We start from the raw sequence: 72089 nt of genomic DNA on the forward strand, positions 1-72089 counted from the left end.
GAAAAAACGGAAATCTTAATTATCACAACCAAAAAAATCAAAGATATCTATACTTACACGCCTTGAATTCGTTCACACAGAACAGAACTAACCCTTCAAATCACCGGTAGAGGATTTGAAAGCAGGTCGTTCTACATAACTAGTTAAGGAGACAATGGTAATCAGATAATGGTAATATTCTGTAACTACAAATCTAATAGAAATGAGTCAAATCAATGAATAGAGGTCAGCAATTCGGATCGGAATTTGTAGGAATTGATATTCTGTAACTCATTTCGACCTCTACTGGAACGTTAGGTAGAAATTGATTTCGACTATGATTTCCACTACACAAGCCCTGTCGAGATCAGATTTCGTCATCGTCTTGGACGATGTCTTCGGCTATTTAATTACGATTCGACTTGATCATTCCTACATATTCGATTTGTTAAAAGTTACAGAATGGGACTGAATGTCTGCTCCTACCATCGACGGAAAGAAATTAATTCGAAACTAAAATTCGAAAAGGGAGTAATATAGAATTAAATAAATTTAATTATAATAAATATAACAAAGATAATTCGAATAATTTATTTAAATTTTGAAGACAAATTAAACATGTTATATTAATTGTAACAGCTAATTGTAACATCAATTAACACCAGATCGCCAGCAAATGTCTCTTCTGAGATATCCACTCTTTCTAGTTCAATTTAAAATAAAAAAAAATGTTAGGGTATAGAAAGTCTAATGCTCACAATCCTATTGAAGGTTTTTATTTAAACAATTTTCGGGCGACCGGTTTCGGCGTTTACAGTTTATACGCCATCATCAGGCCCTTTCAGAAAAAGAAAGGGACTGATGATGGCGTATAAACTGTAAACGCCGAAACCGGTCGCCTGAAAACTGTTTAAATAAAAACCTTCAATAAGATTGTGAGCATTAGACTTTCTATACCCTAATATTTACACAATGTGCTCATATCAGCAGCTTGTTCATCATTTTAAAATTAAAAGTTAATAGTGAACTAGAATATTTTTAATATAAACTCAAAACCAATTATGGTGCAGTCTATGTGAAACACCCTGTATACGATATATTTAATTATGATAATGAGTTGCTAAAGTTAAATGAAGATGTGTTGTGGGATTTAGTATGTAACGTTACAAACGTCACATCTTTGCTATTTTATTTTTAAATAATTATTTTAATTTATTTTCTTTAATATCTCATGAATAATTATCTTCAGTAATCGTCTTAAATTGCTTTTTCGTTAAAAACTTGTTTGGCGCCCGTTCTATAGGTAACTCTCTTTTCATCTAACATTTAAATCATCAACTGAACATACTTCATAATCTTACATTCTAGCATCTGATCTAATCTTGTGTTCCATAGTCGTTATTTCAAATTTCATGTTCTGTGTTGTGTGTTTCGCTGATATGACAGTGATACTTCATCCCTACTCCCTGACACAAACTGAAAATTGAAGGAAAGAATTAATTTATTTGAAGGCATGAAATTCGAATAATAGATTTATTTATTCCAACACTTATTCTCTTGGGGTGAGTTTTTCATACCTAGCTTTTTATAATATTTTTTTAATGATTTTTTTTCTATACCTAACCTGCCATGTAGAAAAGCACATGTTTCATATTTTACATTCTCGCTATTGATATGCTTTTAGTAATCAGATAGTTTAACTATTGGTAATTGATTCCATTTAATTTACCCCTTGCTATCTGCTACTTTTTGAATACTTTTTGGCAAGGGTACCTTTTCTTCTTGATGTCAAACTTATACACGTTTTGTATTCTAGTTTTTGGATAAAAAACATTTTTCTCCCTTCGGGAGCCACCTGCCTTCATCACCGGTGATGCTACTCATCAGGTAAAGACAAGACAACAAGATGCATCGAACAGACAGCAGCACCCGACATCTCTAGTTGCAGCGACCTAGGGACACAACATCTGTCTAGGTCTAAAAGTCTACAGCTGTACCATCCGACATCAAGAAGATCTACCATCAAATATCACAAGCCATGCATAAGTATAATCTACAAATTGTTAGTTTTTGGCAAGAATTTGAATATATTTGTTAATGCATTTAATAAGTCACATTTTTATTATCGCTTTATTGAACAATAAACATGATTAGTTAAAAATACTGTTTTGTTTGCTTCCATTCTAAATTTTAAGAGTTCGTATCCAAGATTAGGACAAGACGAACACACACCCTGAGAGACTGAGCTAAGCTAGGGTAAGCGATAACTATCCTAGTTGGTTGAAATATTATTTTCGAATGGTGTTTCAATTAGCTGGGGTAGTCTGTCGCCTTTTTGTCGTTTTCGTTTCAAGTGTAAAGAATGTTTTAAACATTATTTTTTCTTTTATTGCCCAATTTTTTTCTTTGCATATGTCAAAAAGTTTATCGGAATACAATTTCACATAACATTCTTATAGTATTTAAATTTTGCAATAAATTAAAAATCCCTCCTAATAATACGCTGAAATTCCCAGCTGTTGACACCCCGTATATCAATCTTCGTTACAGGTATTAATTACGTAATATGTACCTTAAGATACGTGTGCCGTATCATTGGCATATAGCGTTCTAACGTTATGGACGTACGGCACGCAATTTTAACGCGCGCGTTATTGTGTACCTAGCAATTTCAAACCCCTAACGTCGCTTTATAAATTGTTCCAACCCCGACTGTTTCCTCCCCAGAGAGCAATATTTATACTAATTGTCTAAGTTGATAGCAACAGGCATTACCATATAGCGAAAATCTAGACGAAAATGAGTTTGGTGGAACATTTAGACGTGACCCTGGTTGGTTATCGACCTCTTCCTCTATTATAAGGCGATGTTGGTGGTAAAATTTTCATCCTTTATACTTTGTGTATAAACTGCGGAAGCTCTCGGTTCAAATTAGCTCATTACACTTCACTTATATTCCATAGACACACTTTTATTTTTGCAGAAGTTACTCATCGAGTTAGATCAACATATGGTTAATTGATTATTGAACATAATTTGAAGTTTTTCAATATAGACCAGGGCATTTAGCAAAATATAAATCGACTTTTAAATACAGCACCTATCGACTTGCGACGTGTTGCATTGTATTCGGGATGACGCCAGGAAAAAGTCTACAATAGAAAAATGGGTGTACAGTGTACCGGGTGTCCCAATAAGAATGGCTCTCGGCCATATCTCTGGAACCGTTTATAGTACAGCTTTGAGAAAAAAATATTTATAACCAAAGTTGCCTCGGGAAAAGCCTGGAAATTATTTTCATAGTTGTAGGTCCACCGCTAGAGGGCGTAATTGAATATCAAAAATTAAAAAATCAAAATTTTACAAAATTTACCTAATGAAAGGGCACTGGAAATCCAATCATCGTATTTTTCATAAAATTCTGCGCATATTTGATTTCGCAAGTTTAAGTCTACCTTTGTAAATAAGAGGAGGGGTGAGTGGGAACCTTCTTATGGAAAAATGGCTGTAAGTCCGGTTCAGCTAAATCAAATTTTGCATACTTGGTCTTGTTGAAAACAGCTCTTTTTCGTCAATGTAAGCGTCTTATTTTCGAAATACCCTAAGTGTTATGCCAGCAAGGAGGCGTTATTTAATTATTTTCAAAAATCTAGTTTTCTTTGGAAAATATTAAATACAAGTATGCATTTTTAATCTCGTATTACTAAACCAGACCCAATTAGCAACATAATACCGAAAACCGCATGTTGATACCTTTTTTCTATCTCTAGATATCTTAAGAAATGTGTAAATGTTAAACATAACTTACTGTCACAGGTAAACGACGTTAAGGAAAAGTGGTGTGCTATGGAAAAAAAATAAACATTTTGCAGATGTAAACGTATATAATTAATTAGAACAACAATAAGACAAACAACACTATAAAATATAACAAAGAAATAAAAGCAACTACTTACTTAGTCTTAGTGACTGCTTAAATGTTCAAATTGTTACCCATCATTTTCGATGTAAAAATTTACTCTTTCAAAAGTAGATTGAACAGCATTCTCAATATATGCTTTCGCAATGCATTGAATGACGTTTCTTATTCTCTAGATTCTAGATAATGTTTTCTCGAGTAGTGGGCCTAGCGGCAAAAACAAGGTCTTTAATCCGTCCCCATAAATAAAAGTCTAAAACAGTTAAATCTACTCGTGAAAGAGTAAATGCTTGCATCGAAAATGATGGGCAACAATTTGAACATTTAGGCAGTCACTAAGACTAAGTAAGTAGTTGCTTTTATTTCTTTGTTATATTTTATAGTGTTGTTTGTCTTATTGTTGTTCTAATTAATTATATACGTTTACATCTGGAAAATGTTTATTTGTTTTTTCCATAGCACACTACTTTTCCTTAACCTCGTTTACCTGTGACAGTAACAGTTAGGTTTAAAATTTACACATTTTTTAAGATATCTCGAGATACAAAAAAGTTATCGACATGCGGTTTTCGGTATTATGTTGCTATTATGTAACTCCAGAAGTTGACGTGCCTTACAAGTGACACTGTGCACCAGGTACTCCAGGAGTTGGTTCTGCTGGCACATTCGTGTTCAGCGACTCCAACAGGTGCTCCGGGGGTTCGGTTCTGTCGACGTATTCGTGTTCAATGAGCTGTTTCAATTGTCTAAGTTGATAGCAACAGGCATTATCATATAGCGAAAATCTAAACGAGAATGAGTTTGGTGGCACATTTAGACGTGACCCTGGTTGGTTATCGACCTCTCCCTCTATTATAAGGCGATGTTGGTGGTAAAATTTTCATCCTTTATATTTTGTGTATAAACTGCGGAAGCTTTCGCTTCAAATTAGCTCATTACACTTCACTTATATTCCAGAGACACTTTTATTTTTGCAGAAGTTACTCATTGAGGTAAATCAATATATGGTTAATTGATTTTTGAACAGAATTTGCAGTTTTTCGGTATAGATCAGGTCATTTATGAAAAATAAATCGGTTTTAAAACACAGCACCTATCAACTTACAACTTTTTGCATTGTGTTCAGGATGACATCAGGAAAGAAATTAGACAATAAAAAAATGGGTGGACATGAAGAATTGTATTTAACCTGCATAAAATGCATCCTAAAATGCATAAACATGGCAAAATCAGTATATTAAGGTTCAGATTTTGTTACTTGGGGGTTTTTGAGGTCGCTGAATACGAATACGCCATCAGAACCGATGGCCGGAGCACCTGGTACCCAGGGTGGCTTCTAAGGTACGTCATTTGTAGTTTCAAGGATTTTCTTCACTACTTAGGGACCGTTCAAGTATTACGTAACGCAGGTTGGGGGGTGGGGGTCAAAAATCTTCAAAAATTACTTTACGCAATAGTTAAACTCCCATAAGAGTAAGTTATGTAGGGGGGGGGTTAAAAATGTTCAAAAATCGCGTTACGTAATACTTGAACGCTCCCTTACGTACTTTACTTAGTACTAAACCTTTCTACCTTTACGTGTAAGACACTAATTTCTGGACTAAATTGATGCAAACAGATTATTTGGGAAGTTTTTGGTGTCGCTGAACAAGAATACGCCATCGGAATCGACCTCTTGTGCACCTGGCGTCCAAAACCCTCTAAACTCCAGAAGATAATGTGCCTTAGAAGTGACACTGTGCACCAGGTACTCCACGGGTTTAGTTCTGATGGCGCATTCTTATTCAGCGACACCAAAAGACCTCCAAATAATTGGACAACAAGGACTCCGGGAGTCAGTTTTGATGGCGCATTCGTGTTCAATGAGCTGGTCCTGTTTCCTCCCTAGAAAGCATCTCCCTAGAAAGCATGTCTAAGTTGGTAGCAACAGGCATTACCATATAGCAAAACTCGAGACGAAAATGAGTTTGGTAGAACATTTAGACGTGACCCTAGTTGGTTACTCTACCTCTTCCACTATTATAAGGCGATGTTGGTGGTAAAATTTTCATCCTTTATACTTTGTGTATAAACTGCGGAAGATTTTCGCTTCAAATTAGCTCATTACACTTCACTTATGTTCCAGAGGCACACTTTCAGTTTTGCAGAAGAAACGCATCGAGTTAGATCAATATAAGGTTAATTGACTGTTGAACAGAATTCGACGTTTTTTTGATATAGACCAGGCATTTAGGAAAAAATAAATCGATTTTTAAATATAGCACCTATCGACTAACAACTTTTTGCATTGTGGTCCGGATGACGTCAGGAAAAGTCTACAATAAAAAATGGGTGGACATGGATAATATGTAATTGTATTTAAACTACATAAAATACATCCAAAAGTGCATAAACATGGCAAAATCAGTACAATAAGATCCAGATTTAGTTACTTGGGGGTTTTTAGGGTCGCTGAATACGAATAGCCCATTTGAACTGACGGCCGGAGCACCTTGTGCCCAGAGTCGCTTCTAAGGTACGTCATTTGTAGTTTCGACGGTTTTCTGGACTACTTACGAACTTTACTTAGTCCTAAACCTTTCTACCTTTAGGTGTAAGTCTGTAATTTCTGGACTAAATTGATGCAAACAGGTTATTTGGGAGGTTTTTGGTGTCGCTGAACAAGAATACGCCATAAGAACCGACCTTTGGTGCACCTGGCGTCCAAAAACCCTCTAAACTCGAGAAGATAATGTGCCTTAGAAGTGACACTGTGCACGAGGTACTCCGGGGGTTTGGTTCTGATGGCGTATTCGTGTTCAGCGACTCTAAAAACCTCCAAGTAATTGGAAACAAGTACTCCGAGGATCAGTTTTGATGGCGTATTCGTGTTCAATGAGCTGATCCAGTTTCCTCCCTAGAAAGCATATCTAAGTTGATAGCAACAAGCATTATCATATAGCGATAATCTAGACGAAAATGAGTTTGGTGGAACATTTAGACGTGACCCTGGTTGGTTATCGGCCTCTTCCTCTATTATAAGGCGATGTTGGTGATAAAATTTTCATCCTTCATACTTTGTATATAAATGTGTATATTTTGAGCTGCGCTATATTTTATAATTCTAATCTTTAGCGAAGATCAATAGTAGTGTAAATTTTAAAAGGCGACTGAATTCCGCCGTTGCGTTAGCCGCCACCTTTAGTTTAAAGAAGAACAGTTGTTGCTCAATATCTCCGCCATTTTCCACTTTTCGACAAAAATGGTAGGCACTAAATTTGTTGCAAATACGATTTCCTACAATTTCTTTCTTAAAATTTTTGTGTGCAGTCAATATTTTCCGAGTTAAAGTGAAAGTTCTCACGCGGACTCTGTCATGGGTAAGTGATGGGGGAAGAAGCTTAGAGTTCGCCAGATTCTGAGATTGGGAACTTCAAAATGGAGCGTCCTGAAAAACTTGCAATATCTCTGATTCTAGAAAACTTAGAACCCTCATTGACAATTCGAAAACGTTTGAGAAAATATTCGAGAAAAATTTAAAATGTTTCATTGCTTATTTGAGAAATTTTATGGTAAGCAATGATTTTTATATTCTTTTGCAAATAATGATGCAACTAATTGTTTAAAAACTTTCTATTATTTTAATTAATTACTCTTTTTTATTTTAAACTAATTGATAGATCAAGCTGAAATTGTGGGTTTGTTAAACACTACAAGACCCCTTAGGAAGCAATCATAAGAGTTAATTTTCATGAAATTATAAACAATTAGCAATTTTTCATTATTTTATTTTGCAGTTTTTCGAGCAATCAAATATTTTTAAAAACTTCTAAATAAAATAAATATATTTGTAAGGGTTATCAAAAAAGTAAAAAAAATCTAATTTTTCGTACTAAATTAGAAATAAATAAAAAACAATGCCCAATTTCTACAGAAAATGTATAGTTTTTCTTCCTGTAGGTATCTATTAAGGGGAAAACCCGTCAAATACCTGGTTGTTGCAAACTACTGGGCATGGTTTAATTTTGTTTATTTCCCTGGAGTAATAGTTTCACACAGATATGCACACATGAAAACTAGTTTTAGTCTTCCTATTCAGACAATGATAATAAGTATATGTCATATACGTACAAAATTATGAATAAATGTATGTGTTACACACTACTTAAAAAGTTATCAAATAAATATTCATTGTATCTACTTCGTTTTTTCAATTACCGTCAACACTTTGAAGATGGTCATTTGTTCCAAACCCACTACGAAAAACTAGTGGAAAAATATAGAACACGCAAAAATTAAATGTTTTTAAAAATATTCCTAGTTCCAAGGTTCACTATGATTCAGTGAATTTGTACTCTACGAGCCCCTAGTGGGAAACTTTTGGGGTAGTTCTGATTTCTTTCATTATATATGGATTTTGAGCTGCTGAATCCGAATATGAGGTTTGCGGAAAAATTTCTTGCCGGAACATTTAAAAAATCGCGAAAAAATCGAAAAATTTCAGCTTTTTTTCGCTTTTTTTGCTCAAATCTCGAAAACTATTAACTTTTAGTAAATGGCCTGTTAACAGAAATTAAAGTACTTAAAATTATCTACAAATATCACTATTTACTTTTTTTTTCAGACGAACCGTTCGGTCAAAAGTGCAAGTTGAAAATTGCCAATTTTTAACGGCCTCGGCAAAACCCACTTTTTACATTCCAAAACTTTATTTTTTATTAGAATGCTGTCATTTGATAAATTTCTCCTAGTTTTTTGTACAAGTAATAAATGTTAGTTCATAATATGAATATGGTATGTCTCTTCTCACAGCTTCCATGAATCCATTCCATCCTAAAATACCGAGTTTCCCTTAGAGCCACAAAAGATCAGGCACAAATGGAGTCACAGTTTCAGTTTATGTGAACATTCCTTTCGGATCTTGATTTCTGATAAACCTTAAGGTTTTGTCCTTTCAAAATTTATTAGTTGAACAGCTCTCTGACTTCCATAAACCTCAGGTGTGGGTTTAGTTTTTAGCCGAGGAATGGATTGGTTAGGAGCTATTGCATGTTTTGGTGCATTACAATAAATGCCGTCCATGACGTAAAAAGGGTGGTATCCGTCGATTGTATGTACGTTAACCCTTTCTGTCCCAACGCTGCATATATATGTTTTTGAAAAAGTGGGTCTGTATTCCCAGCCGCCGTATATATACGTTCAAGGTGTTATCAGTGGTGTCATGGTATGGGAACGCGTGGGAACGCCGTTCCCACACTGGTTAAGAAAAAAAAATAAATAGAGAATTTAGGTTTTGTAAACAAAAATTAGCAGTGCGTTCCGGCACTGCTAATTTTGCCATGACACCACTGGGTGTTATGGTCTCAATTTACCAAAGCCGAAAATATGCGTTGCTTATAAAATTTTCGACTCACAATGCCGTCATTTTAGACTCCCAATGCCGTAGAAATATGTCCGAAAATGTTAGATTATTGTTAACAAAGCCTCAAAATGTTGGCACCTAAGACAGGTCATGCGGACCCATTGCCGTATATATTTGTTCACATATTTTAGATATATGCTATATTGTAGTACTGGTGGCAACGCTTATAGGTAGCTGCTAGAAGGTGAAGCGTTTCTAGCCACAGGAAAGACCAGAAAAAAAGAAGCGAATCGATATACATGTGTGCAAGATGCGGAGTCGGCCTTTGCGTAGTGTCATGTTTTGGGGAGTACCACACAAAAGAAAACTTTTAATGTTAATTTACACTACATTATTTTTTTTTAGTTAGATACATTTTTTCAAGTTGGTTTTGCTCTCTGATGAGTATACTTTTGAAAAGAAAACGTTTAAAGGCACCCAAAGTCCGAAAATTTAACTTCTTAACTTTTTTGGGTTATGATTGAAAATTATTCTCTGAAATCTTCTCTTTCCAACGATATATAACACATTATAGTATAAAATATCCATGGTTACAAAACTATTTGTTTTCTGAACGTCTGCACTCAACTTACCGTGTACCGGTAGCTTTATAGCCTATTAGAATGTTTTATGTTTTTGCGATTTCCCGAATACTAGGTTTTTAACTTTTGATGTCAGATATCTTTGTTTCCTGAGATGATAAAAGGTCCAAATTTTTACAGTAATTGTAGATAGATAATATCTAGTCCCGCGTAAATTTTTATTGAAAAATGTACAAAAACAAGTAAAATAAAAATAAAACCTAAACTTTTTTGGGTTTTTTTGTAAGAGTATTTTAAAAAATTTTAAAATAAATGTTTCTTTCACTCTAACTTTGCAAAAATCTACGCTGGACTAAACAATACTTGTAGTTTCAAAATAAAACAAAAATTAGGTCTCTAAGTGCTTTGGTTACAGAGCTATATGACATAATGTTAACATTGTCGTTAAATGGGATTTTGGGTGCTCTTAAGTTGGTTAAAAAAAACTCAACAAAAAACATGTTTTGGTCATTTATTTGTTTATTTATATTCGACGTACATATAAGGTAATGGGACTCTAAGCATGAAAAACCTTTGGATTGAGAGACCAACATGCAAATTAAGGCCTGGCATAGAAAGGGTTAAAATCAGCGTTTTCGTACACCTGTTGTGTAAAGCACGGCTGGTCAATTTTCTGCGGATCGCCTGCGATTGCTGATACTTCCAGATAAGCAACACGCTTGCTCAAAGCCTTGTAGCAGCAGTAAGGCCCAGATAGTTGGTCTCACCATTCCTTGTAGGGTTGGCCGTTTTCTCTACAAAAAGTACGGCTCAAGGAAATAGGTTGATGTAGGGGTTTTGTTCATCCTATACAGAAGCTGTTCGCCTGGAAGTGTCAGCATTTGCAGGCTTTACACAGCAGGTGTACGATAACGCTGATTTTAACGTACATGCCAAAACATGCAGTAGCTCCTAAGCAATCCGTTCCTCGGATAAAAAAGAAACCCGCGCCTGAGGTTCATGGAAGTCAGGGAGCTGTTCAAATAATTCATTTTAAAAGGACAAAACCTCAAGGTTTATCAGAAATCAAGATAACAGATCTGAAGGAAATGTTCACACCAACTGAAACTGTGACTCCATCTGTGCCTGATCCTTTGTGGCTCTAAGGGAAAAGCAGAGACATTCCCGGTCTCTTAGGACGGAATGGACTCATAAAAGCTGTCACAAGAGACATACCATACCTATGAACTAAGATTTATTATTTTTACAGAAAACTAGAAGAAATTGATCAAATGACAGCATTCTAATAAAAAATAAAGTTTTGGAATGTAAAAAGTGGGTTTTGCCGAGACCGTTAAAAATTGGCAATTTTCAACTTGTACTTTAGCCCGAAGGTTCCTCCGAAATAAAAAAAGTAAATAGTGATATTTGTAGATAATTTTAAGTACTTTGATTTCTGTTAACAGGCCATTTACTAAAAGTTAATAGTTTTCGAGATTTGGGCAAAAAAGCGGAAAAAAGCTAAACTTTTTCGCTTTTTTTGCGATTTTTTCAATGTTCCGGCAAGAAATTTTGTCCGCAAACCTCATATTCGGATTGAGCAGGCCAAAATTCATATATAATGAAAGAAATTAGAACTACCCCAAAACTTTCCTAGTCAAAACACAATTTTATTGAATCAATAAACGTTTGACTAATAGTATAAGAGCTGTGAGACATTTTTGAGTAGGTATTTTAGGCAACCTGAAAATTTTTCAGGTGACTCTTCCATGATAGCCAAATACAAAAATGCCGGTCTGGCTGGAGGGTAGCGGTTATTTTCCCCAAAATCCCCCCCAAAGTTAAAAAAAGGGTAAAAATTTTTATTACAAAAAATATCATTGACGTGACTTTAAAGTAAATTTAAATATTCATAGGTATATAAAGAAAATAAACAGGCCAGGCGATTTGAGGGCGATTTTAACTCTGCAAGATACTTGCATGGGCGCCCCAGGATTATTTTCAGGGGAGGCATCTGAACTTCAGAAGAGTTCATCTGAATCTGTACATACTATTAACGAATATAAAATATACAACTATACATGCAAAGCTGAAAGCTATGTACATTCCTTCCGGACAGGGAAGTACAATTATTATTTTGACAGGGTATTTTTTAATATTAAAAATAAATATTCCAAAAAGACAGGTTTTTTTGGTGAAATTTTCCAACTGCCATGTGATCGAACAAATTACGCGTGCATATAAATGAAAAGCGCTATAGGTAAGCAGCAGTGTGGGAAAGAGCGTATACCGATAGCTGTTTGCCTCCTCTGTTGTACCTGAGCGAGTCCGTTCGCTCGAGAAAAAATCACGTGACTGGCGATCCCATGTTGTTGTGCCTCGAAACGTCAGAGTAATTATTATATATTATAGTTTTTTAAGTAACTTTTTCTTAATTAAAGGAAAATAATACGTATTATACAATAGATTTTGCAAATATGATAAAAAAAGACAAATTAATTATTATAAAGATATAGGTAGAAAAGTATAAAAGTATAAACTAAATCAATTCTGTGTCCGAATCTTGTAGTTCTTCTTCAAACTCCCCATCTGAGCTTAAATATTCACTGTCTTCTTCTTCGTCAGACTCCCCTCGAGACTCAGATTCCTCTTCTACATGATCTGTAAATAGTTGTAAAATGTATTTAGAATTAATTAAAAATTAATTACTGATTAATTATTTGAGTTGCTACGTATTCTCTGTCCTTTTATACAGAGTCGAAGCCTGGACAATCACGGGCGCATCTGAAGATAGATTTGCCATTGTTGAGATGTGGTGTTATCGAATAATGTAAAAAATATCATGGACGTAACACGTAACAAACACGGAAACATTAAGAAAGATAAAAAAAGGCAAAACAAATACTCAACACTATGAACGAAAGAAAAATGAGCTATTTTGGTCATATACTAAGAAATAAAAAACGTGATGTGATTTATAATATAAGGAAAATTATTAAGTATATATTAGTTATATAAGTAATAATACGTAGCAACTCAATTAATTAATCACTAATTAATTTTTAATTAATTCTGGATACATATTTACAACTATTTACAGATCAGATAGAAAAGGAATCTGAGTCTCGAGGGGAGTCTGATGAAGAAGAAGAGAATGAATATTTATTTTGGCTCATTTTTCTTTCGTTTTTAGTGTTGAGTATTTCTTTTGCCTTTCTCATCGTTTTAATGTTTCCGTGTTTGTTACATGTTGGGTTCATGATATTTTTTACATTATGCAATAACAGCACATCTCAACAATTGCAAGTCTTTCTTTAGATGCGCCCGTGATTGTCCAGGCTTCGACTTCGTACAAAAGGGCAGAGAATACGTAGTAACTCAATTAAATTATAGCTAATTAATTTTTAATTAATTCTAAATACATTTTACAACTATTTACAGATCATGTAGAAGAGGAATCAGAGTCTCGAGGGGAGTCTGACGAAGAAGAAGACAGTGAATATTTAAGCTCAGATGGGGAGTTTGAAGAAGAAGTACAAGATTCGGACACAGAATTAATTTAGTTTATACTTCTATACTTTTCTACCTATATATTTATAATAATAAATCTGTCTTTTTCTATCTTATTTGCAAAATCTATTGTATAGTGCGTATCATTTTCTTTAATTAAGAAAAAGTTACTTAAAAAACTATAATATATAATAATTACTCTAACGTTTCGATGCACAACGACATGGGATCGCCAGGTCACGTGATTTTTTCTCGAGCGAACGGACTCGCTCAGATACAACAGTATACGCATCCCCTGAAAATAATCCTGGGGCGCCCATGCAATTATCTTGCAGAGTTAAAATCGCCCTCAAATCGCCTGGCCTGTTTATTTTCTTTATATCTGAATATTTAGATTTACTTTAAAATCACGTCAATGATATTTTTTGTAATAACAATTTTTACCCTTTTTTGTTACTTTGGGGGGGATTTTTGGGGAAAATAACCGCTACCCTCCAGCCAGACCGGCATTTTTGTATTAGGCTATCATGGAAGAGTCACCTGAAAAATTTTCAGGTTGCCTAAAATACCTACTCAAAAATGTCTCACAGCTCTTGGACCATAACACTGAACGTTATATCGCAAGTCTACAACAATTTTGCACAAGTCTCCGTAGCCGAGCTTACGGTTTTATCAGCACCGCAATATTTTCATATTATATTTCTTTTTACATTTGAAATTCCATGAAAGATTTAGGAACATGCCAGACTCAAAGCTGTTAAACGGTTTTAACTTCGTAAATCAAGGTAAAAGGCTCCTCGGGTCTAGTTAAAAGAGAAATAAAAGGAAAGATAATTCGAATGATCGATGCGAAATATGAAAGAAGCTGGATATTTTAGATATTTACGAAGTGGCGAAAAAACGTAGTAATAAGATGAAAATTTTAAAGTCAATATTTTCACTGTCATTTGAGAGGTAAAGTAACCGAAAGGGGCTTAAAGTTAAGAATTCTATAATACAAGAAAAAGAAAATGCTCTAAATAAAATATATGAGGCAATAAAAGTGTGGTGTTATTTATATCTTATTCTTTCTTTAAAATTGTATTTAAACTTCTGGTAGAAGCTTTTGCAAAAAATGACAACATAAGATCGGCAGACGACACCGTGATTATCGCAAGATCTGCTGAACATCTGCAATTACTACTGAACAAAACAAACAGTATCTGTGAAAATATGGACTAAAAATGAAAATTAAATAGACTTAGACCTGGATACCGCGTACCAAAAAAAGTTGATTAATAGCAAGCTCAAAATTTGTTAATAGCTTAACGGTGTCTAGTTGGACAAACTTTAATGTATGGTAACACTGGAACAGGGGAAGTTTTAATTGTGGAACAGGTTAAGAATTTGGAACGTCAGACTACGAAAACGTTCCATGTATTTTGTCGGACAGAACTTCCAATTGATTTGTTACCATTTCATTAAACTCTCATGCAAAAATCAGACTGGTGTTTATTACCAAGTGGGCATTTTAATGAGTGGAACACGAAAAACATGTCAAATGACAGGAATCGTGTTAGTTAGTAATAGCAGTCTGATTTTTGTATGAGATTTTAATGAAAGGGTAACAAATCAATTGGATCTTTTTTCCGACAAAATACATGGGACGTTTTCGTAATCTGATGTTCCAAATTTTCAAACTGTTCCACAATTAAAACTTCCCCTGTTCCAGTGTTCCCGTACATCAAAGTTTGTCCGACTAGACACCGTTAAGCTATTAACAAATTTTCAGCTTGCTATTAATCAACTTTTTTTGGTACGAGGGATCCAGGTCTAACTAAATAATGATAATAAATAAGAAAACAGAAATATACAAACATACTTACGTTTGGGAAATACACTGATAGAAATGGTTTAATAAATACAAATACCTGGTGCAGTTCTGCCAGCAAACTAAGAGAGTCATTAATATTCAGCTCAACGGGATACTATTGATGGAAATGTGTACTTAAATAAACAAGGGATCATTCCATAAAACAGGTAGATCCTTTGTTGATAGAATTTCACACCTTGAAGAATAGAACCCTGCTGAACTAACTATTAATGACTCTCTTAGATAGTTTCTCAGACTTTAACCTGGATTTCAGAAAATAATGATCAAACAACACAAATGTGAGCCATAGAAATAGCAAGAAATGCCTTTGTAAAAATAAAAACAATTCGCTGCAACATCTTGGATCTCTTGGACTAGAACTGACAGTAAGAAGTAAGAGCTCTAAGATGCTACGTGTCTTCGATACTTCAATATGAACTTGAAAACTGGACGGTCATGCTGGACGTTGAAGCATGTAACGATTGGCTTCTCTAGCTGCGAATTCAGCTCGCTGGCAGGGTACCTAACGCGCATAGAGATCCGCGCAGTCCCTCTAGATTCCACCACTACCGATGGATTCCTGGAGATGGGCCGCTAAAAGCGTATTTAATAGAGAACGGAACAACAGAAAATTAGTTCTACCTAGCGTACTGAGCTGAAAGCATCTCACTGGGCCACCAGCCAATGGCCACCCAGTATCCAATGAATTGAGTTGTAAACAACCGCAGTGTTGCGACGTCGCTACAAGGGAGTCGAAACCTGCCACGGAGTGGTCCTGTATTGAAGGTGAAGGATTGTTTCGTTGGTGGTAGTGAGAGATCGCCCGTCTCCAGTCGGAGATCGAGTTGTTGCATGAGTATCTGTAATATGTGGTTGTTGATATTTTGATTCCGTGAGAGCGAGACTGTGTGTAGGTATTCCGTATTGAGGGATAGCGTTGTTGCGAGTCTGTGCGTAATTATTAATATGTCAATTCCGTATTAAGGAATAGCGTGATTCCTTCTTGTATTATACTAACATTGTTATTGCATTTTTAATAATAATAAATACAATTTTGTTTTTCTTTTATAGACAAGTGGGTATTCTTCGGGGACGGAACGAAGAGCAGAATATTGTTTTAATTTACTATTTTTGATTTTACCATGTATCGAAAGAACAAGAATATATTTTTTTATTTTAATTGACCCTGTGTTTTAATGAGTCTGTTTTTCGAAAAGAATTACCCGTTACAAGCAAGAGCACATAAATAAACTACAGTCATTTGAAATCTGGTGTTACATAATATAATAGCATGAACACAGAAGAAAGCGAACACAAAAGTATTGCGAGAAAAGAGCAAATAATACGAAATAATAAACACAATAAAAATGAGAAAGTTGCAATATCTGGGACACGTAATAAGGGGCAGCGATATGAATAGCTAAAACTGATAATACAGGAAGATATAATAGGAGAAAGGAATATAGGAAGATACAGAGTGGCACGGTTGAAAATTTTAAGGAACGGCTTTAAATGCAGCTCGAATTCTTCAGAGCAACGGTAGATAGTGATGATGGTAGAGGTAGATAATAAAGATAGTGATGATTAAACTCCGGATTATAAGCATCTTGCTTTTTTGCTTAGTATTAGGATTTTTAGTAAAAATTCTTGTTTTAAAGGTATGTTGCTTATCTCTGTTTATTTTGCTTCTTATGATAAACTATAGTTAAATTTCATGTATTACTTCCTGTCTTAAGCAAAATTCTATAAGTATACAGAGCTATAAAACCCTAATAATTCAATAAACCATAAGAATTTTAATTCCTTAGGCTTAGGAGATAAACGGGAAAACCCATCGTTATATACCTGTCCATGTAAAAAAGTAATATTTGTCTGCAGAAAGCCCAAATTTATTATATTGTTGTAAAATACTTTTCGGTAGTATTGATACATTTGCCTAAAAAATACATACGCACCAATCACATCTGCAGATGTTGAAAGAACTTTTTCTACGTATAAATAATGTCTACTCATACAGATAGAAGACAGCTTTTTACAAGAAAATTTTGAAAAACATATTGTTAATTGTTTTTATGCTAATGGCCATGAATAAAAAATACATTAATATGTTAATCCTTATTCGATTTTTTTATTATATTATAAACTTGCGTGCATAGAAATCGGCCCACTTAAAAATTTGGTCATTTTTGATTACTCGGATTTTCTAAAACTGTTGGCCGATATAAGTGATTTCTTGAACCTATTATAGCCCGATTCTTTAACAATAGCACTGTAATAACATTGTTGCTAAACAGATAAATTTTCATTGTATACCGGGTGTACCAATCAAACTGTGTTTTTCTTCAAAGTTCGCATCACCCTGTGGAATATTCTAGCATATATAAAAGACTGAAATTAAAACCAAACTGTAGCCTCTGGTTTTCTTAACATTCTGTTTTTTGATTCATTCGTTTGTGTTGGATAATGAAAAAGTTAGGTACTTTAACAACTAGACATGTTCTTCATCAATACACGGTAATTCAATTACACGGTATTTCATGCAATTCTGCATGAAAAAATAATGACAGTTAACTTGATAAACGTTTGTCCGCAAATGTTTCATTTCCGAAATACGGGATGTTGAATTTTTTCTTACAAACTGACGATTCACTTATTGCTTTAAAACCAGTTGAGATATGCAAATGAAATTTGGTAGGTTTTAAGAGGTAGTTATTGCGGATTTTTTGACGTGAAGTTAAGAATTTAATATTTACCATTGGCGCGCATACGGGTAATATGAGCGATCATATTACCCGTATGTACGCCAATGGTGAATATTAAATTAAATAAATCGTCAGTTTGTAAGAAAAAATTCAACATCCCGTATCTCGGAAACGAAACATTTGCAGACATATGTTTATAAAGCCAACTGTCATTATTTTTTCATGCAGAATTACCCCTTGAAGTTTGTCGCATTTATTTAGAAACACCGCGTATTGATGAAGAACATGTCTAGTTGTTAAAGTACCTAACTTTTTTATAATCCAACATAAACGAATGAATCAAAAACAGAATGTTAAGAAAACCTGAGGCTATAGTTGGGTTTTAATTTCAGTATTTTATAAATGCTACAAAATTCCACAGGGTGATGCGAACTTTGAGAAAAAAACACAGTTTGATTGGTACACCCGGTATACAATGAAAATTTACCTGTTTAGCAACAATATTATTACAGTGGTATTGTTAAAGAATCGGGCTATAACGTGTTCAAAAAATCACTTAAATCGGCCAACAGGTTTAGAAAATATGAGACATCAAAAATGAACAAATCTTTAAGTGGGCCGATTTCTATGCACGTAAGTTTAGCTTAACACTTTTGTAATAATTCTTTAAATGTAATAATAATTCAATAATAATTTGTAATAATTCAATAAATAATGCTTTATTTATTGTTAATAATACGATAATTAAAAATAAATGTAATTTAATGTTAATGTCCCTTATTCATATTTTATATCATATCCATGTTTACTTACAAGTTTTTTTTTCTTGAACCTTGCTTATTTCATAAAAACTTTGCTTGCGTCATTTTGTGCTTATATAAGTGCTTATTTTGACCTTTCTGTCATGCCTATAATCCGGGCTTTACTGGTGATGGTAGAGGTAGATAGTAAAGATAGTGATGATTATATTAAACCTCCAATTGGTAGACGGCACTTAAAGAAGAAGAAGTCGTCTGGGATGTTTCTCATTGTTTTTTTTGTCCATTTTGAGACCTGCCTGCGAGTTCCTCCATTATAGTTTGTAGTTTCAACTAGTGAAAATAGTTCTAGTGTTTGTTTATTTCCAAAAATAATTTCCGAAGTAAACATTCCCGTTAAATGCAGTAAATAATATTAAAGTTCCACAATAGATCAGGGCGCATCTGTAAAATCTTGTAAGTACATTTGGACGTTGAGAGGTGACTCAAATTTTTTTGCAGAAATTACTTGAAAATAACTCAAATAAAATTATTTGAGTTATCCTCCCTCTCAAAAAGGTCCGGAGCATTGTTTAAATAATCAAAATGTCAAAAAATGAAGGAAAATGTCGAGTTTTTTCTTCGTTTTTTTATTATAACTTTAAAAAAATTCATTTCCGAGAAAAGTTGTACTAACATAAAAGTTGCATAATATATATATATATATATATATATATATATATATATATATATATATATATATATATATATATATTAATTAAACGAAAAGATTTCTCTGGTATACAGAAGAAATCTTTTCCGTAGCGGACGCGAAAATGTAAATTTCAAAGTCTTCATAAAAGACGAGAGCTTGAATGAGCTCGAAACACGTCGTGTAGAATATCGGTGGTGGTCGAAGTGAAATAAAATGCAATTGCCGTTTCCTTTCATATCACGGTTCTTCTCCGTTATTGACGAATGTGTAGCGAATAACGTGGCTTTGTAGACAAATCTGTGACACAAAGAGGTGTCTTTTGTCGTTCATCGTCTTTTATGAAGACTTTGAAATTTACATTTTCGCGTCCGCTACGGAAAAGATTTCTTCTGTATACCAGAGAAATCTTTTCGTTTAATTAATATAGATGTCGTACCAAGTGTACTGAAGTCTGGTTATTTTATTATTACCAGAAAGGCCAAAAGCATTTTCTTGCACCTCGACCATCCACCTAGATGTTCCTGACGAGAGCTTGAATGAGCTCGAAACACGTCGTGTAGAATATCGGTGGTGGTCGAAGTGAAATAAAATGCAATTGCCGTTTCCTTTCATATCACGGTTCTTCTCCGTTATTGACGAATGTGTAGCGAATAACGTGGCTTTGTAGACAAATCTGTGACACAAAGAGGTGTCTTTTGTCGTTCATCGTCTTTTATGAAGACTTTGAAATTTACATTTTCGCGTCCGCTACGGAAAAGATTTCTTCTGTATACCAGAGAAATCTTTTCGTTTAATTAATATAGATGTCGTACCAAGTGTACTGAAGTCTGGTTATTTTATTATTACCAGAAAGGCCAAAAGCATTTTCTTGCACCTCGACCATCCACCTAGATGTTCCTGACGAGAGCTTGAATGAGCTCGAAACACGTCGTGTAGAATATCGGTGGTGGTCGAAGTGAAATAAAATGCAATTGCCGTTTCCTTTCATATCACGGTTCTTCTCCGTTATTGACGAATGTGTAGCGAATAACGTGGCTTTGTAGACAAATCTGTGACACAAAGAGGTGTCTTTTGTCGTTCATCGTCTTTTATGAAGACTTTGAAATTTACATTTTCGCGTCCGCTACGGAAAAGATTTCTTCTGTATACCAGAGAAATCTTTTCGTTTAATTAATATAGATGTCGTACCAAGTGTACTGAAGTCTGGTTATTTTATTATTACCAGAAAGGCCAAAAGCATTTTCTTGCACCTCGACCATCCACCTAGATGTTCCTGACGAGAGCTTGAATGAGCTCGAAACACGTCGTGTAGAATATCGGTGGTGGTCGAAGTGAAATAAAATGCAATTGCCGTTTCCTTTCATATCACGGTTCTTCTCCGTTATTGACGAATGTGTAGCGAATAACGTGGCTTTGTAGACAAATCTGTGACACAAAGAGGTGTCTTTTGTCGTTCATCGTCTTTTATGAAGACTTTGAAATTTACATTTTCGCGTCCGCTACGGAAAAGATTTCTTCTGTATACCAGAGAAATCTTTTCGTTTAATTAATATAGATGTCGTACCAAGTGTACTGAAGTCTGGTTATTTTATTATTACCAGAAAGGCCAAAAGCATTTTCTTGCACCTCGACCATCCACCTAGATGTTCCTGACGAGAGCTTGAATGAGCTCGAAACACGTCGTGTAGAATATCGGTGGTGGTCGAAGTGAAATAAAATGCAATTGCCGTTTCCTTTCATATCACGGTTCTTCTCCGTTATTGACGAATGTGTAGCGAATAACGTGGCTTTGTAGACAAATCTGTGACACAAAGAGGTGTCTTTTGTCGTTCATCGTCTTTTATGAAGACTTTGAAATTTACATTTTCGCGTCCGCTACGGAAAAGATTTCTTCTGTATACCAGAGAAATCTTTTCGTTTAATTAATATAGATGTCGTACCAAGTGTACTGAAGTCTGGTTATTTTATTATTACCAGAAAGGCCAAAAGCATTTTCTTGCACCTCGACCATCCACCTAGATGTTCCTGACGAGAGCTTGAATGAGCTCGAAACACGTCGTGTAGAATATCGGTGGTGGTCGAAGTGAAATAAAATGCAATTGCCGTTTCCTTTCATATATATATATATATATATATATATATATATATATATATATATATATATATATATATAGTGACTGTACACCCCGATATGGGGCTAAGTCGCGTAAGCTTTCTAGATCCTATTTCTTAGGAGGATCAGTCCCTTTTGCTTATGTTATCTTCTTAACGATTTCTCTCCATTTTTTCCTATCTCTAGTTTTTCCCCGCCATTCTCTGACTCCTGCGTTTTTTAAGTCTTCTTCAACTTCTTGCAACCACTTTGATCTTGGTCTTCCTCTTTTCTTTCTTCCTCCTGGATTCCATTCTATCATAGCATATGTCACTGCTTCATCTCCTGCCCGCCAGATGTGACCTAACCATCTAACTCTGCATTGCTTTATTTTGGTCACGATATCTTCTTTTAGTACTTTCTTAATCTCTGCATTTGTTCGGCTTCGATATTCATTTTGCTCTGTTCTGATTGGTCCCAGTATGGTTCTCATGATCTTTCTCTCCACTATTCTTAAGTTTTCTTCATCTTTTTTAGTCATCGTCATTGTTTCTGCTGCGTATAATAATATTGGTCTAATTATGGTGTTATACATTCTCATCTTGGTTTTAATATACAGTATTTTGCTTTTAAGTAGTGTTTTATTTGCAAAATAAGCTTTATTCGCTGCCAATATTTTTTCTTTTATTTCTGGTATTCTTTCACCCGTTTTGCTTATTGTCACTCCTAGGTATTTGAAATGTTCTACATCTTCAAACTCTGAATTTAGTCTTAATATTTTCGTCTTTTCTTCATTTAATGTGAGTCCCATTGTCTCCCCTTTCTCTTTTATTTCTTCTAGCATTTCTTTCATTATGTTTCTATTTTTTGCAATAATAACAATGTCGTCTGCATATGCGATTATTTGTCCACCTCTTGTTCTTAGGTTTCCTTTGTTTATATTTCGTAGTACATATTCTAAAGCTAGATTAAACAGTGTCGTGGATAAGGCATCCCCTTGTTTCACTCCTTTATTTATAATGAATTCATCTGTCTCGCCTCTTTGCGTCTTTATGCTAATTTTGGTAGTTCTCATTGTCATATTTATTAATTTTCTGAGTTTATGTGGGATTTTTAATTTTTCCAGGGCAATCATTAGTTGTTTTCTCTTAATCGAATCAAATGCCTGTTTAAAATCGATGAATAGCATTTCTAATTGCAGTTTGTATTCATTTGCTTTTTCCATTATTTGTTTTATTGTGTGTATAGCATCTATTGTTGATCTTCCTTCTGTGAATCCACATTGGTACTGTCCCACTCTCTTCTTCGTGATCTTTGACAATCTTTTTCTTATTATCGAAGTCAATATTTTATATGTTGTGCTTAGTAGTGTTATTCCTCTATAATTTTCACAAATTTGTTGGTCTCCCTTTTTATGTATTGTTATTACCTGCCCTATCTCCCAGTCCTCTGGCATCTTCTCTTCCTTCCATATATTTTTCAATAGTGATAGTATTTTTTCCTTCAGTTCCTTTCCTCCATATTTTATAAGTTCCATGTTAATTTCGTCTTTTCCTGGAGCTTTTCCATTTTTGCTCTTCTGTATTACTTCCTCGAGTTCATCTATTGTTGGCTCTTTTGAGACTGCAATGTGTATTTCGTCTGCATCTTCGTCCACCGTTTCCTCTTCGTGCATTTCTTCTCCAGTGTATTCCTCCGTCAAGAGTTCTCTGTAGTGATCTGCCCATACCTGCCTATATTCAGTGTCTTCTACAATGACTATTCCCTCTTTATTTTTTATTCCGTTTGTTTTACCTTTGTATTTTTTGGTTTGTTCTTTAATATTTTTATAGAAATGTTTCGTGTTTCTATTTGTTCTTTCCTGTTCTATTTCTTGCATCTTTTCATCTGCCCATCTTCTTTTATTTTGTCTTATAATTTTCTTAGCGTCCTTTCTTAATTTTTCATAACTTTCTCTGTCTTCCTCTTTATCCGTTCTCAGCCATTTAATTCTTGCTTGCACCTTTTGTGCTGTTAGTTCTTTACATTCGTTGTTATACCATTCGTTTTTTGTTTTCTTCTGGTGTTTGCCTACCTGCTTTTTTGCAGCTTCTTCTATTGACTTTTTGATCATGTCCCATTCTGATTTGATGTCCTCTGCTTTATATTTCTCTCTTATTTGCACTGTTACTTCTTCTTCATATTTTTTTCTAATATCTGCATTCTGCAATTTATTGACATTCCATTTTTTCTGTTGATTTTTCTGTTTAGTTTGGATTTTAACTTTTTGTCTTATGGTGGCTGCGACCATATAGTGGTCTGAATCCGCACACGCACCTCTGAAAGTTCTCACGTCCTTCATTGAAGATTGTTTTCTTTTGTTTATTAGTATGTGATCAATTTGGCTATACGTTTTCTGATCAGGTGACCTCCATGTTACTTTATGCATTTTAGGGTGTTCAAATTTTGTTGAGCTTATTATCATGTTTGTTCTTGTTGCTAGGTTACATAGTCTTAGACCATTATCATTAGTGTTTTTGTGTACGGTGTGTTTTCCTGCAATTTGCTGTAAAAAATCTTCTTTTCCAATCTGGGCATTGAGGTCTCCTAGTATAATTATAACATCTTCTTTGGGTATTTTTTCCATCTCTTCTTCTATCTTATCATAAAAATTGTCTTTATCGTCTGTGTTGCTTGTTTCTGTAGGTGCGTATAGGTTTAATAGTGATATATTGAATGGTTTATTATTTATTCTTACATACGCAATTCTTTCACATATCGGTTTAAAGTTTATGACTTTTTCTCTTAGCTGTCCTAGAATCATGAATCCCACTCCTTTTTGTCCTTGCTTCTTTCCTCCTGAGTATAATAGTGTAAAGTCTTGTTTATCAATCTGTCCTTGTCCCTCCCACCGTATCTCTTGCAGTGCTGCAATATCTATTTTATACTTTGCTAGTTCTTTGCTTATTTCTAGCATTTTTCCTGGTGCCAACATCGTTCTTATATTCCATGTGCTTATTTTCAGTTCTTTATGTTTTTTATTTTTTTGTTTTCGTCTTGTATTTTTGTTTCCTTGTCTGCTCTTATTTATTTCTTTTTTGTGATACATCAATTTATCTGCACTCATTTCCTTTTTATTTGCCTCGTCCGTCGCCAAATAAGTATTGTCTTGTATTCTCTCATCAGTTGCTAGTTTTTTGAAACGTTTTGAAAAACCTCATCCAACTGATTCTTGTTCTTATTTCATTTCCTCTCCCGTCCATCTATTATCAATTTGTTGTGCTTAATTTGGACGCGTTTTCCTTTCTTTATTTCATCATTTGCTATTTTGACTATTTCTTTTTGTATTTGTAATTCCTCTTTCGTTAAATCATTGTTTATATATATTCTTTCTTCTTTTACTTCTTTAAGTTTTCTTTTATTTTCCATTACTTTTATTTTTTCCTCTTTGTTTGGCAATCTGACTAAACATGTTTTGTTTCCTAGTTTCACAGCTTCTTCTATCTTTATATTAATATCTAGTTCTTTTTTCATAAAGTTCTCCATTGTTTCTTTTAGTAATCTTCTATCTCCCGTATCTATTGTCATTCCCTGTACTATAACATTATTTTCTTTTCTTGCTCTATCGAGTCTTTCAAGGCGCACTTTTACATCTTCCAGTTCCTTTTTCATGTGTTCATTTTCTCTTCGCACTTCACCATTCTCTTGTCTTAATTCTTCTAATTCAATTCGGAGTTCCCTCATTTCTTCTCTGTATTGCCTTTGCTCCTCTTTAATTTCTTTTACGTGAATTTTCAGATCTTGTGTCTCTTTCGTTAAGTTTGCCATCATATTTAATATTTGGTCTAGTTTGTCTTCCTCTGTGTTCCTTTTATCTGGGGTTCTTGATACTTTTTTGCTTTTCGAAAAAGACTGCTCTTCATTTTCTCTATATCTTTTCCGATTATCGTCGGATGTGTAATCGTCGGGGTTCATTTTCTTACCGAAATTGCTCGCGATAAAATCACCCTCCCCACCTATCGCGCCAGAGGAAGATGATTTTCTCAAGCAATATGTTTCTCTTTCGAATGTGTTACCCCTAAATTGAATTAAATTAAATTAAATTATTTTACGTTATTTTGGAGCAGTTCGATTCAACAGTTCCCACCTTTAACTTTCAAAATTCCAGTTTCTGGAGCTTGTAATCAACGTTCTAATGATCTACTTTTTTGGCTTGATGTTGAATTAAATTGTATTTGTTGTTTTAAGTTTATGTATTGTATTTAATATTATTGTACTTACAGTCTGTTTCAAAAGTTTATTTCTATAACTTCACTTAACACTAATCGTCTTTGACACACTGTAACTAAAATCACTTTAGAAACTATTTCTTATTCGCCAAAAAATTGAATTTTTAGATAGCCTGATTTTTCACGTGTTGATCTGCCCACACTAGAGATGGGAATCCCAAGTTGCATAATACAATTTCCTATAATATAAAATTGGTTAGAAATTTAAAAAATAGTCACCCTTGTTGCAAAATAGCAATAATTGCGAGAAAACCATACAAAAACAAGTATTCGCATTTTACATTTTTCAACCATTTATGCTACACTTAGGACCTTCAAATTTCACCCAGAAAAACTTTATGATACATTAAAACGATATTGAAAATTTCATTAAGATCGGTTCAATAAATTTTGCAAAATAAATTTTAAAATCCAGCTTTCGCAAAAAAATTCATTTCTTTAAAATGTTACAGGACTGAAAATAAAGCAGATAGCAAGTTGAAATTTTTTTGCATATAGAAGTTTACTGTACCTTTCATTTCAAATTTGCCAAATTAAAATCGATTAACTACCACGGCGTCAGGAATTTTTTTTAAATAAACATTAATTATTGGTGCTACGCGCAGCACAGCGGATAGTTTGCTCTGATTGGGCATTCCAATGACCTTTGATAATGATTAATACATTTTAATTTTTATTACATTTCGATATAAATAAATAAATTTGTTTATTACAAAATAAAAACACATACTCTATCTTTTGAAATAACACTTTTTTTAGCAAAAACTTTCTTTGTTCATAAATTTTAACTTAGAAAATAAAGTTTATTATTTTTAAACATATGCAATTGTTTAAACAATATTTCACAAACAATAATAAAATTAGTTTGATTTTTGTGGAATTAAAATATTAAAATATAACAAAATATAGAGTAAGAAAATAATATATTAGATAAAGATTGGAAGAAATTTTGGCGAAAATCAACTTGTGTGAATCGAACACCGCTGTCCTGCGCGTAGCACCAAAAATTAATGTTTATTTAAAAAATTTCCTGGCGCCGTGGTAATTAATCGATTTTAATTTTGCAAATTGCAAATGAAAGGTACAGTACACTTCTATAACCAAAAAAAAATTCAACTTGCTATCTGCTTTATTTTCAGTCCTGCAACATTTTAAAAAAATAAAAATTGTTTGCGAAAGCTGGATTGCAAAATTTATTTTGCAAAATTTATTAAACCGATCTTAATGAAACTTACAGTGTTGTTTTACTATATCATAAAGTTTTTCTGGGTAAAATATGAAGGTCTTAAGTGTGGCATAAATGGTAGAAAAACGTAAAATGCGAATACTTGTTTTTATATGGTTTTTCGCAATTATTGCTATTTTGCCACAAGGGTGACTATTTTTAAATTTTTAACCAATTCTATATTGTAGGAAATTTAATTACGCAACTTTTATGTCAGTCCAACTTTCCTCAGAAAAGAATAGTTTTAAAGTTATAATCAAAAAACCGGTAAAAAAATCAAATTTTTCCTTCATATTTTGACATTTTGATTATTTAAACAATGTCCCGGACCATTTTGAGTGGGAGGATAACTCAAATGTTATTATTTGAGTTATTTTCAAGCAATTTCTGCAAAAAAATTGAGTCACCTCTCAATGTTCATCTCAAAACAGATGCGCCGTGGACTACAAGAGAAGAGCTTTAGAACGTTTATGTAAGGTTCTTGAACTCCTAAGTGGAGCACAGAGCTTCAATAAAAACGCGTCATAGGGTTCTATTTTGCGCTAAGGCCTTTGCCTTATTTCAAGAATTTCCTTGACCTCTTATCTCGTCCATGATGGATATTCTTCATGTTTGTGCTGGGCGACCTCTTTTTCTATGTTCTTGGGGTTTCCACTCTAGGGCATCTTTACAATACTGGAACTATTTCTTCGGAATGTGTGACCGATCCAACCTTACTTTCTGGATTTTATTTAATTTTCTACCCCCTTTTGTTCGGTCAGGTGTAGTAGATCTTCTTCTCTGATGATGTTAGGCCAGAAAATACGTAAGACTCTTAGTAAAGTTTGTTTAGCAGTAAATGGTTGACTTCAAATAGTACCAACTATAAACGTCCTGGGTTAACTGATAATAGTATAAAAGGCCCGGTTTCAGGTAAAATTTAAATATGTTTGAATGCTTTTTTTTTTCTATAATCTTAGCAATATTAAATAGATTTAATTTATTTTAAAACTCATTTGATAACATTAATTTCAGGTATATAAGGCAAAGCAATATATTTTACATCCGTTTTTTTTTTGTTTTTGTCGTCGTAATTATTGTAAATTTTGTGGATCCTTTGCTTTATTATAGGAGTACCGTCTAGTCAGTGTTAATTGTCAAAAGACCAACTCTGTCTACCTCGTTTGCTTATCGCTCCGGACCGGTCTTAACAATGGGCCAAGTCAGATAAATTTAATAATAGGTTTGTTCTAGCATCAGTTTCAAACGGTTTGAAACCATCAGCGAATAGTCGACCAGCGCGAGTAGAGGGGATATAGTCGGTTCGCTAAACTCAAACGCAACTGGCTAGATATTTTGTCGATACTTTTTTTGTTTTTTGCCAATTTTGAAAAAATTGGCAAAATTACTAAATATTTAGTGATTATTAACTATTTAAAAAATATTTTTTGCCAATGTTGCTAAAATTGGCAAAATTACCGACTAAAATATCTAGAAAGTTGCGTCTGAGTTTAGCGAACAGACTATAGCACTGGTGACTGTATGATGTTCTCTCACTGACCAACTGTTTGCTGACGGTTTCTGACTAGTTTGACTGTTTGCTAGAACAAACCTATTATTTACGAACGCACTAATTGAAGTCAACCATTTACTGCTAAACAAACTTTACACATTTGTTAACAAAGACCTGCAGTTTGTTTGTAAGGGGTTTTGTCACTTTCCAGGTTTCACATCCGTAGAGTAGAACAGACATGACATTTGACTGGAATATTTGGATCGCTTTTCTTGTAGTATACTACCAGACTTCCAAACATGGTTTACTATGCTGAATGCTTGTTGAGCTTTTCGTATCCTCATACGAATATCGTCTTCTGTACCTCAGTTTTCTGTTATGAGACTTCCAAGATACGTAAAGCTTTCCACAATTTCAATCTGAATGTTGTGGATAGTAAATTAGAACGTTAACTAAAAACTAATCAAAAACTATCATGAGTAAAAAATAATTTTTCTTTTCAAAAATTAATAACCATTTTCAATTTCGTTGCAAAACGAAACTACAGCTGCATTATATTCTAGTTCAATCAGAGAGTGCAGCCAGCACCTCTACCGGTTTCGAAACTTATTAGTCTCTCATCAGGAGGCACATATGCTGCTCTCTTTGACCCAACCAGGACAAACCCCGGCGTGCAGTTACGGATTGCAACGAACGAAATAGCAGGGATGCCCTAGAGGCAACTGCTAGCAAAAGACTAAGTTTTCAATCTAATAGCACATAAAATAACATTAAAAATATTACTCTACATCCCACCAGATTAAAAACAATGGGAACCTTCCCTGGTTACACCTCCGAGGCTTCTAAAATTTGCAAGCCATAACGGATGCTGAGACTAAATAAGATGAGGAAATTTTACAATTTATAATTCACGTCCCATCTGCTCAGCGCGGTAAACAGGAGCGTCATTTGAAATTTTGTTTTGGGGGGGGGGGCAAGCACTATATATACAATACATTATATATGATGTTATGATGAATATTGATGTATTTTCTGTAAATTTCAGTCATTTTCAGGGCCAGGGGGGAAATGCCCCCCCTGGACGCCCAAATGACTCCCCTGGCGGTAAAGTTCCAACGAGAATGGTTACCTTCGTACTCCAATCAGAGTAAACAAGTAAATCAAAAATGAATAACCATTTTTAATTTCGTTATAACACGAAACTACAGCCGCATTATATTCTAGTTCAATCAGAGAGTGCAGCAAGCACCTCTACCGTTTCGAAACTTATTAGTCTCTCATCAGGAGGCGCATACGCTGCTCTCTCTGACCCAACCAGGACAAACCCCGGTCTGCAGTTACGGATTGCAACGAACGAAATGGCAGGGATGCCCTAGCGGCAACTGCTAGCAAAATACTAAGTTTTCAATCTAATAGCACATAAAATAACATTAAAAATATTACTCTATATCCCACCAGATTGAAAACAATGGGAACCTTCCCTGGTTACACCTCCGAGGTTTCTAAAATTTGCAAGCCATAGCGGATGCTGAGACTAAAGAAGATGAGGGAATTTTACAATTTATAATTTTTATTTTGTTTTTTTTTTGTTTTATACTAACTAATTTTTAAGCGTGGAGTAAAAGGCAATAAACTTGATGTAATATTTGACTACAAATACATTAACAGTACACTCATATACGATTACACAATAACGTATTGCACAAGAGTGATATTAAATCGCCGTCGATATACACATACGTTTATTTCCATTCAAAACATGATTATGTTCTGTACATTAGACACACCCACGTACTAATGCAGAGCATTCATTTATTCTTGTTACAAACTAGTTTTAAAAAATAAGGCAAAATAACACAATCAAGCTTTGAATTATCCGAGAGTTAGCATGTCTGAAATGCCACCTACGCTTTTGTATGTAGTGTTACTCTCGATCGCCTAACTAACGAGGTTGTTCGTCATGCTGCAGAAAATGGTGCAATTTATTCACGCTGCTTTGAACTAAAAGGTATTGAGTAACCTCAATAATATTTAACGTCGCGTCGACAGTATCTGTAAATGGTGCAAGATATATTTTTATAGTTCAGAGTATTTCCTATTTTATATGCTACTTGATTATTTTTTTGTTATTAGTGAGAGGAAGAAATCAAGATAGATATTACTGAAACAAAAGATAAGGAAATCGCTTAAGTATTTAGAGGTAACTCTGAATTGCAAACTCAATTTGAGCACTTATACTAACAATACAATCAACAGGGCTAAGCGACTTTTCTGGAACAGCAGACGAGTTGTAGCTAAAAACCTGGGGATTGAAACCAAAGGTAATCTGTTGTTTATACACATCAGTGATACGACCGACAGTTACTTATGGTTAAGTACTTTGGTGGAAACAGAGCGCTTTGCAGCATTGTGAGACACCTCTCTCACCACCCTACAAATACAAGCACTTGTAAATATAACAGGAATCTTGAATAATATAGGAACGGCTTCGTTAGAGACTATCGTAGGTCTTCCTCAGCTGGAATTATATATTTTGGCGATAGTCTTTATGATCATCCTGAGACTCAAAGCAAACAATACTTGGATGCCAAATTATGTATTGAATAGCCACACAAACACTACTGAGACTATACTTGAGGAATCGATATTTATGATAACCTCAGATATGATGACACCAGAGCTGATCTTCACTGAGAAGGTTAACACAGGTATACCATCTACAGAACAAAAAGTCCCAAGTATTAATGGGGACTAAATATGGATTACTGATGAATCTAGAACTTCCCATGGTACTGGATCAAAAATCTTTGGGCAAACATGCAACTATAATAAATCTTACAGCTTAGGTCAATGTACAACTGTGTTCCAGACTGAAGTTTTTGATTTGGTGGCATGCATTGATGGAATCATAGATGAATACCCTAAAGCTAAGAGAATCAACATTTACACCAATAGCCAAACGGCTATTCTGGCAGTAAAGAACCCACTCAGGAAATAAAAACTGGTGAAGAACTGCAAAGACCTACTCAACAACCTGACAAAATACCTGGAATAAAGTGTCTTTAATATGGGTGCCGGATCATGAAGGGATGCATGGGAATGAACGAGCAGAAATCATTAAACGAGAGATCAGTCTCTGCTGACTGGACATTATCGTTTAAGAAGCCATCTATACACACTTGATAAGGTGAACCATCCATGGTGCAGAAAGAGCGAAATGGTAGAAGAGACTGTCATACACATACTATGACACTGAAATATGCTAAGTAATGCAACGCAGGAATTCGCTGGCCAATTGAGGTTTGAACCCGAAGAGATCCTAAAATCAACCATAAGAAATCTGTTGGTTTTCTTTGAGGCCACAAAACAAGGTACGGTACAAACTGTCAGAGACTAACGAGTCGCCTGATTTAAAAAGAATATATGCCACTTACGCTACTGTAACTCTCATTCGCCTAACTATTGTTCGTTTATTCACTACAATTTTAACATGTCGAGACTTTTTTACTTTTTGCCGCATTCTCAAACAAGTAAGTGTTTCAGAGTTTCAGCTTATTATGTAAATTACACAATTTCACCACTTTGTAACAATATTGTAGCATTCGTCTGAAGATGTTAAAGAAATTTAACGAGATATAACGAAATCAGTAAAAAGTTTTTCTTTTATGATCCAGCTGCTAACATAATTAGTGGAGTCAATGAAGGTGGATATGAGTTATTACCTCAGATTTCGTTGAACCTCCATCGATTTTCATAAAAATTGGTGAGTGGTTAAAGGATACCTCAAGGAACAAAGGTGACATAGTGCCAACTTGCGCTTTTTGCATTTTAGGGGTGAAATACATCCCTTTTTTAAAAATTATTTTTTAGATTTCTGAAAGTGCAGTCACTGTAAGTTTTCACTTCCTATTTTGTTGAACCTTCATCGATTTTCATGAAAATCGGTAAGTAGTTAGAGGATATCTCAAGCAATAAAAAATATATAGCATCAACTTGCGCTTTTGCATTTTAGGGATGTAATACACCCCTAATTTTTAAATTGTAAAAAATGCAGATTTTTGCATTATGGCGCAAGTAATCTCGTTTAATTAAGAAAAATAAATGTTTTTTTTATATTTATGTGCATGAATTACATTTTTTTTTTTAATTTTTCAAACCTTATAGCAACCAAAAATCCGAAAATTGACAAGTCGAAAATCATGAAAACCTTATTCTTCTATATTTCTGAAAGTGTAGTCCCTGAATGTTTTCACCCACGATTTCTTTGAACCTTCATCGATTTTCATGAAAATTGTTGATTAGTTAGAGGATACTTCAAAAAACAAAAGTGATATGGCAGCAAGTTGCGCTTTCTGCATTTTAGGGGTGAAATCCACCTTTTTTTTAATGATAAAAATGCAGATTTCAGCATTCTGGCTCAAGCAATCTCGTTTAATTAAGTAAAATAAATATTTTTTTACATTTATGTGCATGATTTATAATTTCTATTAATTTTTTAAACCTTATAGCAACCAAAAATCAGAAAATTAGCAAATCGACAATCACGAAAAAAATTAATCTTTTATATTTCCAAAAAGGCAGTCACTGAAGGTTTTCACCCCTGATTTCGTTGAACCTCCATCAATTTTCATGAAAATTGGTAAGTAGTTAGAGGATACCTCAAGAAACAAAAATGATGTGGTACCAACTTGCGCTTTTATCCTGGGGGTGTTCACAACACTATTGGGTGAACACTATTTTATTAAAAATAACCCCATAATTAGATAGAGGAGTAAATTCTAAGCAAACTTTCTTTTATCAAGTTTATAAGTTTTTTATTTAAATAATATTTCATAATTTAATAAAATATTATTGGTACAGTAAAACCTGACAACAACGGCCACTAAAACTAGAAAACAATTGGCCGTTATAGAAATGTGGCCGCTAATGCTAGGTTTCCTTTTCAACAAATACATAAAATATAATTGAAAATTTATTTATTTTAGTAATTAAAGCAAATCTAATTAAATATAATTCTACAAACAAACAGAACATACTAAAACTAAATTCAATTTACTACAATATAAAACAATATCTATACGAAAAACAACTACAAGAAAAACAGAGTTTTTGTTTGTTTTATATTTTTTTAGATAAACGAAACATACTAAAACTAATTTAATATAGGTAATACATAATATAAAACAACATACTATAGCTACTTCGAAAAATACGCTTATCACTAAAGTATCGTCGTGCTTCCATGATATATTCAACAAAACCAACTTGGTAGGGCCTTTAATTAGATATCGCAAATCACTTTGGCTGATTTTGTCTGCATATATATTATGTTTGAGGAATCCCTTTTTTTTTGTGAGACTGGATATAGGACATTTCTCAAGTATGAATTCACATTCATGGTATATCGTTGCTATACAGGGATAATAATCTGTGCAATGTTATGGTACAGGCTACGTTAAATATGAAGTAAATGTGGAAGATATACACTGGTTATTCATTTCAATTTAATTTGATTGTTTTTTAATCGTTTACAATATTTAAAATAATTAAAGACATAAAGTTAGGGATTTCAAAAATAAATTCAGTTCCCACTGGCAGGGTGGGAAATAATAAAGTGCCATACAATAGCATTTCATTACAATGCTCATTACAGGCTGCTCCGTTTGAGAAAACTCATACTCTCAAACTTTGAGAAAACACTCATTCAGTTTCGACCAACCCTGTATTAGCTAAAATTAAACGTTTTGCTAGATTAATAATTTTTAACAATAATAGATTATATTAAAAATCACTTGAACATAATTTGATTTTCTGATGTCAAATCACTACAATTAAACAGGGGATGAATATTGCTATGAAATTTGAAAATAAAAACGTAATTATCTTTTAAACTACTTCGTATAACATTACAAAACCTGATATTTTAAGAAATAAAACATAGAGGAGAATCCAAAAATGTAAAAATATACAGGGTGTTCCATTAAACAAAAGATAATTTTGTTTCACACTGTCAATATGGGTGGCCCTGTATATTTGGAAATGTATTTAAATTCTGATATTATCTATGCCCCAACCTCACCTATATAAACTTTTTTCGTATCTCCTACAACAAACGACTAATTGGACTTCCTACAACCTGTATACATACAAAATCTCCGCTATAAAATTTTTTCAAAGAAAATGTTATTGGTTTTTTAAAATTTTAAAATCCGTTAAATTTTGAAATATGAGATTTATCCAAAAACCATTACAAAGCTAAGTAAAAGTTATATAACACTGTATTAAACATAATTTTATTTTTTTTTTAATACAAGGTGAAAGGGCCCCGGTTACATGGTTCTCGCAGTAAAATTTAGGTTTTAAATGTTTCTATCTCGGTTATTTTTTGTCGTAAAAAAATATTAAAAAAAGAAAAAGCTTAAATAAAGTTAAACCTAAAATTTTGTTCTCTGCCATTTTTTAAGTATATCGAGTATTTTTGGAGTTATTATCAAAAGAAATTGAAATTCACGAAAATTTGAAAAATTCTAATTTTTTTTAATCGTATTTTTTTTCAAAAATATGCATTCTAAACCGGTCAAAATTGTTGAAGTTATTACTCATGTTAAAATAAATAAAGTTTTAAATGGGTTACTATAAATTTTAATTTTTGTGGAAATGAAGTATGTTTCATTTTTCATTCTTCCCTAAAAAATCTGAAAGGGTCCTCTTATTTCCATCATAACTTGCTTAATTTTGATGCTATCGACTTCTTATATAGCTTTTTGATAGTTACCTTTAAGTAGTTTATTAAAATGTTTAATATCTATATTTAACAAAGTGCATCGTTTTCCTGTTATTTAAGCTTGAATACTAAGATTTGAGTACTCGCGGAAAAAAAATAAACATTCAATTGCATATAACTCACTTTATATATGTAATAAAGGATTTTTAGAATAGGGAGCTTATTTATTTTTATATTATCTTCGATTTTGGTAATAACAACTTTTTTGAAGAAACTTATGGTTTTTGAGTTATTTATGAAAAACTGCTTTAAAACATGGATTTTTTTCAGGAAAAATCAAAACTTTTGATCTTTAATAACTCAAAAACTACTGATTTATTGAAATAACTTTATATAACAAATTTTACTTATAATTTGTCCCTCTATCGATAAGTGGTATTATTTTTAATAAAATAATTTCCACCCCCGAGAAGGGGTGGTATCCCTCCCCCAGGGTAAAAGCGCAAGTTGGCACCATGTCACCTTTGTTTCTTGAGGTATCCTCTACATACTTACCAATTTTCATGAAAATCGATGGAGGTTCAACGAAATCGGAGGTGAAAACCTTCATTGACTCCACTAAATGAATCTCACCGTTGATTCGTATTATAACAGAATTTATCGTGACATTATTCATCTGCCACAATCCCCAGACAATGGCTGCAATCGACCTTTGTAGCAATTCCCAAAAAGGCAAGTCCTACAACCTGCTCAGATCACAGAAAAATATCTTTAATGAGTCACACACTTAAAACATTTTTGAAAATAATACACAGCAGAATTGTTAAACCCTTGAATATGAAATTAGTGACACACAATTTGGGTTTAGAAGTGGTATGAGCACAAGCGATATAGTCTAGGCGCCAGAGGGGTCACCGTGTCCTTTTCAATTCTGATGGACAAACTCAACGGTTTCATATAGATTTTTGGCTGCTGATTACGAATTTTGAGGGTGGATTTCGATCCGAGTGGTCAAAAAATTGTTATGAACAATTTAGTTGTTTATAAATTGTTTATAAGGCACTGGCTCATAAACTAAAAGAGATAAAAAAATGTTTCAAATAAAATTTGTTCCTTAATAAAAAACGAAGAAAAAAAAGTTTATTAATCTTAAATCCAACAATTATAACTCAAGATATTGTAAAATTAGTGCACACTGCAAATTGACAATTGCAAAATAAGTATTTTTCGAAGCTCTCTCGATCGTAACTCGGATTCTCCGCACGAAAATGAGCCTTAGGACGTCTCATTTTAAAGCTTAATTAATGGGCTTCCAATCAAAGTTTGTTAAATTACTTTATCCTCATTTGTTTTAAAGTTATACTCGCTTGAAGTTATAATTTTCTTAAAAAGATTGTACATTAATTTGTTTATAAGGGTTTCAAGCAAATTTGAGCTATAAACATTTATACTTTAATTATGAATAATGATAGAAGAACTCAAAAGAAATATTTTAAGCTTACGAAAATGTTCGTAACTTTATTTTTGGCCAAGATATCGATATTTTAATAGCGCAAGCTCTAAGGCGCAAGATCGGCTCACAGCGTAAAGTTGTTCTGAAGCTATTTCCTTGTGGCATTAATTATTCTAATTGGGAAATAAGCCACAATTTAACTAAAACATGATTTTATTAACGTTTCCACGTCCAAATCATACGTCGTTGTCAAAATACAAAATATTAATAAATTAAACAAAAATGTTGTTGCTTAGAAAAACATTCTTCTAATACTTTAATTTAATCTGACTCAATTTAAAATGATATTGCACATATTTATGAGTTGCGTTCCTGGGACGACTTTTCTTAAATATAGTTCATTAAATCTTTAATGAAAAATTTGAGTTAGGGTTGGTTTCATGTAATCAAATGAATTATCTTTCAGTAAAGTCGTCCCAGGAACGCCACTTATAAATGTTGACAATATCATTTTAAACTACTTTAAAATGTATATGTCTGAATTCAGTCAGATTAAATTAAATTATTATAAGAATTTTTTACTAAGCAACATTTTTGTTTAATTTATTAATATTTTACGTCCGATTTGGACGTCAAAACGTTAATAAAATAATGTTTAGTTGAATTGTGACTGATTTTCCATTCAGAATAATTAATGCCACAATGAAATAGCTTCAGAACAACTTTACGCTGTGCGTCGATCTTGTGCCTCAGAGCTTGCGCTATTAAAGTATCGATATCTTGGCCAAAAATAAAGTTACGAACATTTTCTTAAGCTCAAAATGTTCCTTGTGAGTTCTTCTATTATTATTGTTAATTAAAGTATAAATGTTTATTGCTCAAAGTTGCTTGAAACCCTTATAAACAAATTAATGTACAATTTTTTTAAGAAAATTATAAATTCAAACGGGTATAACCTTAAAACAAATAAAGATAAAGTAATTTAATGAACTTTGTTTGGAAGCCTTGTAATGAAAATGAGACCTTCTAAGGCACATTGGGAAGCGCAAAAGCCAAGTTACGATCGATAAAGCTTCGAAAAATACTTTTTTTTTCAATTTTCAATTTGCATTGTGCACTAATTTTACAATATCTTGAGTTCTAACTGTTGGATTTAAGTTTAGTAAACGTTTTTTACTTCGTTTTATATTAAGGAACAAATTTTATTTAAAACATTTTTTTGTATCTCTTTTAGTTTATGAGCCAGAGCCTTATAAACAACTTATAAACAATTAAATTGTTTATAACAATTTTTTGACCACTCGGACCGAAATCCACCAAAAATGCGGACCGAAATCCAGCAGCCAAAAATCCATAAGAAACCGTTGAGTCTGTCCATCACAATTGAAAAGGACACGGTGACCTCTATTTGGCGCCTAGACTACTACTTTGTTCGGCTTGAATGTGCTGGCCCAGAGATGCATGGACATGAGTCAGGATATGTACTTATGTTTTGTAGACTTTGAAAAGGCATTTAATAAAGTTCAACATAGAAATCTTGTAGATATATTAAAAAGCAAAAACATTGACAGCCGAGATATGAGAATTATATCTAATGTTGGAATCAAACTGACAAAGTAAGCGTTGACAACCAGGACACCCAAAATATCAAAATGCAGAGAGGAGTCCGTCTGGATTGCGTGCTGTCCACACTACTCTTCAACGTCTAGAGTGAAGCGGTATTTCATGAAGCGCTCTCAGATTCAATAGAAGATATATCTATCAATGGTGAAGTTTTGGACAACTAACATTCTCTACTCTTTTTTATGGCTTGGAAGCGTGGACATTAAAACAAGTTCATCTGAATAATTTGGCCGCCTTTGAATTTAGGCGTTACAGAAGAATCCTAGGAAATAAAGCGGAAATATTTTTAACTATCAAAAGACGAATATTTGAGTACTTGGGACATGTGATGACAGGGCAAAAACACTTATTATTACAACTTGCAAAATCCGAGAAAAGCGAAATGTGGGAAGACGAAGAACTTCCTGGCTTAAGAACTTGAGGGAATGTTTCGAATGCAGCAGTGCAGAGCTATTTAGATCGGCAGTGGGCAGGGTCCGCATTTCCATGATGATTTCCAACCTTCGATACAAGATGGAACTTAAAGAAGAAGAACGAAAACGTTGAAAAGTTTAGCTTTTATTATTCAGCTGCTAACACGGGAACCTCACCGTGATTCGTATTATAACAGAATTTATCGTATTTTTAGATTCAGTCTAAATATATTTGAGTCAATATTTATAACACTGACTAATACTGATACTAATGGAAATTATAAATAATAAATATAATTTACTCTTCCCATGTTTATGGAAAAAATTTAGTAAAACATTTACTGCCTTACTAATAAAACACTCGTATTCTAAGGTTATTCCGTATTTATATCTGGAATAGTTATCCTAGGTATAAGGTAGATATAATACAAAAATAATTTGTTACCAATAAACTCGGTATAAGTTAGTTATAAGTATTCCCGCTTTATTCCGAAATAATAGTTTGGCAACGGCGCAATCTTCTACACAATTGCATAAAACAACGATATATTGGGTGAAATATGTCAATTTTGACTTTTCTCTACAGCTGACAAGCCAAATTCCGTCATTTTTCGTACTTTGTATTTTCTGCTATATTTTAATAAATCGTTATTTCGTATGTTGTATGTTTAGTTTGACTATTTCATAAAATGGCTTCAAATAAAAGAGAACGTTGCATTAAATGGGATAGTGAAGAAAAAGTAAACAAATTGATTTATTTTACTTATAAATGCAATGTAAATATGTTAATTTCAGCATATTGTGAAGAATATTGTGAGAGATTTTCTACATATTATAGAAAATAAAGACCTTATTTTTCTTGTAGATTGGAGGATATGCCTCCGCTTGTTCACAATAAGTGAATCACCTACTAGTTTTTCTAAAAACCTTACATCATCTTTAGGAAACCGGATTTTTATTCTGCATTCTTTGAAAAGGAATTTATGATTTCTTTGAAAGTTTTCCTTTTTCGTGTATTTTACATCATGTTAATTAAATTATCAACTTCCTCGTTAGCCGCAATACCTCTTAAACACATTTTTTTATTATATGTCTACTCAAAAGACAAATCAAAAAATAATAAATTTTTGTCTGTGATGACTTTGACATTCATAAAATAGGTTATACCAGACTTAAACAAGGATGTGGGTCGGTATAAACTTGGACTAAATTCTTATACCAAGTATAACCTATACCGAAGTTATTCCATGTTTATTAGTAGTGATTTTGCCTATACTTGATTTATTCTCAGTATAACTTTTATACTTGGTTTATTAGTAGCAGTGTTAGTTTTAACAATATGTTTAATACAGATTTAATGAATTTTACATAGAATGTAGAATCAAGTTAAACATCGACTGTAATGTAATTCTCCAATAGCACACCAGTTCGTATAAACTATTAAATGTGCCAATCAAAACATATTCAATATTGGCGTTTCAAAATGCTAATATATAATTTAAATCAGCATAGACAATTTATATTGTTTAACTTAACTGGAAAGTTCATAGTTATACAAATATCCTAACGTATATATGGGAAGTTTCTGTTAAGGATAAGTCAACATACAAGCCTCGTCTAAAAGGAGATTTAAATCGATACTTGTATTAATAAAAAATCGCTGTATAACTTGTAATCATGTTGATTTATTAAATACTTTCTAAGATATTGTGGCATATTTTTGCTGGTATGTATAATAATGGCATAATAATAATATGAACAAAACAGCATATCAGGAAAAATATCAATAAATCAAGATCCGTAGTAGTCGAGGTAGTGAGGCCACTTACGTATGAAAAACTATTATTATTTTCATCACATTATTTTCTCTTTAAACAAATCTGAAGGGTGCCGGGCGAAATGTTTGGGAAAAAATTGTTTTGATTATTTAATTCATAGGAGATTCTGACCAATAGAAAGCTTCAGAAATAAAAATTAAACTGATAATTTTTGATAATATCCCGTCGTCAAGTATATTACGTCAGATGCCCTTCGTTGCTACGAAAAATACATTCAGTGACATTGATGATAATTAATGTTTTAAAAATTATAAAAGTGATGACTTTCAACCGTCAAATATTTATAACAACTGTGTGTTTGATTGTACTAATTTGTACTTACATAAATAAATTACAATAAAATTTTGGTTTTGAACAGTTTTATTCATGAAATAATCGCAACAAATTGCACTTGATCTCTAAAATTGTTATCGAATTTTTGCCCCCGTGACACTTTGACATAATTTCACTCCCCTTCGGGTCGTGAAATTAAAACTGTCAAAGTGTCACTCGGGAAAAATTCGATAATTTTAGAGCTCTTGTGCAATTACTACTGATAATTTTTTTAAATAAATGTCAAAAAACACCTTTTTGCCACGGAAAACATTTTTTAGGTTTTGGGGAAATCATCATCATCAGTGGCGTTATAGCTCTTTATGAGCCAAAGCCTTCGTCAGAACAATCCTCCATTCGCCCATGTCTCTGGCACCTCTTCTCCATGCACTAATTCCAATAGATTTCAAATCATTTTCTAGGTTGTCTTGGTACCTAACTCTCTGTCTTCCTCTTGTTCGTTGTCCTATCGGCCCTCTTCGGTCAAAATCTTTTCTGACTATGGCGTCTTTCTCTGGTCTAATTTACTTGCCGTATCTATCTACGGCGTGCTACCTTAATGAATTTTACAACTAGGTCTGGATCCCGCAAAACGGGGACCATTGTAATATAAATTCTTACGAAATAAACAATATCCTTATAGGTCTGGATCCCGCGTATGAAAAAAAGTTGATTAATAGCAAGCTGAAAATTTGTTAATAGCTTAAGGGTGTCTAGTCGAATAAACTTTGATATATGGGAACACTGAAACAGGGGTAGTTTTAATTGTGGAACAGGTTAAAAATTTGGAACGGTTACAGCACGAAAACGGCACATTTATTTTGTCCGACAGAACAGACTTAAACTCTCCGAACAGAGATTAAACTCTCGTGAAAAAATCAAACTGCTATTTATTACCTGTCATAATTCCTGTCATTTGACATATTCTACATGTTCCACTCATTAAAACGCCCATTTGGTGATAAATATCAGTCTGATTTTTGCATGAGAGTTTAATCTCTGTTCGAAGAGTTTAAGTCTGTTCTGTCGGACAAAATAAATGTGCCGTTTTCGTGCTGTGACCGTTCCAAATTTTTAACCTGTTCCACAATTAAAACTACCCCTGTTCCAGTGTTCACACATATCAAAGTTTATTCGACTAGACACCCTTAAGCTATTAACAAATTTTCAGCTTGCTATTAATCAACTTTTTTTTCATACGCGGGATCCAGACCTATTACCCTATCCCAAATATTACATTGATGTATGTGTATAAGAAAAAAATTTTGATTAATAGCAAGCTGAAAATTTGTTAATAGCTTAACGGTGTCTAGTCGGACAAACTTTGATATATGGGACAAACCCTGGAACAGGGAAAGTTTTACTGGTGGAACAGTTTAAAAATTTGGAACGTCAGACTACGAAAACGTCAGATGTATTTTGTCGGACATCAACTTCCAATTGATTTGTTACCCTTTCATTAAACTCTCATGCAAAAATCGGACTGGTGTTTATCACCAACTGGGCATTTTAATGAGTGGAACACGAAGGACATGTCAAATGACAGGAATTATGTTGGTTAGTAATAGCAGTCTGATTTTTGCATGTGAGTTTAATGAAAGGGTAACAAATCAATTGGAAGTTCTGTCCGACAAAATATATCTGAAGTTTTCGTAGTCTAACGTTCCAAATTTTTAACCTGTTCCACAATTAAAACTTCCCCTGTTCCAGTGTTCCCATATATCAAAGTTTGTCCGACTAGAGACCCTTAAGCTATTAACAAATTTTCAGCTTGCTATTAATCAACTTTTTTTCGGTACGCGGGATCCAGACCTAAACGTTAGGTTCTCCAAAACTTCTATATAACTCAAAGTAGTAACGCCTGCGCCGCAAACCTTGTTCTTTTATTCCTCCATATATTCTTCTTAGAATGTTTGAGTAGTTAATGAAAGGGTAACAAATCAATTGGAAGTTCTGTCCGACAAAATATATCTGAAGTTTTCGTAGTCTAACGTTCCAAATTTTTAACCTGTTCCACAATTAAAACTTCCCCTGTTCCAGTGTTCCCATATATCAAAGTTTGTCCGACTAGAGACCCTTAAGCTATTAACAAATTTTCAGCTTGCTATTAATCAACTTTTTTTCGGTACGCGGGATCCAGACCTAAACGTTAGGTTCTCCAAAACTTCTATATAACTCAAAGTAGTAACGCCTGCGCCGCAAACCTTGTTCTTTTATTCCTCCATATATTCTTCTTAGAATGTTTGATTAGTTAATGAAAGGGTAACAAATCAATTGGAAGTTCTGTCCGACAAAATATATCTGAAGTTTTCGTAGTCTAACGTTCCAAATTTTTAACCTGTTCCACAATTAAAACTTCCCCTGTTCCAGTGTTCCCATATATCAAAGTTTGTCCGACTAGAGACCCTTAAGCTATTAACAAATTTTCAGCTTGCTATTAATCAACTTTTTTTCGGTACGCGGGATCCAGACCTAAACGTTAGGTTCTCCAAAACTTCTATATAACTCAAAGTAGTAACGCCTGCGCCGCAAACCTTGTTCTTTTATTTCTCCATATATTCTTCTTATAATGTTTGAGTAGTTATTAGTCATGCTGTGTAAGTGACCAAGTTTCTGAACCATGTGTTAGCACTGGTCTTGTTAGTGTTTTATAGACAATCAATTTAATTTTTCTAGGTATTTTTGAGGCCATCTGTTTTCTTAAGCCATAGTAACACTTATTGGCGAGCACTATTCTTCTTTTAATTTCTTCACTGATATTGTTATCTTGAGTGAGCAGCGAGTCTAGGTATATGAAGGTGTCGACACCTTCCAGTTCTAGGTCGTCAATTATTATTCTTATAGGTGTCGGGTTGCTTGATCCAGTACAACACATATATTTGGTCTTCTGAACATATATATGTAGTCCCTTTTTCTGTGCAGATTATGCTTTTAACGACCGAAATGCTTCAGTCAGAGATTTTGTGTACCTACCTATGATGTCTATGCCATCTGCCTATTCGACAATTTGTACTGATATATTAAATATAGTACCATTCGTATTAATCTTCATCATCAATGGCACTACAACTCTTCGTGAGTCTTTGCCGCGTTTACTATTGCCTTCCATGTTTGTCGGTCTTGTGCCACTAATTCCCATTGTCTCACTCCCATTTTCTCTAGACTTCTTTGACTGCATCTTTCCACCTTTTTCTAGGCCGCCCTACAGACCTTCTTCCATCTGGCATTTCTCAGAACACATTGTTTATAAGGTGATTGTCGTTACTGCGTATCACATGCCCTGCCCATCTGAGTCTATTAGCCTTTATATATCGGACTAGATTTTCTTTTCCGAATAGAGACTCTAGCTCGTTTGTCACGCTGTCTCTGCAAGGGCCATATATCATTAATCTGGGACTCTCGAATTATTTTTTCTAATGCCAGGTTAAATGAGAGACACGATAGTCCATCCAGTCTTAGTCCAATTTTGCAATGGAAGGGTCTTAAGAAATCGTTTTGGATTTTTAGCATGCTCTGTGCTCCTGTAAGTGTAAGTTCAGTTAATTTAACAAGATGAAGCGGTATTTGAAATTATACCATAGCAAGTAGAAATGTACTTCTAACTACGTCGTATGCTGCTTTGAAGTTCACGAATATGTGGTGGGTGTCGACGCCGAACTCGTGAGTTTATTCAAGGATCATCTTTACTCTAAAGATCTGATCCGTTGTTGATCTATTAGGGCGGAAACCGCACTGATATCCTCCCACTGTATGTTCATCGTAGGGGAGGAGTCTTTTGTCCAATATGTTGGACAACACAAACTTTGCCGCGTTCGACAACTGGAGTACCCTTAAAAATTTGTCGGACAATATTACCAGTAAATTATGAGTATTTTTATTAAACATTCCTGCAAAAAAATCATCATTTATTACTCCATAGGGGCGGCACGCATCAGTTACGCAAGAGTCATAAAATGTATACCCTCACAGCTGATTTTTGCAGGATTGTTTAATAAAAATATTTACAATTAACTGGTAATATTGCCGAAAAAATTTTAAGGGTACTTGATGAATTATACTCGATGAAATCGAGAGAGATTTATGGAGTAAGACTATGTATGTACTTGATTAAAAATTATGTTAACATTTATATCATTTTTATCTTTTCAGGGTTTATATTCTCATATCAAAATTCATCAAATAGCTCTCTGTGGTAGACCGTTGTCAGTCGAGTATAGAAACCTGTATGAGATAAAATATTATTTAATACCTACCGTAAATTCCGATTATACTAAAGCTTCAATATTATTTTATAAGGGATTAAATTAAACCACAATCAATTTAAATGAAAATTATATACATATACACCTTAAATAAAAAAATGTTATTCTTGTTACAATAAATTTTGGTTTCATCCCATATAAAATAATATTTAAAATATGCCACAAGAAAACAGTTTCAATAATTTAAATTTACAAATGGATAATTTATAAATTTTAATTTTAATATAAATTAATAACTTCAATTTCATAACTTCTTTATACTAAAGTTTGTAATGCTTATGTTTGGTCCGAAATGGGACGTTTCGATGCCGCCGGTTCATCGCCGGCCGTTTCGATGCCGCCGGTTCATCGCCAGTCCATTTCATCGCCGTCATATCTCGCATTTCCTAGAATTCCTAATTAATACTAAAAATAACTAATAATTGTAACTGTCGAAAATTCGGAAATATATCAGATAGCCATTAATTGACTGGCGATGAATCGGCCGGCATCGGCATCGAACTGGCAGCATCGAAACGGCGGCGATGAAAACGTCCTAGACCCGTTTGGTCCACTCACTCACGGTAAAATATTGCAAAACATCCGAATTTTCAAGAACCGCTTGAATCGACATGAAATTTGGCATACACATAGCTAATATATCAGAGAAAAAAAATGTTATTCTGCCAATTTGTACTTCTTCCTTGGAGGTAAGAACCACCCCTTCTCGGAGGTTAAAAAACTCTCGTTCAAAGTAAGTCCGGAAGTGGAGAAAATGACTAATTCTAAGCAACTTTTATTCTATAGAGTTTTTTCACTAAGTCTATAATTTTCGTGTTATTTGCGAGTCATTTTTCAACAAAAAAAAACACGTTTTTAGACGGTTTTTCGCAAATAACTCAAAAAGTAACTATTTAATCGAAAAGATATCCTTAAAAAAATATAAGTTATAGAAAAGTGAAAAAAATGGTGAAGTCTATAGTTCCAGTACAAGCAGAGTTTGTATATAGCTAATGAAAAGTAAGTTCCTATTCGTCAAATTCCAAATCAAATATTTCAACGTAAACTAACTAAAAAATGAAGCACTTTTTGGGTAAAACTCATCACAACTTTTTTTAAATTGTTTAAAATAAGCTTTATTTTTGTTTATTAAAAGTAACATGCTTAAAAAAAAAATAAAGCTTATTTTAAACATTTTAAAAAAAGTTGTGATGAGTTTTCCCCAAAAAGTGCTTAATTTTTTAGTTATTTTACGTTGAAATATTTGATTTGGAATTTGACGAATAGGAACCTACTTTTCATTAGCTACAAACTCTGCTTGTACTAGGACTATTACACCTTTTTTTAACTTTTCGATAACTTATGTTTTTTTAAGGATATTTTTTTCGATTACATAGTTACTTTTTGAGTTATTTCCGAAAAACCATCTAAAAACGTGGTTTTTTTTGTTCAAGGCTTGGACTATGTGGGCTATCCATGCGAAATTTTAAAGTATGTTAAGAAAAAACAAAGGGGTCGATTTAAAATTATTTGTGAAAGTGCATGCATTCATGAAGAAAGTTAGCAAGAGTTATAATCAAGAAGGCATATGTATTCAAGGGAGATGATTTGCGGAAGTTTTTCACATATGCATCGGACATTACGTATTTATTTTTGAAGGTGAGCCATTTCAGTAGTATCTTTGGCTCTTGCAGAAGATGTGAATTGTGCGATTTACGCTTACATGACGTCAAGGAAGATGGAAGCGTATTGCTTATTACTATCCGACATCTAAGACCAGTCTAAGACTGTGATGGTTCGACGTTTTGTAGTTGCTGAGCTGATAGCGCTGTAATTAATGATGTGCGTTTGGTGAATAAGTATTTATTATTGCGCCTCAAATATAATAATAAAATGTAAGTACAGACTGAGTTTCCTTACGGTATGATAAAGGGAAGTGCATTAATCAAGTAGTTAGTATTAATACATTTAGGGTCATGTCCCTTGCAAATTGCACTTTATCTAAAATTGGACGATCCAGAGAAATACAAAAGACATGCGTTTCGACGTAAGTCCGCTACAATTATGGCGAACAGTGGCATGACAATAGAGCAAATCCAAGGAAAAGTAGGATGGAAATCGGCAGCTGTGGCGACTGGTTACGTTGAAGAGAGTACATATTATCAATAAGAAGAATATTTCAAACATTACTAGGAGTGCTATTAATGGAAGTACAACCTCGTTGGCTTCCGAGAATGTCGGTAGTATTAACTTGGCCAGACTTTCCTCTGATTCAAAAAACGCAATCATAAATATTTCAAACAACACCAACTGTACTTTTCAAACTTTTTTTGTAATATTTTATTCATATTTTATTTATTTGACGTTACAAAGCATGTACCCCTGTCAGGTCCGATCAATATTTAAATCTGTTAATATTGCGATGGCAACTTTAAAATAGGCGCGTTTTTGAAAGTTGAATTTAAATACGCTGAGGCGTGCTTTAAATTAGCAAAATTGGGTAGGTACCAATAAAAAAATCTTTTTCAAAACTTTTGTTTTGAGAATGGAAGCCGAGAGATCAAATTATATAGTAAATCCAATTTTACAATTATGTATTGTTGTATAATTCCTTTTGGGAAAAATTTAGAAAATAGATTTATATCAGAGACCACGAGATCATAGATTTTCATCGCCCTGTATATGACCAAAAATTGTAAATATTATAATTTAGTTAGTAAACAGTGTTTTTCGCGGAAAATGAAATCGTTAAGTGATTTGTTAATGGTTCTTTGAACGGATTTACAATTATGCGGTAAAAATTAGAAAGTACATTTATTTCGCTGTGGAATGAACAATGATGTTTTATAAATGTTTCTTAGAAGGATAGGCAGGAAACAAATTTATTGAGTTTAGAATATAAGGCTTTTTGTTTAGCATTTTGAAACAACGAAAGTAATTTGGTGTCTCCTAGAATTTAACGAAATGGAAAAGTTGTATATAAAATAAATTGGTTCCTAAGAAATGAAAATATGGATATAGTGGGTAGAGTGGATGTTTGTGATTGGCGGAGAAAGATAGATGGTGGAGATGAGAGTGCTGAGTCTGATTTTGAGGAGAGAAAAAATGGTTACTGTGTAATGATATCTGGAGAGTACAGTCCAGTTTTTTAAAAAGTGAGAAGTCGGCGTAAAGTGGTGAAATTGGCCTTTGCGAGCAGATCGTGGTGAAACGAAATCGTTGACCCAGTTGAGAAGTTAATTTTCCCTGTGTCCGAGGAGATTCCTGTTTTCTGTCTAGAACGAGTAGCCGGTGGGTATCAATTTGCACGAGATCTCGAGCAGAGAGAAAACTGAATAGAGATTTCGAGCGAGTCCCGTTGTTTGTTTGTTGGTGAAGCAGTTTGGGCGAGAAGGACTTTTCGCTACATCCTAGGAGCACGTGTGGGAGAATCGAGGACTACGCAATCCAGGAAGAAGGAGTAAAGAAGAAACAAAAGGTTAGTCAGAATTTTTGTGAAACGGAGAGAGTTTGTTTTATATCCACACCATATTTTTTTATTTTTGTATTGAGCAGTTCTATAGCATAATTTAATTTTTGCTTCATAGCAAAATTTAAAGAAGAATTAAATAATCAATTCCAAAGGAGAAAAGTAAATTTTAGTATTTTTTGTAAGAATAGTCTAACGAATTATTTAAATAAAATTTTTGTTAAGACAAAGGAGATATCAGAATTATTAAAGCTTAATTTATTAGATGAGAAATAGTTGCAACAGAAGTAAATTTTAGTATAATTTTTAAATATTATATTTATGGTATATTGGATAAATAAAAAGCATTTATACCCCAGGCTGTGGGTGAAAAAACGTGATATAATTCAGGAATTTTTGAAACCTATCAGGTGTTGTAAAGGACAATGCCAGGAATAACTTCTTCTAAAATGTAACTAAAAATATTGTGCGCTTTTTTTTAATTGCGATTTTCATTTGTTAAATTTGCAATTTTTATTAATTTTTAATTTTGTAGCTTAGGATATTGATTTTAGAGAAAAACTTTTTAATAGAAAGTTGTAGTAAATTAAAAAACCTACAAATTGAGGTACGGTAAGTTTAATTTGGTTAATTGGTTATTGCAAAACAGCCTGCGAAAGGTCCAAAATGGCCGTTTTTTACAATTGCATTATTTATTGTACAAATAATTTTTTTTTATTTTTTAAAGCTTTAAATGAAGATCTTTCGATTCCAAACATAAAAAAAAAATTAAAGCCAGATTAACGAATTTGTTGCTTAGGTATTATAAATTGTTTATCCCAGGAGGTCAAATGTCGAAGGCTGTAACTTTTTAAAAAAAAATCGTAGAAAGTTAGTGAAACATCCAATCTCCTTTGAAAGAATTATATTTTCATATTCTGATGTAAATAAATGCGTAAAAGAATTGTAAACCTCTAATTTTTGTATTTGAAAATAAGGGGGCAAATTTCGTTATAAACATTTAGAGCTGAAGCGGCCCTGTACATCCTATGAGTTTCTAACTTACAGATTTTATTGATGCTGAAGACGAAACGAAGATTTATAAAAAAATAAAAAATTTCTACGACCAATTGAAGCCGAGATAATTTTTGGGTTTGAAAATAAGGGGGCAAATTTCGTTATAAACATTTAGAGCTGAGGCGGCCCTGTATATCCTATGAGTTTCTAACTTACAGACTATTGTTGCTAAAGACGAAACGAAGATTTATAAAAAAATTAAAATTTTCTACAACCAACTGAAGCCGAGATAATTGTCTTTTTTTCTTAAATCATAGTGCCTTTATTTATAATAATTAAGAATTTATTTTACAGTCATTGACTAAAGAAAGACTTATGTTATCTTAAAATAAAAATTATTATAAAATAGAATTACATTTAATTATTAAAAATTATTTTTTAAATCGGTGCTTTTGCAAGCGGCCGAATTTTGCAAATCGCCCGGCTCGCTTCAAATCCGCGCGCTTGGAAAATTTTTACGTAACTTGTATTAAATTTTGACAGAAAACAATTTAATAATATTACCATTATGATATACAGTCTATTTACCACTGTATTTGTTTTTCTTGATAAACTTGTATATGTGAAATCCAAAAAGAATAGTCACTACAAAAGAAGAAAAAGTTTTATATTGTATATTATAGTAAGAAGTAACATTATTATTATTATATTTATATAACAATGAAAAAATTAAAATACAGTTATATATTTCATATATATGTATCATTTTTGTAATATTATTTCTTCAGAAATGAAATTTCACATATAAAAGTTTATCAAGAAAAGCAAATACAGTGGTAAATAGACTGTATATTATAATGGTAATATTATTAAATTGTTTTCTCTCCAAATTTAATACAAGCTACGTAAGAATTTTCCGACCGCGCGGATTTGAAGCGAGCCGGGCGATTTGCAAAATTCAGCCGCTCGCAAATGCACCGATTTTAAAAATAATTTTTAATAATTAAATGTAATTATATTTTATACTAATTTTTATTTTAAGATAATATAAGTCTTTCTTTAGTCAACGACTGTAAAATAATTTCTTAATTGTTATAAATAAAGGCACTACGACTTAAGAAAAAAAAAACAATTATCTCAGCTTCAGTTGGTTGTAGAAAATTTTTATTCTTTTATAAATCTTCGATTTGTCTTTAGCAACAATAATCTGTAAGTTAGAAACTCATAGGATGTACAGGGCCGCTTCAGCTCTAAATGTTTATAACGAAATATGACCCCTTATTTCCAAACCCAAAAATTATCTCGGCTTCAGCTGGTCGTAGAAATTTTTTATTTTTTATAAATCTTTGTTTCATCTTTAGCAACAATAATCTGTAAGTTAAAAACTCATAGGATGTACAGGGCCGCTTCAGGTCTAAATGTTTATAACGAAATTTGCCCCCTTATTTTCAAACCCAAAAATTAGAGGTTTAAAAATGTTTTACGCATTTATTTACATCAGAATATGAAAATATAACTCTTTAGAAGGAGATTAGACGTTTCACGAACTCTCTACGATTTTTTTTCAAAAAGTTATAGCCTGCGACATTTATTGACCTATTGGGATAAACAATTTATAATATCTAAGCAACAAATTCGTTAATCTGGCTTTACAATTTTTTTTTATGTTTGGAATTGAAAGATCTTTATTTTAAAGCTTTAAAAAATAAAAAAATATATTTGTACAATAAATAATGCAATTGTAAAAACGGTCATTTTGGACCTTTCGCAGGCTGTTTTGCAATAACCAATTAACCAAATTAAACTTACCGTACCTCAAATTGTAGGTTTTTTAATTTACTACAACTTTCTATTAAAAAGTTTTTCTCTAAAATCAATATCCTAAGCTGCAAAATTAAAAATCAATAAAAATTGCAAATTTAACAAATGAAAATCGCAAGTAAAAAAAAGCGCACAATATTTTTGGTTACATTTTAGTAGAAATTATTCCTGGCATCGTCCTTTACAACACCTGATAGGTTTCAAAAATTCCTGAATTATATCCTGAAATCGACCTATTTTTCACCCACAGCCTGGGGTATTATAACATTTATATGACATCGAGTGCGTTTAATTTCCCTGTTTTGTCCCTGGATGAAGTAAGCAACTAGAGATACTTATAGACGGAGAGCCAGAGCCGAAAAATCATCGTCATACGTAATATGGAGTTTATCATATGAAATGTGTCCATTGTATATTGACAATTATGACCCCTTTCAGGCTGACACCTCAGTGGATACAGGAAGTACCAATAAGGGATGAAAGGGGAAAGTTAGTGCAGTCGTTAAAGGTTTTCACCTCCTATTTTGTTAAACCTCCATCGATTTGCATGAAGATTGGTGACTAGTTAGAGCATACCTCAAGAAATAAAACTGATTTGGTGCCAACTTGCACTTTTACTCTGGTGGTGAATACCACCCCTTCCCGCGGGTAAAAACAATTTTATTAAAAATAGCCCCACAAATCGATAGAGGGACAAATTTTAAGTAAAATTTGTTATATCATGTTATTAAAATAAATCAATACTTTTTGAGTTATTAAAGATCAAAGATTTGTCTATTTAAGAGCATATGCGTGAAGTTACGGATGATAAAAAGAACATACAGTGGAACCTCGATAAGTCGGCCCCGATAACCCGGAAGTCCGGCTAACCCGGACCGATTTTCACCAGACAAACATTTCAACAATAAAAATGTATGTATTATGTTAAAACATTTTATCTGTAGCCGCTTCTGGAATGTCTTAAAAATATCGAGTTTCATTGATAAAACTTGGCTTGGACCGTAATATAATATTTGAGAGATAATGGGTATTTGTGTAAGTAATTTGAACTATACGGTAAAAATGACTCATGGCACACGGCGGCAGCGGCGGCAGAGCGACGATCATTATCCATTATCGGGCTATCGGAAACAACAGGCACCTTTTATTCCTTTATTTATTTTCAACTGTCATTTAAAAAATTATTTTTAGAACAATGGTCTTTTAAACTTTAAACATTGAAAGAGCCACTGTTCTTAAATAAACATTACATCGTTCCGATGGCAGACGAAATTGACACAACCGAAACTGACGTGAGTTTTTTTTACCTAGAAATGAACAATACTCTATCTATACTGTCTATACTATACTCTATACAATATACAACTATAATAGGTAAGTTAGATGTATACTGTGCATATATATTTCATGTTATTTTAATTATAACGGACTTTATCTATAAGTATACCGTATTTTATTAATTTTTACAATGCTCTCCGGCTAACCCGGATTTTCGATAACCCGGATCGGCCGCGGTCCCGATTAATCCAAGTTATCGAGGTTCCACTGTATTAATGAATTGTATATTAGTCAAATATTATTTTTATATTATTTCGATATTTAATTATTAAACTGTTTCTATCAATATAAACTGAATATGTCCAGAAACTGGGGATGTCCAATAATGGGCACATTTGACATATTCGAATACACTTTTGCTAAATTTATAATATCGAAATAATTTAAAAATAATATTTTAGTAACCTACAATTAATTAATATGTTCTTTTTATCATCCGTAACTTCACGCATGTGCTCTTAAACAGACAAATCTTTGATCTTTAATAACTCAAAAAGTATTGATTTATTTTAATAACATGATATAGGGCCATTCCATTTCAAATCACTCAATTTTGGAGCAAAAAAAATTTTGGACCTCCGATTTGTCTGAAAATTGGTATATAGCTTCTACGGCACGTAAAGATAAGATATTTAAGGTCAAAAAATTGTCTTCTTCTTTTTTTCTCAAAATGTTATTTTATACGATTTTACAGTGATTTGGTGTTTATTTATACAAATTTGCATTTTCTATCGTAAAGTATCAATGGAAAACATAATATTTTAATAGAAGGGACTTAAAAATGTCATTATATGGCATTATAACAAGTTACTTTGATTCAAAACAAGCTTTTGATCAAATTTTATAGTGTAGAAAACGTTAAAATACCGTTTTTTACATTTTTCTCCATTCCCAAAATACATCATAATCGATTTGGCTGAAAATTTGCCCACAGATAGACAAAACGTAGGACTTTAAGTGGTGAGAAGGATTTGAATTATGTTATAATACCAAAAAAGTTACATGCAATATTATAGTCAAAAATATAGGCGTCTACTGTAAGTACAATTAACTCGAAAATATCGACCTCACGACAAAAATTGTTAAAAAGAAATTGTAATAATTGTAAATACGATTTATTTGGAACAATTTCAGTTCCTACCATTTTTGTCGAAAATTTAAAAATGGCGGAGATATTGAGCAAAACAGGTTCTCCTTTAAAATCAAGATGGCTGCTAACGTAACGGAGGAATTCATTCGTGATTTTAAATTTAGGCTACTATTGACTCCCCTAAAGATCAGAAAAATAAAATTTTGGGCAGCTCGGCATTCAAGGTCAAATGCTATCCCGACTGGACTAATATATACTTTTGAGTCTGATATTACTGCATGTAACTTTTTTGGTATTGTAATATAATTCAAATCCTTCTAACCACTTAAAGTCCTATCTTTTTGCTATCTGTGGGCAAATTTTCAGAAAAATCGATGATAATGTATTTTGGGAATGGAGGAAAATGCAAAAAACGGTATTTTAACGTTTTTTACACTATAAAATTTGATCAAAAACTTGTTTTGATTCAAAATAACTTGTTATAATGCCATATAATAACATTTTTGAGTCCTTTCTATTAAAATATTATGTTTTTCATCGATACTTTACGACAGAAAATGCAAATTTGTTTAAATAAACACCAAATCACTGTAAAATCGCATAAAATAACATTTTGAGAAAAAAAGAAGAAGATTTTTTGACCTTAAATATCTTATTTTTACGTCCCGCAGAAGCTATATACCAATTTTCAGCCAAATCGGAGATCCAAAATTTTTTGCCTGAGTGATTTGACATGGAATAACAAATTTTACTTATAATTTGTCCCTCTATCGATTTGTTTTTGTCGATGTCAACATTTTTAATAAAATAGTTTTCACCCCGTGAAGGGGTTGTATCCACCCCCAGGGTAAAAGTGCAAGTTGGCACCAAATCATTTTTATTTCTTGGGGTATGCTCTAACTAGTCACCAATTTTCATGCAAATCGATAGAGGTTTAACAAAATAGGAGGTGAAAACCTTTAAAGACTACACTAACTTTCCCCTTTCATACCTTATTACTACTTCCTGTATCCACTGAGGTGTCAGCCTGAAAGGGGTCATAATTATCGATATACAATAGACACATTTCACATGCCAAACTCCATATTATGCTCTTCGACTACTAGAAGCCACAAACCGAAGGTAAGGCATTAAAATTAAAATAGCCCTAAGAATAAAATTTATTAGAAAATTTAATTCAATTTTGGTTTTGTTTTACATAAGTAATAATTAAAATAATTAAGTAATTAATCAAAACAAGAATTTGCTGATCAATCTCGTAACAAGAGAGAAATACAGAGCATAACAGTATATATGTATGTAGTTGAAAAGTAGTATGTATTATATATTTGATGTTATGTATATCATATCGTTTTATGTTAATATTTAACGAAATGGAAAATATGCTTGAAATGCCTTCGTTTGTAATTAAATAATGTCCAAACTATATTCCAACGAGATCACAGGTTTAGAAGCGAAATGCATAAGCCAGTTAATTATTTAATTTATTTGCTTTTATAGAATCTAAACGATTCGACAATGAAGCGCACATATTTATTCGATAAACATTTACTGCGATTGTAATTTTCTATTCGATTCGTTAAATGGGATGGATGCAGATTGCATTGTTTTGATGTTAGATAAATACGTCCCATTAGAATGACTGATGTTAACATTTGATGTCAATTCACTGATTTATGTGGGTTACTGGCGGCTAAAAATATTCAGATACATATTGAGGCAAGTAGCTGTATAATATGATTTATACTATCTGCAACGAATAGTAACGTCAAGATAAGCCAGTTTTACAACTACGTACGTTTAGTTTCAGTGCCCGTTGAAACTTATGAAACATTTTGTTAATTTATTTATCGCAAAATCTAAGAACTTATACGAAAATAATAATGTTGTTCTGAAGCTATTTTCTTGTGGCATTTTTGCAATTAACTAGTTTTGATGGGAAATAAGCCACAATTTTGCTAAAAAAGTGATTTTATTTACGTTCCGACGCCCAAATCGGGTGTGGTTGTCAAAATACATTAATGAATTAAACAAAAATGTTGTTACTTAGTAAAAAAATTCTTCTAATAATTTATTTAATCTGACTCATTTATATCGACAATTGTCTGAATACATATTAGGCATACGTACTTCTGCGAGAAATTCCCAAGAAATAATTGACATTTATCACATTTTAAATTTATTATGAACATCTTATTATTAATTTATTAATTTATTCAATTAATTATTGTCAATGTGTTAGCTACTTAAATTCACCAATCATATAGTGCCACAGAGACGGATCATATAGTGCGACGCCGGCTGTTTAAAAGTCGGGACGAGCATGATTAACAAGTAAAAAACAATGGCATATATTGAAATAAGCCCCGATTACTCGTCTTAAGCTTAAAACTGAATGCTAAAACTTCAATTTTGGCACCTGGCAACCTATAAAATAATAATTTACATGAGTTTTCAAGCCTCGAAAATGTAACAGCAGCCTTAGAAAATTGTAATTGCATATCAGAACATAGTTTTTAATTTCAAGTAACTTTTAATAATTTTCGATATTGTGAAATATAAGGGTAATTACTTTACTTTTGAGCGAAATTCATATTTTTTGACATAGCTCGTAAAATATTGATAAAATTTGATATCTGATGGTTGCATCTTAGGTTTATTTACAGGTTATGCATTATACCTACATGGTAAGACACTAAGAGAAGACACTAATTGTACCGGGTGTCCCAATAAGAATGGCTCTCGGCCATATCTCAGGAACCGTTTATAGTAGAGCTTTGAAATAAAAAATTTTATAACAAAAGTTGCCTCAGGAAAAGCCTGGAAATTATTTTCATAATTGTGGGTCTACTGCTAATTGAATATCAAAAATAAAAAAATCTAAATTTTACAAAATTTTCCTAATAAAGGGACACTGGAAATCCGATTATTGTATTCCTCATCAAATTCTGCGCATATTTGATTTAACAAGTTTAACTCTACCTTTGCAAATAAGAGGTGGGGGTGAGTGGGAACCTTGTTATGAAAAAATGGCTGTAAGTCCGGTTCTGCTAAATCAAATTTTGAAAACTGGGTCTTGTTGAAGACAGATCTTTTTCTTCAATGTAAGCGTGATAATTTTGAACCATCCTAATAAGTAATAAGCCAGCTGGGAGGCGTTATTTAATTTTTTTTCAGAAATCTAGTTTTCTTTGAAAAATATTAAATACAAGTATGCATTTTTAATCATACTTTATAAAATTAGATTAAATTAGCAATAGAATAGCGAAAACCGCATGTCGATACCTTTTTTCTATCTCAAGATATCTCGAGAAACGTGTAAATTTTATACATAACTGTTACTATTACCGGAAAACTAAGTTAATGAAAAGTAGTGTGCTGTGGAAAAAAAACAAAATAACATTTTCCGGATGTCAACGTATAAAAATATAATTAATTAAAACAACAATATAAAGAGAAGCAATACTATTAAAATTAAATATAACACAGAACAAAAAGAACTACTTAGTGACGACCTAAATATTCAAATTGTTGCCCATCATACACTACTCTAGAATACAATATCCAGAGAATACTAAACGCCATTCAAAGCATATCGAGAGCAGAAATTGAGACTGCTGTTCAATCTACTCTTGAAAGAGTAAATGCTTGCAACGAAAATGATGGGCAAAAATTTGAACGCTTATGTCATCACTAAATAGTTGTTTTTATCACTTTATATTTTTTTGTAAGATATCTCGAGATAGAAAAAAGGTATTAACATGCGGTTTTCACTATTCTGTTGCTAATTTTGTCTAATTTTGTAATATGGTATTAAAAATGCATGTTTGTATTTAATATTTTCCAAAGAACACTAGATTTCTGAAAAAAATTAAATAACGCCTTCTAGCTGGCATATTACTCAGTAAGTTGGTTCGAAATCATAACTTTTACATTGATGAAAAAGATCTATCTTCAGCAAGACCAAGTTTGCAAAAATTGATTAAGCAGAACCGGACTCACAGCCAGTTTTTCATAACAAGGTTCCCACTCACCCCCACCTCTTATTTCCAAAGGTAGACCTAAACTTGTCAAATCAAGTATGCGTGGAATTTTATGAAGAATACGACGATCGGATTTCCAGTGCCCCTTCATTAGGAAAATTTTGTAAAATTTAGATTTTTTAATTTTTGATATTCAATTACGCCCTCTAGTGGTGGTCCCAGAATTATGAAAATAATTTCCAGGCTTTTCCTGAGGCAACTTTTGTTATAAATTTTTTTATTTCAAAGCTCTACTATAAACGGTTCCTGAGATATAGCCGAGAGCCATTCTTATTGGGACACCCGGTACATTAATTGATTAGTATAATTGAGGGTTGTAAAATTAACTAGTATAGTAAAACTAATATGGATACCTACACAGTCTTGCATAACAAACAACACATAACAGTTGGAATCAAACTCGTAGGGTTTGACGTGATGATATTATTCAATCCAATAATAATTTTGATCAAATTACTAATTTGTAACTACAGTGGCTATATTTATCGCATTTTGTTATTTTTTTAAACAGTCTTTGGAATGTCTGTGTAAACAAGTGTCCATTCAAGGTACTATCAACGCAGATCCTGAATGTAGAGATGTGGAGATGTGGCAACCCTGGGGTCTAAGGCTAACAATTTCTGGTGGTATACAAAAAAGGGCACTACACAACTTTTAATTATTAATTGCTCTTATACAAAAAGGGGACAATCTTTGACATATTGGAGAGCACTTTCTAAATGTGTTTGGAGTAAATACTTTATGTGGAACTGGTTCAGTTGCCATCTAACTGTCGTAGTGTAGAGACAAGACAGCTCACTTTACATCTCTTCTTCTTCTTCTTCTTTAAGTACCGTGCCCAAATTTAGACGTGGGTAGCTTCCATAATAATTTGCCGATATAGTTCTCGATCTTTTGCGGCATGTAACAATTGATCTGTTGATAAGCCAGTCCATTGACGAAGGTTTCGGAGCCATGAATATTTCTTTCGACCAATTCCTCTTTTTCCGTCGATCTTTCCATTGAGTATTAACTGCAGCATCCTGTATCTGCTACCTCTCATTATATGCCCCAGATATTCAAGTTTTCTCTTTTTTATCATCTTCATTAAGTCACCTTCGCCTTGACCTACTCTGTTTAAGACTTCTCTGTTTGAAATGCGTTGAACCCAAGATATTCTCAGCATTCTACGATACGACCACATCTCAAAGGCTTCTAATTTGTTCATCATGTTAACCTTCATGATCCAGGTTTCACATCCATATAGTAATACAGGATACACATAACATTTTAGGAACTTGATTCTTAGTTGTAAGTTCAGCTGAGAGTTGCTCAGAATAGATCTAAGTTTCATAAATGCTCCTCTTGCAATTTCTATACGAGTTTTAATTTCTTCATCCGGATTTAGTGTCTCGTTTATCCAACATCCTAGGTATTTAAAATGGTTAACTTTTGTTATTGATTCATCATTGACAATGAGTTGCATAGGGCCGACGTCTTGTTTACTAACCACAAGTAATTTTGTCTTTGTTGCATTTATGTTAAGTCCGTTATTGGAGCATTCTCTAGTGACTCAATCTATAAGGAATTGAAGATCTTCGATATTTTCAGCCATGATGGTGGTGTCGTCTGCATATCTGATGTTGTTAATAGTTTCTCCCCCGATTCGAACGCCACATTGTCCTTCCAAGGCTTCATTAAAAATTATATCTGAGTATACGTTAAACAAAGTTGGGGATAACACACAACCCTGTCTGACACCTCTTTGAATGCAAATTTTGTCTGTTTCTTTGCCGTCTACCAGAATAGAAGCTTCTTGGTTCCAATATAGATGTTGTAAAAGTCTCAGATCTTTATCATCTATTCCAATCATTTCTAGATATTCAAACAACCTATCATGTTGATCTCTATCAAACGCCTTCTCAAAATCTATAAAGCAGACGTAAATTGGTTTCTGTACTTCCCATGATCGTTGAAGTAATGTTAATATTGAGAACAAAGCTTCCCTTGTTTCCAATCCTTCTCTGAAACCGAATTGTTTGTTTCCCATTGTCTCTTCACATTTCTGCTTGATTCTATTAAGAATTATTTTAAGAAGTAGCTTGAGAGAGTGGCTCATGAGACTAATTAGTCTAAAGTCTTTACATGATGATGTATTAGGTATTTTTGGGAGTGGAATAAATGTAGACTCTAACCATATCTGTGGCATCATGCCAGTCTCGTATATATGGTTATAAATGTTTGTTAGTTGTGAGACATTGTCGTCATCCAGAAGCTTGAGCCAGTCTGATGGTATTTGGTCAGGGCCTGGAGATTTCCCATTTTTGCTCTGTTTAATGGTTTTCTTTACTTCCGCTTTTAAAATACTCGGACCAGTATTCGTATACTTTGTGGTGTTAAGTGGTGGCCTCGTATCCAGGAAGAGCTCTTTTATATAGTTAGTCCATTCTTCCTTTTTTTCATCCAAGTCGAGAATTATTTTACCTTTGGAGTTTCTCATAAAGTGAGGAGTTCTTTTTCTCTGAGTGTAGGTAATTTCTTTACATCTCACGTGATGGAAATGTACTCATAATTTACCTAAGGGTACAATTCCTTATAAATTTTATCCACCCTATGGAATTTCAAGCAAATATGCATTTATAACATAACTATACACCATTTAAAGGGTTTTCACCCTTTCTTTTCCTTGTGGATTTTATTTATTTTCGTTACCAAAGACCAACTAAATACTAATTTGTTTTAATTTTGCGTTCCAGGTAAGGTTTCTGTGACAAGGCACAAAACTAGCAAGTTACAAGCACACCGAAGATATTTGCAGACTTCCACTGCAAAAAAGGTATGTTACGATATTTCTCGCGTTTTAAAACGAATCTAGCTGTGGCTGAAAATTACTGGAACGGCAAACCGAATTTTCTGATCTTGCCGTAACTTTCCAACTAAAATCGAGCAGGAATTTAAAAAATAAAAAACTTTTATTTGAACAGTCAATATTTTTAGTAGCTTTATTCAATTTCATAACGATAAACAAACTGACGGGAGATTTAATAGCGAGTTAATGATTTTATTGGTGAAGTTTTGCTGATTACATAATAGCAAGTATTCTGTTATTGTAGCCTATCAAATATTTAAGTGTTTAATTATTAGACTAGGGCATTTAGAACAAAAAACACCGGAATAAATCGATTTAAATCGATTTTTAAATACAGCACCTTTCAACTTGCAAGTGTTTGCATTGTGTTGGAGATGACGTCAAGAATTGGAAATGCATAATTGCATTTTCAAATGCATCCGAAAATAAATACATATTTAAAAATCAGCATATTAAGTATTAACAATAATTGAGTTAACCAAGTGTCCAAAAATCTTGAAAAAAAAATAATAGCAAACAAGAGTACAAAAAATATATAGTTAAATGAAAAAAACCTGAAAATTCTATTCTAGCTGAACTTTAGAAATAAATGTAACAATAACTTAACTTACAAACTTACAGATATGTTGTGAATAGTCCGTGACACAAACTTATAAGAATAAACGCAAAAATGTTTGTCTTCGGATCACAAAGAGTGGAGGCTGAGGTTGTCTAATGGTAGCACAAAGTATTGTGTTGTCTGGAGTACAAAATGTGAGAACAATGTATTGCTTCTCACAATCAGTGCAAAAAAACTATATTCTATGCAAAGTATTGCGTAAAAACTTGTAAGAACAAAGTATTGTTTCTTGAGGGTAAAAACTATGTTGACTTTTACACAAAGTATTGCGTAAAATTATGTCTGAGTGGTATTGATTCTTACAAAAGAAAAAATTCAACTGACTTTTTTGCTTGAAGATTTTGTGACAGTCCAGAGCACGGGGAGTTGTTTTTATTTTCTTACACATTGTCACTTATAGCTAATCTTAAAATCTACCTACAAGTATAATATTAAAATGACAAATTGACGTTATAAGAAAATGGAACTGGACGAAATATTTTAAATTATTTCGTATATTTAAATGAAAACATTAAGGGCTAAATTTTCTTACTCGGCTGAACCTGAATACCAGAATACATCATCAGAACGGACCCCTGGAGGACCTAGTGCCCAGTGTCACAGCTAAGGCTCGTTATCTTCTGGAGTTTCAAGGGTTTTCGACACTAAATTGATGCAAACAAACTACTCAGGAATTTCTGAGTTTATTAAACACGAATAATGCAAAAAAACCGACCCTCGGAGCACGTAATGCCGAGGGTGGCTGATATGTACGTCATTTGGTGTTAATGAACGGGTCTACCCCAAAATCCCGACAGCCAAAATCCCGACAGCCAAAATCCCGACAGCCACAATTCCGACGGTCAAAATCCCGACACGCCAGAATCCCGACAGGCCAAAATCCCGACAGTTCATAATCCCGACAGGTTTGATAAGTTTCTTTTGAATTACATACATTTATTTCTTGTTTTTTGTTTATGGTCATCTGTTTTTTATTTTTTGTTACTAAACAAAAGTATTTACCATTTAATATGAAATAATTTTCTAAATAAAATTTCTTACATTGGTATATGAATTAAATTATTGTTTTTGCCAATATATAGTCCAATAATATATATGTATAATGAAATCCTGAATTCAAGTTTACTTTCATATAATAGATATTTTATCATGTCACTTACAACCTTCCATTTCAGTAAGTATAGCTTTTATATTATAAAATGAAGTGTTTAAATAATTTTTGAAGTTATACTTCTTTAGCCGCGATGGGGGTAAATTTATATGTGCGCGAATTCATCAAAAGTCTTGGTCCTCGGCGCAGCTCAAACGTTATACGGGCTATGATTGGGTGTGGAAATGATCTGTCAATAATTGTTCAATATGGAGGTTATCGGTAAACAAATAATATTGTGTATATTAGTTTTTATTTTTGTGAGGACAGAAACAAAAGCAAGTGTATAATTTTAGTGACTTTTTAAATAGTCTTGAAAAGCCAAGTACGTAATTCTAAATGTTTCAGTATGTATTGTAATAAAGAATTATCTACATATTTTGGAAAATGTAAAAAAATAATGTAGATACTTACCTATTGGTAGGTAATGCTTTAATTTATATAATTTGATTTCTACCAATCTTCACCTGATATATCGTTTTCTCACTCTATATTTTGTTGTATTTTAATTCCACAAAAATCAAACTAATTTAATTAAATTCATATAAGTAATAAACAACTGTCAAAAAGTTTATGGTGTAAACGTTTAGTCGGTGTATATTCCCACATGACATTTACGCGAAGGTGGCGCAATGGGATTGCGCTCTGATTTTCGATCGGCGTGATCGACGGGAAGCTGGTTCAATTTCTAGTGCTAGTTTTCATTTTTTTATATACATTTTATGATTGTAAGTATATTATTATATAATTTTTTTCAGAAAATACGTATTTAGTTAAAAAATTTTGGCAACAATTATTGTTCAGAAATTATTTCTTTTTGGCATTTTTTAATGTGTTTGTGTGTGTTTTATTCTTTTATTTTTTTTTATTTTTGGTATTGTTTTAATTAACATTTTTGGAAAGTAATATGTATTAAAATTAGTTTAATATTTAAATACAATATAAATAAACTGTTGAAAGTATATTGATTTCGATTAAATCATATAATAGAAGTATAACTTCTTACGTGCGTACAAAGTACACACACTCTTTTTTTTTCTTTCAAAATACATAATAATTAGAACCCGTACTTATTAGTAAGTAATAATTTTTCAATTTCAATACTCTATAATATGATTTGGTATTGCATTTGAAAAGGAAACAATAAATATTCAAAATATAGTGGTCGGTATTTTTACTTATGCGAGGATTGTTGCATGTCGGGATTTTGGCCTGTCGGGATCCTGGCGTGTCGGGATTTTGGCGTGTCGGTGTTTTGGCCGTCGGGATTTTGGCTGTCGGGATTTTGGCTGTCGGGATTTTGGGCGCCACCGTTAATGAACACGAGTATGGCATAGGTACAACCCTCTGGAATATCTCATGTCCAGGATGACGAATAACAGCGTCAATACCTAATACTATCACGATCAAATTGGAATATAGTAAATCGATCTTGATATGTACACAGGGTGTCCAGAAACTCTCCCGACAAACAAAGACCGAAAATTCCTCAAATAATTTGAAGATAGTTTAACCCAATTCATCTATATCTTCCGAAAATGCTTCCTAAGGGAGCTAGAAGTCTTTAAATGTGGCGTCTTGTAATCAGTTTTTTTAAAATAGCTCCAGAAAGCTTCTATTTAGAAAAACAAAAATTGGTGCGCCCAGTCATCTTTCAGAGATAAATCGATTCCATTGATTGCGAATTTATAGTACCGATCATAGACGTTCGTGTTGGGTATGGCAACAATTATTTTATTCCATAATTTTTTGTGTTTAATTTATAAGTATTTTTGACACTGGACTATTAAACTCTGAGGTATTCTAGTACTAAAAGGTACTCTTGCTTTAAGCTGGTATGATTCACCGTGTTCTAGAAAAATGGATTTGAAATTTTTTTTATTTTTTGAATTTGAAAAAAAATTTCAAAAAAAAAATATTTAGAAAAACGAAAACTGGTATATTTACCTTCCAGAGATGAATTGATTTTATCAATTGCGAATTTCTTGTACCAGTCATTCGCGTCCGTCTTGGGTAGATCTGGGGTAGATCAACGGTTATCTTATCGCTTTATCGCCTTCGTCTGTAATTTTTAAGCATTTTTGACACTAGATTAGTAAATTATGAGGTATTTTAGTACTAAAAGTTTCTCTTGCTTGAAGTCGATAAAATACTCCGTTTTTTTTAAAACTTTTTTTCAAATTCAAAAAACGAAAAGTTTTCAAATCGATTTTTATAAAAAACAGTGCATCCTACCGAATTAAAGCAAAAGTTTCTTTTAGTACTAGAATACCTCATAATTTAATAATCCAGTGTCAAAACACTTAAAAGTTAAAGACAAAAAGTTATGCGATAAAATAACCGTTACCCTACCCAAAACGGACGCCTATGACCGGAACTATATTTCTGGAAAATAAATAGGCGTACCAGTTTTCGTTTTTCTAAATAGAAGCGTTCTGGAGATATTAAAAAGAACTAATTACGAGGCGGCATCTTCAAAGAGCTCTGGCTCTCTTAGGAAGGAAGCATTTTCGGACTAGGTGATTTGGGTTAAACCTTAATATTTTGAGTCCAGGAATCTACAGTTAAAATATTTCCAATTTTTAATGAAACACCCTGTATATTACAATTGATTCTACGGATTATGCTGTTTCTATCGTCAACGAGTGTTTTTGTATTATTCTCATTTTGCAACATAACTGATACAATTCAATAGAAGTTACTTTCTTTGAGTTACTCATAAAAACAAATGGTTGTTGTACTTCTTGGCCGATCTTGTAAACTTTATTTCAAGCTTCCGTCGCAATATGTTTATTGCCGATTTAAAATAAGAGTATCACAATCCTTATTCCAAAATATAACGTTGTGTTACCCATAACACAACGATATAATGTTAATATTACTGTAATATCATAACCAATAACGCTCAAATAATATTTTCAAATATTCCGTTTTCTAGTTCGATTCGTATTTTAAACGACAGGGTTGGATTCAACTATAACAACTAAACATCGTACAGTGGACAGCCTCTTGAAGTATCTCATCTTGCAGATGAAATTTGTAACTGTTCTTATCATGGACGTATAAAAATAAAAACGATGGACTAGGCATGCTGTACTCTTTGTTCTCCTAAATTTGAAGCCGAACAGTTTATAGGCGCGGAGAAAGAGACGAGGCAGTAGACTGTGACACTTCCCGCTTTGTCAGTGGCGTACCTTCCAATAATTGAAAGGTATTTGAAACAACTTTTTTATTTGAATAAATGATGATCATTGGTATTTTTAGTATCGTAAACATATACAAATATTTGAAAGAGGTGAGAAACAACGAAAAATAAATAATTTTAATTTTCAATGTATAGAATATATTTACAAACATTGTTTTACACAAAAGAATAAAGATGAATGAGTATTCAACATCACAAATTACAATATGCTATATACAATATTTTATTTAAACTAAAATAATACATAATAGGGTGCATCAAAAAAATAAATGTTGGAAATGTTATATCTAATAGCGTGACAAAGTTGCTAGTGTTATTTTTTAGCATATTAGTATTTTTAATTTTTTTTCTGAACAAATTTTCTGCCTTCCCAACGACCTTGAATTTGATTAAATATCTGATGTTTATGGAAATTTCAATTTATTTTATTTGGAATAAAATATGTGCTAACTCTATCTAAGATCAATTAAAGAAAACTTAAAATTTTGTCAATTGCAAATTGAAACGATATTTAAAATTTTATTTGTTTTTTCAGTCTGCCCAACCCCTTTGAAATTTCCCACTTTGTGAGTCCGTGGGTGTAATTTTCGCTTATGTTTGGTGCGTTGAGTTACTTTGTTATTATTGTTGTTTGTAAATTAAAGATTTTTAAAATAGATAAACCAGGACCGTGGGAATAAAATCAAGATGTGCTATATGGGGCAATATATGTATTTATAATATTAAACAAGAATATACATAACGTTATATAGAACAATACGAGTTTGACATGTATAGTATAGATAGATATCTTTGTTTCACTATTAAGAACAAAGAGAAACAGTATAGCTGGTAGCTAATGTGGCAAATATGAATGTGTTTTATATATGTGCTTTTAAAAAAGCAGACTAAAAGTCTAAAAATTAAAGGAGCAACACAAAAAATCGCCAGTATAACTTAATTAACCTATGAAATGCCAATAGTATCATGTATGTATACACCGTTCTTAGGCGTCAACGCCCCTGGGTAGGGATCTATGGAGGAGTTTCACCGAGCCGCAAGCCTTTATCCCTTGCCGTACTGCTCCCTCATAGGTCGATCAGATGCCCGCATATTCCAGTCTAAGCGCCAGATTCATATTTAGAATTTTATACTGACGCGTTAGCCTTTTTGTTTTCCGATGGCCTGGGCTGGGCTTGAACGCACATACCTCATGGCGAAGTGAAGTGTGGGTCAGCCGCTAGTCGCACTGAGCTATCCGATCGATCAAAATTTCATTAATGAAAGTAGTGGCAAAATTTCATAATAGTGGAGTAAACTTGCCTGCTGTGATAAATAAATATGTGTTTTTAAAAAAGCGGACTAAAAATCTGAAAATGAAAGGAGTAACGCAGAAAACACAAAAAATCGCCAATATAACTTAATTAACCTATAAAATGCCAATAGTGTCAAAACTTCATAACAGTGGAGTAAACTTGCCTGCGATTGGACCTAATTCAAATAAATATTACGGCACAGTAAATTTGAATTACTCCTCCTGGTTTGAAAACAGAGCATAATTGTTTGAATGGTCAACCATATTAATTATTAAAATATTAATAAACGATAAATAAGAAAACATAAAAACTATTAATGTCCGACTGGTATATTATTTCACAAATAATGACATTTTTTAAAATGTAAATGTAAAATTTTTAAAAATTTAAATTTTGAAAAATATGCTTTTTTTCAATAAAAATTAAAAATTGTTAGAGATACCAAAAATCTCGAAAAACAAAAAAAGTCAGATTTGCTTTTCTGAATATCATGTATTTTTTAATTTTTCTGTTAGAACAAAAATTGATTAAGATTTGGTGTTTCTAAATTTGCATACATTCGTGATCAGTGACTCGTTCAACCCCTTTTAACCACAGCCCTTTCAATATAGGTCTGGATCCCGCGTATGAAAAAAAAGTTGATTAATAGCAAGCTGAAAATTTGTTAATAGCTTAAGGGTGTCTAGTCGAATAAACTTTGATATATGGGAACACTGAAACAGGGGTAGTTTTAATTGTGGAACAGGTTAAAAATTTGGAACGGTCATAGCACGAAAACGGCACATTTATTTTGTCCGACAGAACAGACTTAAACTCTCCGAACAGAGATTAAACTCTCATGAAAAAATCAGACTGCTATTTATTACCTGTCATAATTCCTGTCATTTGACATATTCTACATGTTCCACTCATTAAAACGCCCATTTGGTGATAAATAGCAGTCTGATTTTTGCATGAGAGTTTATTCTCTGTTCGAAGAGTTTAAGTCTGTTCTGTCGGACAAAATAAATGTGCCGTTTTCGTGCTGTGACCGTTCCAAATTTTTAACCTGTTCCACAATTAAAACTACCCCTGTTCCAGTGTTCACACATATCAAAGTTTATTCGACTAGACACCCTTAAGCTATTAACAAATTTTCAGCTTGTTATTAATCAACTTTTTTTTTATACGCGGGATCCAGACCTAATAATAAGGACTTTGAACCGATGAAACTTACAGATCATATAAACAATATATACACGAGTCAAGAAACTTGTGAAGTCGTAACGATCAAGTTCATTTAAGATATTAATTAGGGGGTGATTTTCTCGATTTTTTTACCAAAACCAAAAGGGACTAACTTTATTTTGAGCGTAACTTGTTTAATTTTGATGCTAGAAATTTTTTTTATAAAACAAAAATAAGATTTTTTTAAACACTTTAAATAAGTTATAATGAGTTTTCCCCGAAATGTGCTTCATTTTTGGTTATTTCACGTTAAAGTATTCCATTTGGAATTTGACGAATATGAACCTATTTTTCATTAGCTATAACTCTGCTTCTACTAGGTGTAGAGACGTGATATATACACCATTTTTTAAAATTTTTTACAGGCTCTATTTTTGCTAAGAATATTTTTTCGACAAAATTCTTACTATTTGAGATATTTGCGAAAAACCGTCTAAAAGCGTGGTTATTTTGTTGAAAAAATGTACATATTCAATGTCAAATAACTCAAAAAGTATTGACTTAGTGAAAAAACTCTATAGAACAAAAGTTACTTAAAATGAGCCAGTTTATCCATTTCCTGACTTTCTTTGGACGAATATTTTTTCGCCCACAAAAGGGGGTGACAACCACCCCCAGGGCAAAAGCACATATCGGCACAATATCACTTTTTTTCTTTGACTTGTTAGCTATGTGTATGCCAAATTTCATGTCAATCCAAGCGGTTCTTTAAAGTTTAGAGGTTTTGCAATATTTTACTGTTAAAGAACCGACTATGAGTACCGGACTATGAGTACGCAGATTATATTTATTATACTCTGTATAGTAAATTACATAGAAATTCCTTATAAATACCTTGGTTCTGGTGCTTTATTATAAATGTTTATTGGAAGGGCACCTTTCCTCAAATTAATCCGTCCATTTTGTTGTTTAATTAGATCCTGCTTTCTGAAATGTTCTGAGCAGACCATAGAAGTTTTGGTTGTTTGTTCTTTATTTAAGCTGAATATAGACAACCACATATCCAGCTGTTGATTCTTTACTGGGAACCTGCATATTATATTTCGTCGAATCAATATATATTTATAGAAATTATATTGTAGATTAAAATAAATAAATAAATAAATAAATAAACGTATTTATAATAAAATAAAATAAAAATTTGTACCATTTTTATTTTGCTTCGTCTTGCTTCGTCTTTCGTATTTATAATACTACAAAATCTACTTTATTTCACAAAATTAAGTTCTATTTATTTATTTATTTTATTTCAATTCAAGGATTAAGTAATATCATATCCCTGTACTACGACAATGGATGTTGTTTACAATACAATACTTGATAATATACTTACGAATGAAATGACAGTTCTGGATGTAAATATGCAGTTTTTCTGCATACAACACAGTTACGCACCATAATTAGGACACTTAACGATTACAATTGTTCAATTCAAAGTCAAAATACGCTAACAAATTCACTCAAATGTCACAAATAAGGAAATTCTTAAATTATCAACACAAACGTAAACAAAACAACGGCATATTCCTTCTTCTTGAAAGCGCGATGATTGGTTGATATTACCAATGGTACCAAGTTTCACAAATAGTTAAAATTATCAGAATAAAGTTTCATTTAATAATTAAAAAATTAATGTTTTTCTTTTAATTCCTTGGTTGCGAAATAAGTATATTTAGAAATGGTTTCTAGTAACTAAGTAATATATTTTGATTTATAAATTAAAAGTAAATTATACTAAAAATTACTAAAATAATATGACAATATGACTTAAAAACAAAATAATATGACAACGTCGAATTAAGAATTTGTGCCTAAGACTGTGACAATCTCGTGACTTCAAGCAAAGATGTAAATAGCCCGGTCCATCGTCTTTATTTATAGGTCCATGGTTCTTATAAAATTAATACACTCAATGTAACAAGTGAACCGGAGAGCTACGCATTATACTCTGCTTCCACATTTACCTACTGTTTTTGTCATTACCAATTTAAAGCGGTTTTAACTCATAAATCTGCTTTCTAGATCTGCTTTGTTTAGGAGTAAGATTGCCTCGACATTCACATGTTAAAGCAGGCGTTGTTCATGACAGTTAACACATCTGGTTGTTATATCTATAATCCTCAGTAAAGTCCGTCTCGAACTTTGGCTTCCAAAATTGTTTGGCCCAAAATTTTCTCCATAAAGCCTGCTAGGACATTGGAGATCATCATGACACATTTTACTCTATTTGTAGCGGTTTTAAAGAGTTCTATAGTTGTTTTTCCGATCCATTGCTTTGAGTTTTTCAATCAGGACGTGTGTCGTCTCCTGGTCCTCTTTTCCTCCCTCTTTCTTTTATATAACCAATCGCATCAACTTCACTGTACTTAGTCCATCCAAAATCCTAGAATGAAAACTAAAGAGTACGACAAAAATCATGAGAAAACCTCAAACGAGATGGGTGAACAGTGGATTAGATAGATAGAGACAAGATAGAGAAATACGGAATCAATTGGGTGAGACCTATATTCAGGAGTGTATGAAAAATAGTTGACGAAAAAGAAGAAGTACTCCATCTGAACTTTCCCACTTTTGATATAATAGACCACTGGAAAGATACAGTGATTCCCATTGAGTTCAATATGTCCTTATAGTTCCACTGTATTTGGTTATATACTGTCAAACAGATCTTACTTAATTGTTAAGCCATTCTCGTATGATTTTAAAGCTATTATCTATCTTTTGATTGTTTTTAGGTTTTCCAGGAAGTCTGATCGTGATCTTCTAACTGTCGTTATCGGCAGACTTACTTCTTTTGTTATATTTTCTTTTTCGTTAAGTCTTTTACAGTACTAGCATTATCGATATAAAATGATCGCCTAGAAAGAATATGGCATTGTATTTATTCATTAATATGCTCTCAGGGTGGTAGGCTCTCCTCAAACTTCCTTCACTAACAACTAATTTTATTCTATTACAACCATTTTACTGATCCACTGATCCAAATATTGATGGACAAAAGCTTTTGTAAAGATTAAAACAATTTCAACTACTCATCATCTGGAACACCGTATACATTTGGCTGACAAATAGTGATTGCCACTCCACCAATGGTACATATACCATGGATTAACAACAGTCTGGCCTCCAGCTGTTCCTACTTCAAGAGCTGAGTCTTTAAATTCTCTTATAGTTAGAGCCAAAAGACTAGTTAGTTTCCTGCTGTCAATAGACGTAGGAGAACATGCTGCGAAATTAAAATGGAAGACAAAAGATAAACTGAAGGATAAAAGATGGAATCACGAAATACAACAATGGAGACCATGGTTAAGAAGGAGAATCAGAGGAAGACCACAAATATGATGGGCTGATGACATTAAGAAGATTGGAGGACACTGGACAACGGGAAACAAGTGACGCAAAGTAGAAAACATTGTATTGAATTGGGGAAGGCTTATTAGTCAAGGAACCGAAGCATTTCACCTCGCAATTTTTACAGAATGGATCGATTTGCTGAAAAATTTGAGAATAAGTAGTGGATAGGCCAAAAGATCAAAATCTATATAATGCCCAAAGGCGCTTTTACCATGGAAGTGGTTGCCACCACATCTCAGGGGTGGAAATTTTATATTATATTTTGACTGCAAAAGTTGATAAAACATTCATTTTAAGCAAAAAATGTTCTATACATTTTTTTGATGAAATTAATAGTTTTCGATTTATTCGCTATCGAAAGTGTTAGTTTTATATCGAATAAATCAATGTTTTTCGGTATTATACTCATTTACTATTCACTAAATTTTTGCCGTAGAAATAAGTTTTGCAATCCAAGTTCTTAGGAATTAAATAAGCTACAATTTTATATTTAAATATTTTTTCGTATCTCTGATGCTAATCTTTCTATTCTGAAGAAAAGGGCATTTTTTTACCAAACTACAAAAATTCGTTATTTGTTTTTAACTGAATTTTTTTAAAAACTAATCATTCTAAGCCGGTCAAACCTCTAGAACCTA

Source organism: Diabrotica virgifera, chromosome 6 (genome assembly GCF_917563875.1).
Source record: "Diabrotica virgifera virgifera chromosome 6, PGI_DIABVI_V3a".
NCBI lineage: Eukaryota > Metazoa > Arthropoda > Insecta > Coleoptera > Chrysomelidae > Diabrotica > Diabrotica virgifera.